Genomic DNA, 60,948 nt, shown 5'->3' with positions numbered 1-60,948 from the left:
ACCTTGTTCCATAATGTCCACTCACACACACACACACACACACACACACACACAATATGAACACAGAAGTAAAAAGTAAAATGTGTGAAGTCTATATGGGAAAACAATCCTACATAAAACACCATCTACCTGAATAACTAACAGATGCAGGTGCTAAAATGTTCTGGTGATCTTCTGTCAGAACCAGCACATTTTAAGTACACCTTTCTGTGCTGTTGCTGCCCTCTGGTGGTGTATTACATAACTGAAGTCCGGTCCCTGCAACACAAGTATCGTCGGTACATATTTTTAATATAATAAAGTAACACTAGAGAAATAGAGCTTGCTGAAATCCTTTATTTAAATTTGCTGACAAAGAGGTGATGTACAATACAAACCTCAAACTTAAGCAATCTTTGATCATTTGACCAAATTATTCCCACAGAGGCCTTTGAAATTTGAGGGTGAACCCAGTTCAGAATGGGGAACATTAACGTTCATGAAGCATTTTGAGCCATCGTTCTGAAAAATCACTCGTTAGATGCCAAATAAAAGCCTAGCGCAGTAATTTTCAAATAATGCTAATTTGACTTGGCCATTTTTTGTTTTAATCACAAACTAATAAAAATCCAAAAGGGCCAAGAATGGAAATTTAAGACACGGCTTAAAATAAGATGTCTGTTCCATCATTAATACTGAACTTCAGATTTTCTGTGCCATGTGTCAGACCATCGGGTGGAATGCGTTTATTAGCGTTCCATCAGAGTGAAATGTCTGCATTGGCATTAGCATACCATGCTGCAAATATTGGTCTTTTAGGGGGACCTGTTAAAACAAATCCAAATAAAAAGTTAGCATGTCTGCCCCCATAAATAAAAAAGCTGCAGAACTAAATTAAAGGTTGGTAACCTGCAGCACTGGGCTACCAAACAAGTTACACTTGAGGTAACGTTGCTTTATGTTGGGATTCACCAATTATAAAAGAATTTGACATTCCATCAAATCCATGACGCACTTCAGTGAAGCGGCGTCATGCGTCGTTTTAATTGCCGTTGTCGGTGGAGCTCGGCCACGGCTCAGAGCTGCGTTTGCTCAGCGTGGGCCGCCACATGCTCCATGGGTTGTAGGTTCGACTCATCTCGCTGGAAGCTGGTGGTGACGGAGTGGGACTGTTGACCAGATCAGTCAGAGGCGGGTTGGTCGACGGGCTGAACGGGTGCAAGGCCGAATCAGCACTTGTCGACCAAATAGAGCTGCTAAATGGTGTCGTTGCCGACCAGGGATTGCGGGTATTTCCCAGGAGTGACTACACAAGAGAAAGACAAACTTCAGAGTTGTACGACAAACAAGAAGAATATAGACAAAGCCTGAATAGCCCTAAACTACATATACTCGCTTTCTTTTGCTCCATACAAACATCTAGACCTCTACTCTTTACATTTTCTGTCTCCATACTTGACTTTAAATGTATTTGTGGTTTAATTGATTATTTTTATTTTGTAATTGTACACCCCTTCCCAAATTCAAGACAAATGTCAACTTAAATGGACAAAAATCTAAATAAATGATATACTATGGTCTAAGAAAGTCATAATTAAAAGAGCATATTATGTATTTATGTTCACATCTGCCAAGCATTGAAACAAAGCACTAAATTCATATAAAACACCACAACATTGAAAACAGAAGAGGAATGGAGAGGACGTCATGAAAGGAGCGTCTGTCAAATAGTGGAAAACAACAACAAAATGATAGAATGTTTCAGTTAGTTTCATCCAATTGTTTATACTGATAAATGAAGACAATTATCAAGGTTGTATAAAGTGAACATTATTACTTAAAATTATTGCAATATGATGATTATGTAATAGCGGGATCAATATAGAATTAAAAAAAAAACAACACATTTTGAAGTTAATGTAACTTTATGACAGTAATGTTAACCTACAGTAGTGGAAAAAACTTTTCGGACCCTTAAATTTTTACACAATCTCACATATGAAATAAGTGCAGAATAATCTTTTTTGTGTTTCAAAAGGTATGGCTGCATCAAACAGACCAACAAATACAATTAATGTTTTCACTGTTACAAGAAAAAAACATAACAAAACTAAATTCTTGACAGTTTTAACATGTCATGCCCTGGATGTTGCAGAACATCCAGTTTTGACCACGAAGGAACAGAGCATGTGCTGAAGGGAACATGTGGGTTTGGAGAATGGAACAACACTGGGCAGAGTTCAGTGACCTCAGACCGATTCTTATTGATATATAACATACATACATGCATAGGGTGTCCAAAAACTTTTTTCCAGCACTGTATGACCTGTTGAAATCATATGGATGGTTGGGTCTTAGACTTGAACCCGTTACACTAACAGAACTGGGGTCTTACTGAGGTTGGGGCAGTCGGTGAGCTGGAGCTGCTGGGCCAGGAGTGCAGAGGGTCACTGCTCGGTATGTCCCAGATGGAAGAGGATACCGTGGGGAACTCAGGCCAACTCTGCTGAGGCTCAGATGTCTTTGGAAGATTCATGCCACTGAAAACTAAACACAAACATACATGTCAATCTCCTTCCCCATTAGGTGTTTCTCTAAACTGCTGCATGTGTTCTAAACAGGCCTATGACGATCACCTCCTGTCAGGTTGAAGGAGTTGTTGGGCCCAAAGGCAGAGAACGAGTTGGAAGGGAAGTTTGGACTGCTGGCTGGGTCGATGGGACTCCACAGTCCAGAGCTAGACAGGAGCAGATTTAGAAGCAAGTAAGACACGGCCGTATTTTTCACTTATATCGGTCGTATAAATGTTTCTGTTTTCTCGAGTTACCTGTCAGAGCTATCACTTTCCACTGACGTCATGTGCGCAAGACTCTTTCCCTGGTTGTCACTTTTTCCTGGGCCGGAGCCACCTGACATGGAAAGCAAAGCATTTGTATCTTGCTGTGTTCACTGCTGTGTTCAGATGTCAATGTAACGTTAGCTCATTGCTACACCATTTACCTGGGCTCTTGTCGTAACCTGCAGCTACTGCAGCAAAGGTGGGGTTCCCGTTCTTGCCTGGGAGTGGAGTGGCTGCAGACAGTTTATTTCCAGGTGCCTTTTTCAGGTTTCCCTCACTGAAACATAGTAGAATGTTTAATGAAAAAACAGGACCATGGGTCCTGTAGTCCACCTGCATACTTAAAGACATTAATTGACATTCGTTTAACCATGAAAGATCATCTTAGGTCAAAGGTTGTGTCATCAGTCAAGTCGTGATACTTGGCATATTTCATCATATTGCTCATGCTGTTAATTTTGAATGTAGACTTTGGACTTCAGAAAAACTTCTTGTATAACTAACTTTTTTCATGTTTCTTTTCTTTTTGCTTGTACATGCTTTTAGCTGGATAGCCAAAATCTATAGTCTGGGTGTGACCTTTCAAGGTCACTCAAGGCCAAAGGTCATGGTACCAAATGAAAGCCCGTATTTGACTTCCCATTTATTCCAATCCAATCCAATAGTAATTATATCAATATCTTCAACTGTTTTCAAGTTATAGCACTTTGAAATTTGTCACATTATAAAACAATGGGGATTTTTAAAATGTCAAAAATTCATACAAAAATTTAAAAATCAATATTTCCCAAGATTCTTGAAAAATAGTTTATGGATGACAACTGATACCAATAATCCATCGGACTCTTTGGGCCGCTGGACAAAAAAAATTTTCTTTGGTGTTGGTAGAAATAGGGAGGGATATAGTTTAAACTGTTTCAATAACCAAACCTAGTACTGGACAATATGCACACAAATAAATCAGACTGTGACATGTTTTTCCTGAATGACAAAGGAGAATATGTATGTCAACACAAAAATATCACAAAAAAACACTGACTTGACAGTCAGCAAAACATGTTACACAAACACCTGCAATTTCAATGCAAAAAGAAAAGAAAAATCACAGCCGTGGGCCAACACTGCAACATTAATGTTCACCTGTGACAGGGAGGTCTATTGACTGGGGCTTTAAAAATGCATTGTAACACAAAGATAAGTACTTTATACATTACAATATTAAAGGACAGTTTTATTTTTCAGTTTCTTAGCATGTATAGACACTAGGGCTGCACGATTTTGGCAAAAAAAAAAAATCCTGATTTTTTTCCTCTAAAAACTCGATTTTCGATTTTGATTTTGATTTTTGGGTAAAACTACAAAAGACAACAGAAGTCAGCATGCCATTTTCGTGAGCAGCCAACAATGCAAGGCACTGCTCTAACCTCAAATCTGTGATGGGATCACGTGATGAACCCACAGAAGTTTTATTCTTAATTAAATCTTTATTGAATGAAGTAGAGTATACAAACAATGTATACAACAAGAAAATAACAGAAGTTTGTCCGGGGGAATACACTATATAATACAATGTCCAAATCAGAGCAAATACTTATGTTTTTTATAGCCTTTTTGTTTCCACATTTATCTAACAGCTTTAAATAAAGTTCAACATCTTTCAAAAAATAAATAATATTTGGTTTTGTGTAACAGAACTTACATTTGTGAATGAAAAATTTAGCAAGTAAGAGGACTAAATTATATAAATATATATATATATATATATATATATATATATATATATATATATATATATATATATATATATATATATATACATATATATACATATATATATATATATATATATATATATATATATTTGTTTGTTTGTTTTTTTCTTTTTTTTTTCCTGGGTATCTGGGCCCACAGAAGTGATACCAATGTAAGTCAGTGACAGGCATCAGTCGTGCGTGCGTGTGTGCGTGGACCACGTTAATATGAGAGATCCACATGCGGTTCTATTTAAACTGGGGGATCCGTGCGTGGAATAGACCGACCCAGGACACGCTGGAGGGATTCTATCTGTGGAGCTGGTGGATGTGTGTGGGCACAGGGCTGTGTGGGCTCCTCTGCTGAGGCTGATGACCCTGAGACTCGGACCCGGTTCGGAAGAAGACAGTACGGTACGGATCTGGGACAACGGAAGATGAGTGATCCACATGCAGTTCTATTTCAGTTGCGGGATCCGTGCGTGAAGCCACGGCTTACATTGCTATAAGTACTGCGGGCTCAGTAACACATTTATAGTCCGGTCATTACACAGACTTCTGTGACAGACCGCTGTCACTGATAGGAGGAGGAGCCTACGGGAGCCCGCAAGCGCGCGGCCCGCAGGTACGAGAGAGATGAAATCGATTTTACGATTTCCCTTTTTTAAAAATCGTACTAATTAAAAAATCCGATTTCGATTTAAAATCGATTAATCGTGCAGCCCTAATAGACACTAAAAGTAGTTTATTAACATGATAATATAAACCTACTCAGCACCATGACATTTTTTGAACAAGTACATCAGGGTAGTTAATACAAACATGTTTGTAGAATAAATATCACCATTAGATCCTGGTAGAATAATGCTGCATGTTTAGTGTGTCTTCAACAATGTTTATACTGACTCCTCACATATGACACTTTTAGATAAGCAGTAGCATCATAGACCCATTTTCACTGCATGGACTCATCTTTACCTCCTTTGGATCTCTGGTAATTTACTTGTTTTCTCTCAGTGTAGCTGGTTGTTGTATGCATGCAACATGAAACTGCACCACAACAGAGCTTAACATTTGACCATGCCATGGTGTTGTGGGATGTAAGAAGTGAAATAGTACATAAATTAATGATGATGCCAAAAGGTACGATGTGGATGCTTTCTGCGAATTTATTTATTTTATTTTTTATGGTCGATTCTGTATATAACAGATGCACGAGTTGGATGGCACTTTTAATTTTGTTGTACTTATTACAGAGACAATAAAGGTGTTCTATTAAAAAAATACAAGGTGCCATATACTATCCAAAAGATGCACTAATAATGGATTGGATTTATATAGCACCTTTCTAGACACCCAAAGCACTTTACATTATTGATTATCTGTAGCCACAGTTGCCCTGGGGCAGACTGACAGAGGCATGGCTGCCATTTTGCACCTACGGCCCCCACGACCACCACCAAACATTCATACACCAGTGACAACGGACTGACTAGGACAGAGCGGGATTTGAACCGCCAACCCTTCGGTTATTGGACAACCTGCTCTACCAACTGAGCCACGGCCACCCCATACGTTCAGCTCACTAAAGGTGAGCTGAATGTTGCTGGTCAAGAGGTCAAGAGCTTCATCAGAAGTTTGAGTGTGTGACGTGGATACCTGTTGCTGTTGAGCACACTGCTGTAGGTGACTCTGGGCAGTAGGGTGGGGGAGGTTGGTGGAGGGGAGCAGGTCCCAGTTGACACAGCTCTTTTAAGGAAAGGATCTGCATTGATAGTCTGGAGGGAGATCTGCTGAAGACTGTCTGCCTCTGCACGTCAAGAAGAAAAGTGACATAATTAAAAAGGTGGTCAGTGATGGTTGGACCAGCATTTTCCTACCATGCACCATGGTTGTGGAATAATCTGCAAAAAACTGTAAAACTACATACATTTATTTATGTTAATGATTTTAAAAGCATCATGGAGAATGCAGTGAAGAAGGAATGCCACTGTGTTTCTTGATGCCATTATGGTTGAATAGTTGTTATTGTGTTTTATTGTTCACTGTGTATGATGTATGTGTTATATGTTATTGGACTTTGTATGGCTGTTACATTGGCCAGGTCTCCCTTGCAAAAGAGATTCCTAATCTCAATGGGACTTCCTGGTTAAATAAAGGTAAAATTAAAAAACAGATAAAATAAAACAAGATATATGCAGGAGAGGCAGTGGACAAGGCCAAACAGGTTCAACTGTCGACTTACGGACGCTGTTTTTGCAAACAGGGACGTCCCATTCTGGAGAGGCAAACTCCTTCTCGCCCTCTGAGCTGCTGCTGTGGCCCAGCTCTGACACTGAGCTGCTGGATAACAGCTTGGCCAAGAGAGAGGGGCGCCCTTCTTCCAGTTTTCCATCTACTGCCAGAGGACAAAAATGTTAGAAATATTGAGGCAAAAAAGTCAGAGGCAAAGTGTCAGAGTTGAAGCTCACATCTCTGTTTCTGCAGGGGTCTGGTCTTTGGGATGCCGCTGAGCGGGTGCAGAACTTTGGATGTGAAACTCTTGCGTTGTTTGTTCTCCAGAGGTGTGACGTATGGTAACTCAAGAGAACTGAGGACAATAAAGACTTGTCAAAACCAGAACAAAAAACAAAGGAACTAAAGTATTCAACTAGGGTTAAATAATAAAACAGACCTAGATTTCTCCGCTTGGTTTTCTTTCTTCGTGGTTCCTTGCTTCTTGGTTTTGGGTTTAATTAAGAAATTTGAAGTTTCTTCTTTGACTTTTTCAGTAGTTACTGTTCTTCCTTTCTTTTTCACTGGTTCCTGGAGGAAGTGATTGGAAAATATTAGAGGCGTGTTTATTTCCACTGTAGTAGGAAATACCATTTGTACATCTGTGCTGTCTGTATTCCTGACTAATAAGCCAACAGTCCAGCTTCTGGTTTCAGACTGGTCTACAGGGTTCCATCTGTGATATCAGACCCCTGGTCATGTCATATGCATTCAGGTTTGTAGAATGGATGATGATTTTTTTCTGATAACTAGCTACAATCTCATCTTTAAGTATTAATGTCCTAAAATGTTAGCTGCTTAGAGACTTTGTTGCCATGGTAACAGTCATTCAGAATAACCTGAGGTGCCCCGACTGACAAATATGTGGGAGAGGCTTAGTGATGCACCAGACAGTTGACCTAACACTGATAACGGCTGGCATTTACTTTTTTGTCTGTCAGTGGCCTGTTGGCAAATAAGGTGACATTCACTGATGGAAGCAGATGATTTTTATTTGTTGTTGCAAGAGCTCCTCATCTCATGATGAGAAAGCCCAGCTACACTCCATTCAGTTCTGTTTCAGTAGCCTTAAGATGTAAATTCATCCTGATAATAATCTGCATAGTGATGGTCGTGAAAACACATGAAAACAAAGTAAACAAAGTAAACAAATACAAAAGTCCATTTTGGTGATCGTGAAATTATTATTTTAACCATTGGCATTGGCTCAGGATTTCAGGATCAATGCATCCCTAGTCATAGCTCTTTGTCATGTTTTTCTGTGGTTGAACAGTCATAATGCCACTCAGATGGCATGTCAATACCTCTTTGATGTTTGTCTCCACATCTGGATTGGAGGTCTCTGTAGTGGTGGAGGAGCTGTCGTCATTGTCAGCCAGGTTGTCTTTAAGCTCATCTCCCTGAGTCTTCACTGTTGTTTTTTTCTCTTTCTCTTCCTTCTTCCTCTGGGCTTTTGTTTTACTTCGTAGCTTCCCTTTGGATTCCAAAACTGCAAATGATATTGATTTATTACTTTAAATCTGTAGATGATTACAAAGAACCTAATCTCTTAGTAGTTCCTGGTGAAAATGAAGCAGATACCTTTGTTTTGTGCAGACTGAGTGCCCTGCTCCGGTAGAACTTCTGTACTAAGAGGTTCTGGACGGTCCAGGTCGTTGTCCATGGCCCCTATCAGGTTGGCATATTCTGCATCGTCAGGGCAGAGACCTCTGTGAGGCAACGATGACCCGGATAAACTTTGGCTCTGGAGGTCTAGTTGCTTACTGCGAGCTTTGCGATTGGTTAGCTGACATGCAGACACAGGGCCGTCTTGGCCTGAGGTTGTACTTCCTTTGATGAGCTGCATAGATGGGCGGCTAAAGCCGATGCGGGATCTCTTATCTTGGCTGTCTGAGTCTGAGAAGGTTCGGCTGCTGCCCTGTCGGCCTCCGACTCTCGCTGCTCCGTTGCTGGATGCATATAATCCTCTGGAGCTCTGGGCTGAGTCACTGTAATCATTTAACCTGAGTAATGAAAGAAAATCTGTTGAACAACTTAAACTGTATGTTCTGCATCTGCTCTTTCGGTTTTGTTAAGAGACCAGATACTATAATTCATCCGGGTCAAAACGAGTACAGAACATACCGACTAACTCCACAGTGTCACATTTTAATCTTTGATTATTAAACAGACTTAACCAGTGTAGGTGCATGTAGGTGGATCTGTAAATTCTTGATGCTGCCAAGCTAAACAAAATCCTGTCATGTCACCAGTGGGCTTTGGAGGTCCTGGCCCCATAACTGTGGAGGATGTCAACAGGCAAACACAGCATCTTTCTTGGAAATCTCTCCTTTATCAGATGGCCTTTTCTTAACTATTGACATTTGTTGTAATTATTTACAAGAAACTCCTGACTTTATTCATTTTTGTGCAGTTTGATTGTAGGTGCACCAAGATGGTCAATCAGGATGTGTGGACAGCCTGACATTTTAATTCCATCAAAAAACTATCATTTAACCCTCCTGCCTATGTTCATTGGATTAGAGAGGTGATGTTGGGATTGGCTCTGGAAAAAACGAGGTATATCTTATACGGGTTGGAGGATAAATATGACAGCACCTGGTCACAGTTCATAACTCATATCAAGAGCCTGCCTTTTGCCTGACTCCTTCTTTCTTTCTTCTTTCTTTCTTTCTTTCTTGTTGACTGCTGTCCTAGTCTTCTCAATGCCCATATTCTGACTGCTGGGACTTTTTTCTTATGCCAGAGGTCCAGAATGTTGGTGTTATGACCATAATGATCAACATAGATTGGTTAGAGTCTTTTTTGTTTGTTTGTTTTTTTGTATTTGCATATATTTGTTTTTTTCTTTTGGTGTTCTGTTTGCCCGTTTGATATGTGACAGTTTATGTGGATGTGTTTGTGGGAATGCCACCTGGATCAGGTGGGGGGGCTAGTTCACAACTTTTGTAAGAAATGCTTTAATGATGTCAATGTTGTTGATATGGAAAAATGATAAAGCTGTAAAAAAAATCCCCAAAAAACCCAACTATTTATTATTTCTACTTCTATAATACTGTATTTATTGTTCAGCCCTACTACAGGTCAAGTTGGAGACAGACAGGTCCTAGACAGACAGACAGACTTCTGCTGCCTGTGATTAAACATGCAAACTGAATTCCTGATAACACCCTACTGGTGCTGATGCCATCAGACATCAGAAAAACTGTGGGCAGTGGTTAGCCACCAACACAGATCCACTGTCCAGCATCTGCTAACTGTCTTCTGTATGTGTCATAAAACTAAAAGATGTTACGAGGACCATTGAGAGGATAAATCTGTGGATACAGCCCTATAAAGTCTACATTTGCACATTTATCCCTTGATCAGTTTATATATCATACTTACTTTGAATCACTGTGAATTTGCACAATATCCCTGAGATTAAATGGTCTCCCGGTCTCCAAGGAGGAGTTGGATTCCACAGACACTCGTCTTTTAAAAGGCTCCCATATGCTTTTAGCCTCCACATAGGCTGTGGCAATCACCAACAGAAACATGGAACTGAAAAGACAACAAATGAGTGGTTTGAGATTCACCTTCATTCATTTTAACAGTGTGATATCTGACATTAAGTGGACATTTTCTGAGTTTGGAACATTTTAGCTCCATTTCCACAGCAGGAACTTTACCATGGAGCAATGTACCTTTGGGGGAGCTGGTTTGTTCCCACTGCAGGGACCAGGGTCTAAATTTAGTCCCACAGATTTTATTTTACTTCCCAAAAGTCCCTGCTTTAGAGATAGTATTTTCTGATGGTTCAAGAACTATCCCACTCTTCCCTTGAAATTATTTTCCATGACATTTTCAGCCGCAAGAGAGACAAGCTATCACGTCATACACTAATACATTCCTGTGTCCCCCTCATTCTTTGGAAGTGTTCTTTTCTACAGTTGTAACTTGCATTTGCCCAGATTGCTTCTATGTTTATTACTCAGACATTTGATGTGGAGTTTATGGCTATAATTTATCTATGAATAATAATTATGACAAATGTATCATAGAATAATGCAAACACACCCACAGATTACGGTGTATCACTTCATTAGCCTGACAAACTGGAGTTATAATGTCCAATTGGGCAATTCCCAACTCAACTTTCTCTTCTCTCTTACTTTCTCTCCTGCACTTCCTCTAAAAATATTTGTATATTTTCAATAAATCACCGAAAAACCATTTCCTTTGTTTCATCTCAGTTTAGGCACAAAAGGTCAGAAGGCAGGGGGAGGATAAATCATTTTCCAGGATAATTTAACCATTTCCATTCTACCGTTTTTTCTCATTTTCCATGTTTTCCATGACTGGAAAATTTGTCAGTCACTTTCCAGGTTTTCCAGGACACGTGGGAACCCTGACTTTAGTAGTGGGGTATTAAGTTCGAACATATGTGATTGGATATTATTTACAACATTTCATTTCAGGAACAGTCCAGGTCCTATGCCTATACGTACATTTTCCTGTGTAGTCAAACACAAAAATAACATCTCCATTACATTCTGTGTTTTTACATCATTGAATTAACTTGTCTAACCTTCACAGGTCCTCAGACCAAAGTGTAATATAAACTATCAATGGTCTGAAGAATTCTTTATTTACACATACTTAGACTAATCGACCAAATCAACTTGTCTGCTGGATTTCCAAAGTGAAAATTGCAGCTGGTTGCCATAGTGACCAAACATAACCATATGGTGACGCCATCTTCAATGTAACTCTTCCGCTTTGATAACTACACTCCCCTCTGAGTTGGACCACAGGAATGATTTACATCCTGTCATACCAGTAAGAGTGTATGTAAATATCATGTACCTGTTGTGTTGGCTTGGCTACTGATAATTACCCTGCATCAGAGCAGGATGGTGCACATAATGCAGAAGTGATTCTGGATCAGTAGTGTGCTTATTTTCACATCACTTTTTAGTAGATTATCAGCTTCAGCAAAGGTGGAATCAGGTAAAATCATACCTAAAAGTACCTGCTATCACTTAATGGAAATGTAAAACAGGTCATGCATAATAAAGTCAAGTTGAGTCTTTAATACCGGTGGAAATGCAGTATTGGTTTCTGGGACTTGAGTTCAATGGAATCTGTGCAGAAACACAACTTTGCAATTTTATTAAATCAAAAAGATGTGTAAAACCTGTTATGAATGCTCATATGGCACAAATCCAATAAGTTAGTAGTTGTGTAGCGTGTATATGTAATTGTCTTCACCTCATAATGAGAGACACTATGATGTAGAGCTCCAGCTCCCAGCTCGGTCTGGGCAGGGTCTCTGCACATGCGGCTAACATGTGATAGGGCAGAGAGGCGTTCAGGACAAATACGAACTCAGAGCCCCCGCATGTGACCAATTTCAGCTCCCTGATCACTCGGGATGAAGTGAAGTCGGGTGTAAACCTGCAACAAGAGGAAGGAAACACATTCATTTAAAATGCTCTGGACCACAAAGTAGAGCTCCTATTTATAGGCAGACGGTGTTAAGTGGTGGCTGAGGGGAACAGGTGCACTGCAACAACTACTGATCTAAACAAGGCTTTTAGTCTTCTATGCAACCAACCAAGTCTTATTGATCTTGTTTGGAGAATAACATACTAGGAAAGTGCAGATTGTGTGTAAAAAATTATGAATCGTTTCTCTTAGTTCTGGAGAAGCTAAAGTACAGCAGGTTCACATGTTGAGTCTCATGAAGCTGATATTTGAGACACTAGGATGAACAACGGAAATACCATTTTAAAACAAAAGACAGATACTAAAGCAATAACATAAGGGATTATTAGAGATGTTTTCCAGTAGCTGTTACAGGAAATCTCACAGATGAAACATGCTTTACATGTGTTAAAGCCATTATTAGCTCTAGTATATTTCTATAGATGTTGTATTTTCAGAGATGGATATTTTATTTTTGGTAGAAGGTTTTTCACTTCAAATGCTTATAGGAAATGTTGAGTTTGTCTCAGTTTAACAAGATAAACAAAAACAGATCAAAACAGGGCTTCAGACTAATGTATAACCTTTTCTTCTTATTAAACACAAGATGTGAGCCTCTGTCATAAATCTGCATCAAACAAAGTAATTTTACCTTCTGTAACTGAGGTAAATAAAGGTCCTGGGTCTACATTCTGTTACACCTGCAATCTTTCACAAAACAAGCTGAACAATTGCAAATAATTACAGGCAATGTTAAGACCGTCTGCTTCATTTCATTCAATTTAAATGCATTTTAAGACAGAAAAACTAAAGATTGCAACTTTTGTGAATTAAGAATAATCATTTTGAGCAGTGGTGAAAACTGTGAAAAGGAAAATTTACATAATAGTTTTGATTTTATGAGTTAACAATAATGAGTGTTGACACTTATTTTGAGAAACTTACTTTTACAAAGCCTGGATATTATTTTCTTATTTACACATTTTTTTTTTTTTTTTTTATCGCAAACAATGATAATTTCAATTGCTTCATCTTCTTTGTTTAATATTTTTTTTCTAATATTTTGCAATGCATGACTATATATAGTCATCTGACTTGGACTAATGCAATAGCAATGTACAATGTATAAGCAGTGTTCTGCTTGTATACACCTTGGTTCAGTTGTTTACTTTACGTTAGTTACTCTTTTTGTTACTTTTACATAAATTACTTCAGTAACCCATGGTCCAGTGGCCATAACTGTTACTATAACCTCTGCACACATATAACTATGAGTTCAGAGGCTGCGCTCTGCTGCGACACTTTAAATGACACCCATGCTGTTAAAATGTGGAATTGTTTCACAGGAAGCTAGCTGCCCACAGCTTTAACCCTGCTGAATTTCTGTTGAAAAGAGGAACCCGGTTTGGTGTCAGATTGTGGAAAATATATAACCCCATTCCTGAAAAGGCCACTGGCTATTATAAGACAATTTACAGCACTGACTGTGACATTATGTGGAATTTTCATTGTCTGTAAAGGGATCGTAAGCGTATGTTTCAAACCATGTTGGGAATGAACATGAAGTTGAAGTGATAAAGTGAAATGAGAGCTGAGGTTAGAGCAGAGGCTGCAGACAGAGAGCCAATTCATCCTCTTACTGAGAGCTTACTCAGCCAGAGACGCTGAAGGCGAGTATTAATAGAGTTTGTGGACAAGGGAGGGGAGAGAGCACACAAACACATAGTAAAGTTCCAATGCATACTGTTTTGACAAGCTCTTCAAACTGCACAAGACACTTTAAGACTCAAAAAGACAAACCCACACATGTCCACTCACAGTATGATGAGGTCTTTTGAAGCATTTGGCTTGAGTGCAAATTCTTGACAGTTGAGAACTTTGAATCCATATCCTTCACAGGCTTGACCGTTGATTTCTGCTGATCGGATTGTGATTGGGAGCAGGCCCGTGTTCTCCACTCTGAAAGTTCTTTTGAGAGTGAAGTTTGGCTCCTTGACTTTTGTCTCTGGAAGAAATAAACACAGAGAAAATTAGTGGACTTGTATGCAGGTCATTATTACTGAGATTCATGGGCTGAGAGGCTAAGATTTTCTACATGTCCAGTGTGTAAATGCATAAGCACATACTGGTGGAGTTTATTCCAAAGTGTCAAGTTGTGATCAAAATCAGACATTGGGTTTTAGTCTTCTGGGATACATGAAACAATTAATAAACCTCTTGCATGTTTCTTCAAATTCAAAGACCTTTTAGAAAACATAATGAAAGCAAATTTAAATATCTATAATGTAGAAAAGTACAAAGAATATGAATGAAAATTGTTAAGTAAGCTGTTACTTGTGGCTTTTCCATATTTTCTATCATTCTAAAGCCAAAAAACCCAACATGAAAAGTGTTTTCTTGCACTAAAGGCAGCAAGCTTCAACGTCTTTATTTTCTACAGGGTTCATCCAAGCACTAAATGAGCTGCACTCAAGCCAGCTCTTAGTACTGACACTTAATCAAATAAGATGAAAGTAGTGTTAACAGACAAGCTTTCAGTACTTCACTTCTACAAGTAACTCTTTTTTGAAGAGAAGAAACACTACATTAAACCACATACCACAGTGCAACACACTCTCAAACACCGACGAGGCTGAACGGTTTGTTTAATACTATTGGTCATGGGTTGGTTTCATTTTGTGGTGTCATTAAAGTGTGATCACCTTTTTTCACACAACCACATGTAAAAGAGGCTGAAGTATGTGCAACGTTAGAACCTTTAAGACCTATCAAATCATAATTAAGGCATTTTAATATTGAGATTTTAAGATTATTTTGACAATTTTTACACAAATTGTCCAACTAAGGGAGTCTTCAATTATGTTTTTGATTAAATTTAACTGTCGGTTTAATTGTTCAGTTTAATAACATTAGTGTTATGGATATTTTATTAGAATGACATATCGTGAATCTAAATCATTAAACACAATGTGAATAAAACTGTAGTGCACTACCTTGTCAGTAAACATCTCCCATGATCATACTCTACATTAAAATATCACATTATTTTTATTTTAGACCCCTAGAAGCACAAACTACATACTGTGCATTTGAGATCTTTTAAGAACCTGTGGAAACCTTTACTGATATTAAGAGATCATGCTGATGCTTTGCCAGAATTAACTGTCTTTCTAGTTGGGATAGAAATGGCCAACAGTTGGAATGATCAGAAATGTGGTAAACTCACTCTCTGTGCAGTCTTTAAGCAGGGCCTCAGTCATCTTAAACCTTAGTGAGCTGCCTTGGCCCGGAGCCTTCCCCGCAACTTTCAGGCTCTCAGTTGTACCTCGCCCATGAAGTACGATTGTATCAATCACAGTCAGGTTATTCCTAAAACAAGATCCCAATGAGTACAGATTATTTTTAGTAGGGTGATGCATATTTACAGAAGGTGAGTGTCAAACAGTGAGTCTGGCTTCCAAAACATGTTACCTGATGATGAGAAGGGAGGAGACACTGTGATTGCTGATGGGTGTGAACCTGACGCTGAATGATTTGACTTCACCGGGCAGCAGGAAGAGGTTGAACACAAAGGGTCTGGTTGATCCTTCTACAAACCCTGTACTGCTCTTCATTACAGATGTCTGCCAAACAAACAAAGGGCTTGTTACAGGCAAACAACTTCCACATGCTGCCTCATGGACACACAACAGGACCATGTGTTAGCAATGCAATTACAGTGTATGCCAAACAACCAGCGGTGGAATTCCTGCAAAATTGTGAACTTAGCTGTTGCTCTTTTAATACTTACTTGATTTCTATGAACCTGGAACTCTAATGTATTTGTGTCAATGTTGATATTGGATAAATTTCCTAATGGTAACCTGAAAAAACAGAGAAGACAATATAATTAATGAGGCTGTATGGGGGCAATAATCAATGGACATAATTATACTGTAAATAAGGTGATTTATTATGATTGCCATGGTATACAGAACACACTACTATATGTATAATCTGTAAAGTTTACTTTTATGCTACTTCCCATCTAAGTTTATGATATTATGTTGGAGTGGCGTGACTCAAATAATTGAAGACAGATCACAACACTGCAATCCTATGATCAGGAGTTCCAACACATTACAAAATCATATTGTCTGATGTATATCTCTACAGTGGATATTCAAGTGGCACCATGGTGGAGTTACACCCACTGAGAGGCAGAAGGACCAAAACTATGTTCCAACACTCACATCACCGTGCCACTTCGTATGACAGGTAAGATTCAGTATGTCCTAATACAGCAATTCCCAAACATTCTAGATTAAACATTATATATGTCTTCTTCCAAACTCCTGCTGAAAGCTACCGTCTTTAATTTGAACTGATAATTATTTAGTTAAATTCCTGTTTTTTCAGTTTCTTCCTAAATGCAGCTGTGTTTCTCCTTGTTTTTTCATTCTCAGTCCCAACTGAGGGGGTGTATCCTACTTCCTGGCACAATCCTGTTTATTCCTCTGTTTTTAATCTGCTGTAGTACTGTGTTCATAAAACACATTCAGTTGTCATTCTACCTTTTTAAATGTTATGATAAAGAGCAGAGGAAGTGGATAAAGTGTATAAAGTTAATAAGTAAAATTACAAGAATACATTACCAACAAAACTACTGACAATTACAAACTATCACACATTCTCCCACATGGTGAAAAAACAGCCACCCTCTAACCAAACCTGTAGACACAATGTAATGTGATGTAAACATGTTTAGGGTGTGTGTGACAGACTGCAGTGGGATGAATAAAAGTGAATGGTTGGATGTGAATTAATTTTTTTTATATAGATGGAGTTATAGAAATGCCTTTTTTTTACCATTTCTTGTATGTTTTAGTTTTTATTGTGTTTTTTTAATGATAACATCAGCCTGCCCAGGGACTACAGGTGGAAATTAACACTAGTGCTACAACGTGGCACACTACATCTCTCCTTTTTAAGGTTAATGTACATTGTGCATTGTCCCTGTCCAAATACATAAATAAAATGAAAAAAAAAAACAACAGTCTGAAGGGGGGAAAACAAAGCTTGACACAAGTTAACATTAGCATGTTAACTAGCTAACAGTAGTTCCCACTGTATGGGTTGAAACCAGATCTTTATCAATTATGCTAATGTAGAAGTAGACTCTTATGAGGCATTTCACACCCTCAGACTTCATGTTTCATTTGTCAGCCATTTACTGTGCTGTCCATCTCAGGGGAAGGTAAATAAAATAATGATTTATATCAATACACAGCTGAGAGCAAAGCGAAGTGATGCACTTTAAACAGGCCCTAAGCTTAAACAGTATTTAAGACATCTACGGAAACCTGAATTCATAAATGTATTTGTTTAAATAAATGAAATTAGCCCATTCTGATCATTGAATGATGCCATATTAAAGAAAGAAATTACAGCAAACAAGTATACAGTCTCCACTGGTAATGTGTGTTTGAACCTGGAAATGTGTTTTATGACATCTAACAAACTCAAGCACTCCCTCTACGAATTAAAAACTTATAGAATGCTTTGGAGAAATGATACAGCTTTGGAAAACGTGTTGATATTTTCTTATGCTGGACTGTTGGATTTTGCTGAGACTCCCTACCTGTCAGCCAGTTTTCCAGAAAATACTGAGGGATTGGGTAACAGGGCCAAGGGGAGAACTTGGACAAAGACTGGGACATCAGCTGGGTTCTGTAGAATCACCTCTTCATCCTGTATAGGATCAAACATCTCACGTCAGTCTTCAACACATTCATTCAATACCAACACCTTAAAACATTCCTGCATTTGTACTAACAAGAGGTGGATTGCGTGTACTCACAGAGGAGCTGTTTGTGTTGGTCAGAGGGAACAGAATTCGTTGTGAAGAGTTGACCAGTGAGGGCCAGGTCAACTGCGCTGTTATTTTAGCTTGCACATTTTTCTGTAGGTCTGTGTTGACTTCAAACATGGCTTCAATCCTTTGGTAACAAAGAAAAACCTTGTGACTTCCCTAGAAATAGACAGCTAGCGTGCAACAACTAATGTAGCAGTGAAATCTGATAACAGAGGCCTTATTGCTGATGTGCTTACTTGTGGCCTGAGCGCTCTTTTAGTTCCTTCCACCGTCTGAGAAGCTTCTGATGAAGATCCACATCAGCGTCCCATATATCCTCCTGCAGAGCCAGTCCATGTGGCTTGGACTCAGCTGTGGAAGAATAGAACATTTCTGTCAAACTTATGTAAGACTTGGATGTAAGCATACAGCTACAAATCAAACAACACTTACATTTAAGCACAAATGGCAGCCCCACATAACAGTGATCACCACACTGCAAGCTGGCATCAAAATAAATATTTGCCACCTGAAAAAGATGGAGTGGAAAGCAAATTAAGTTTATGTGTTTAAGGACAAAAAACACCTCTCTAATCTGACTCTGTGATGAGGGCCAACCTTTGATTTGCGTCTGGGCTCCAGCTCGTCTTTGTTGTTGCGGAGCCGTTTATAATAGAAGCGAATATCTTCTGTCAGTGAGCGGATCTGTTGGAGCCTCACTTTCTGTGTAAAAGAGCTCTGTATGCTGAAGCTTTGGTGAACAACTTTCCCCTACAGAAAAAAAAAACAGACATATTCAGACATGTTGAGAGAGATAACACCTCAGGCATCACACAGGAAGTTGAAGCGTATACCACTGCAGAACAAAATGGGTAAAGTGTGCAGTTTAAGTTACTTACAGGAAATGATGGTGGCAAAACAATGTGTTTAGGAGAGCTGTTTAATGTGCCCACAGCAATGAGAGCTTTCACCGGAATGGTCAATATCTGGCAAAAAAAACCAAAAAAACAAAACACAATCATTAGACTGTATTCTACTGTTGCATTCATTTGAAAGAACTGCAGATCAGATATCAGTCAGGCTGCTGTTCCTACCTCGTAATCTGTGGTTATATGTATGGCTCCGTCATACGTTCCCTCCAGTGCTTTGGCCACCAGTGTCACTCTAAATGCAGCATAGTAGCCAGATGCTAATATCACCTTTGAAGAGAAGAATCAGGTGCATTAGCAGCCTTTCAGATGATTTTCATTGTGCTTTTATTCAACTTTTTGTTTTCAATCTAATTTAGTATGAATTACTTTCTCTATTAGTTTAGATTTTACTGTTTTCCTTTACATTTTTTGACTTTCAATGTTAGATTTTTCATCTGTGGTTTAAGGAAATCGATGACATGGTGAAGGCATCCAAAAAGAGTTGGAGAAAAAAAGTCAAAGAAACATAGCCACAGCTAAAGACAAAAACTGCGAATAAGACATTCAGTACATCATCAGTCTCGCTGTTCTCTTCTTGGAGACGTTTATTGTCAGGGATTTGATTCAAAAAGAGAGAAAAGACAAAGTATTTCATTACTGGCATTAAACTGAAATGGAATGTAGACTTCACTGGCAAAGACAAAAACTTAAAACATGTTTTCTAAGAGTTTATTTCCATTTGAATAGTTTTCTAAAACACACACAGCTGGATAATACTAATACTAAATGACCTTTCACATCTTGCTCCTGTTATTCATCAGAAATTTGACATGGTTTCATGGAGGGATGTTAAGTAGAGCTGCATTTATGAGGTGATTAGTGGATCAAAATTCACTGGAAATTATGTTTGCTTTTAGGCCAAATGACAATGTTTTGTTGCATTCAGGATCTTTAACTATAGTTGTTTTTAATACATAAAATACACACAGTGCACATTGATTAGACAACATTGAAAAAGCAGTAGTATTTGCTAAAAGTTACTACCAATTTTAAAGAGGGCCTGTATATACTGGCAACACTATTGCTAAACTGATGTGATGAGGATAAAACATTGCACTGATGGTTCTTTGAAATGTGGAGGTCTTACTGTTCTGTGAGGGGAGGCGGAGGTGTTCTGCAGCTCTCTCAGGCGACTCAGAGCTACTGTTGTGTTTCCTTTCTCTGTTTTCAGCAACTCCATAGAAAGACTGTCTCCAGTGACAAGCCAGGACTTGATCTCCAACTGGAGGACAGAAGGTGGTGTGAAAATATTAAATGGATTAAATGTGCATCAGATCCTCAACACTGGGATATTGGTTGTTTCACTGAACAATGTGTGCCTGTACATTTTTCAACCTTTAACCACTGTCACCCTGCCAAGAACACATTAGCATAAAGGTTTATGTTACAACATGATGAAGCTGTTTAAAATATTTGAGACCATCACAATCTTACCCAATACACTGAGCAGTATTGTTGTGTGATATGTATGGGATAAGGTACAACTGTTCAGTATTATGAAATAAACCCAGACGGGGTGGTGCAAGACTTTATCCTGGTGGGGTTTGTTTTGCAATATTGAGTGGCTTGCTTTATATGTTATATGGCTACTTAGGAAAGAAACCAATGATCTGATGAAATCAATTTGACTGATTGGAAAATTATTTTATTACTTCAAAATTAAGTCCATAAGATTCTACAGGAGTTTTTTTTTTTTTTTTAACATAGCAGCAAAATATGCACTTGTCAAACAATCAGAGTCAAGAATCCGATAATATGTGGAATTAAGACCTACTGCTTAATTTCATATTTATGTCCTGTTTGCCTAACTTTATATAGTCTGTGTCTTATTTTGTCTTACTCAAAATGTATGTAGAAACAGGCCTTTGCACGGAGCATTTTATCCATATTATTTATTAACTGACTTCATACAGAGTGTCCTTTCTAGTGAGGTGTGAAATGACAGGATCAGGATATAACATTGTGGTCGAATGTTGCAGTCCTACTCAGCAGTGTTTTGGAAAACTTAGCTCCAAGGAGAAATAAAAACACACTTAAGTGATTTCATAATGCGCTAGGGTGTGAGCTCACCTCTATGGGATTACTGTTGACCACGACAAATGTGATGCTGCTGGTGTCTGTTGCACTGCGGACACCAAAGTCCAAGAGGTTTTCCTTCAGACTGGGAGGCAGAACTAGCGGCTGCTCACACCAGACGACAAATAAAACCACATTACTCAAACAAACCCTTATCAAGCCTTGTGTTACCTATGAAGAAGACAGCAGCACTGAGATAAAGCAGCTTGTTATTTCCAACTAACTGTACCTCCAGGAAGCCTGTGTAAGCCCGGACAGGCAGGTGGAATTTAGATGCGTTTGTGATGAGCAGGAGGTTGCTGTCGATGTGGATGGAGGGTCGCACGGGCCGAAAAAGGAGGGAAAAGATGTAACGCGACTCGTGAGCTGGAATAACAATGGGTGCGCTGAAGTTTTGCACCTAAAACAGACAGTAAGACAAGAAGTGTCATCACTTTGCCCTCTATGTAGTGAACAGAATAACCCCATTAGTTTTCCACTTGTGGAGACACTCACATTAAACATGGTTTTGGCCTCTTCAGGCAAGGACACATTGTGTATCCGGATTGCAAAGTTGAAGACATTTGTGAGAAATATGGGTCTGTCCACTGGGTCGACTGGGCTGTCCCTGATATGGAACAAGGTAGCTGTGTGGTCAAAGCCCAGGTAGCTGCCACAGGAGACAACAGGACAGAGACACCTTTAGAAATATGGTCTAAATATAGTTCAACAGTTAATATTAAGAAAAGTACTGTTAATGCAGAAGTGGGCAGTAATTCAATTAAATGATTTTAAAATAAAATGCTACATTAAATTTAATTATGTTTAGTTTTGATCATGATGACAAGGACACAAATTATTCCTTATTGAATAAATACATGTTTTTGTTACATACGCTGCTGATGAAAGAGGATTAGCTGCATTTTATCTAACAAACAGTGGCTCCAACCTTGTAGGTGTTCTGAAAAGCCCTGAAGCTTTTAGGTTCGTAAAATAACTGAAATTTGTAATCTGTATTTTCCTTTGTGTGGCTCACTACCTAAAAATACAACTTTACAAATGTTATATTTCATAGCTATTAAACTGAAGGTAACATTACTGAAGGTAACATTTATTTAATTTTCTTTAAAGATCACAGAAACTGAAGCAAAATTCTTGACAAAAAGTGTGCTACTTTGTCACAGGAAGTAGCATTTTTACACAGATACAGACACATAAGACAGGCTCAATATGCAGAAAAATAATACACATTTAATTATTTTGAGTATTTTGTAATTTGTATTTTGCAGAAAGAAATAAAAGGCAATTTGTAATTAAATACTGCAAGATATCTTCATACCAAGGTTTAAAAGGCAAGAAATCTGAAAATCAATTTATAAAGAATATTATTGGGAACTTACATATACATAGTACTTAACTTCTATTAATCCAAACTACAGATAGAACCATCCTGGTTTGGAAACATTCTTTTATCTCTTATTTACACTTAGTATGATAATCTCTTTTATTGTTACATCTCATGTTTCTGACATCTTCATTGTAATTTACTGTCAACTTTTCCTCCATGTTTAACTGTTGCTTTGATAAATTAACTACACATTTCTTTGACACATTACTCTGGCTGTTTGTGTTTGTTCAGAGTGAGAGCGATTACAGTTCAGGTGGTTCTTTCTTCAGTGTTTGTCAACATGGCTATAAATGGCTGCTTTCAGTTTGTTTCGATGGTATTTTTGTCATTTCAAACAGACATTTTGATGTATTACTGCCCATCTCTGTAGCTCCACTAAATGACTGACTCACCCTTCTAAAACTTCTGCTTGGTATGGGATTTCAAGCTTAGAGTAACTCTTTTCTTTTGCTTTCACAGTTATTTTTCCGGAAAACTGATATGGTCTTCTCGCTTTTGAAGCTGCAATGAAAAAACAGATCGAAACAACGGATAAGTTCAGTGCAAAAAAGATACTAAATGCCACATTGGAGGAAGTTATGCAACTCTAAACCAAAGAGTGCAAAAAAACTGCGAGAGTCAGGACATAATGTGAAACTCTGAAAGCAAACCTATCAAGTATCTGTCAACTGTAACATAAACATTTAATTATGACTATTAATATGTGAACATATTCAAGAAAAACAACAGTGGGAGGTTGTGAAAACAAAATTTCAACAGAATAGTTTCCACCAAATGAAAAGAAAACATAACTTACCATCAAAACTTATACTTGCAACTTTGGTATATCTGCTCTCTCCTGCTTTCAGTGTAACTGCTTTGAAATCTACTGTCACTGCTTCATTTGATGGTGTTGTACGTACACTCTGTGAAGGAGTAATACAAAGGAAATTATGTTACATGGAAGATGACTAGTTTATGAGAAATTAATATTGATTGATTTTCTTAAAGGAGCGATATTTTGCTTTTTTAAATGGAATTATGCATTTTAAAACATTTCCCTGTGGTCTAAACTGTAAATGCTATGCTTGGGTCTAAATTCTTCATTAATTCAACTCCACAGGTCCATCTTCAACCCTATTTCTGAGTAATGACACCAGAAAGGTCGCTTTGAGTGCTGGCCCTTTAAATGCACATGAGCCACTTCACACCCCACCCCCTCCAGGTTGTTGACTGTGCTGCTCTGTCCTGTTCAGCCACTTGTGTTCGTTAATACAACCAACAACTGAAAATTTTAGGTAATGAGCTCAAAGTTTGGACATATTTTCAGTATGGACTACAACCACTGCTGCGGACAAACAATTATGGTGTAATTGAAGAAATGCTTGTCAGAAGTCTTGACATTACATGTGCAAATGTCGTGATATAACTCGTTATAAAACGTAACAAATTAAGAAGGAATTAAAACAGGTTGTAGAAATCCACTCGATTTTTGCCAAAATTAATATAAAGATCGCTTTGCAGCACCTGGAAGGTTCAAATTCGAACTTGTTGAACTATTAGGGTCCAAATACACAAATAAAAGTACCAAAGACTAATAAAAGTGGGTTTAGCAAAATATGACCCCTTTAAAGACACCTACTGTTATTGGAACATCTTTTGCTCCTGAATTTAAAAGGTGTAGATTCAGCAGTTTTGGACGATCTGCAACACATTATAGTTAAGAAAGAGAACAGGTTAGCAAAGAGGACCAGAAGAAGGTTACTTTAAAAAAAATGGAACGACTTCCATGTTGCTTGAGACTTGTAGATTTACCTTGTGACCGCAGCGTACCAAAGTCAAGCATTTCTGTGGAGGAATATATACCAGGTGCTGCAAAAAAAACAAGAACAAGGAAAGGGAAAATGCAGACAGTCAAAACAGATGTATTACAGACACTGGCTGGATCTGATGTTTGCTAGACAATAGGACACAGTATTGCAGTTAAGTAACATACCTGAGGTGACCTCCACCTCTACAGGGAGGATGATGAACTGGTCCTCATTGGGGGCGTTGGTTTTGATTCTGATGAAAGCGGTGTGGTTGTCTACGTCTCTTGACGAAAAACTGGCTCTCATGACGCCCTTTGTTTCAAATGGAGGAATCTCCTGAAAAAAGGGCAAAAGGAAAGGGCAGGAGAAACAGTGACTCAGCTGTGAAACCTAAAAAAAAAATTATAATGAATAGGAAAACAAACAGGCTGATACATGACACTCACCCATAATTTTATAGTGCCTCCTTGTTGACCAGTGGGAAGCTCTAAATGAAGATCCCCACCACTGGAATACATCTCTACAACCTTGAGTAGAAACACAGTGTATTAGGGGTATTGTGAGTTATGAAAAAAAGCCGAGGAGGGAAGTAATTTCTCAGAAAAAATACATGTGCAAGAAAAAGTTTTAGAAAGAAGAAAGGAAATTAGACTGTTATTGTGCTGCTGCTGTACAATGCAGAATAATTTCAACATTAATACACAACATTATGCGGTTACAGTAGGGACATGATACCATATGTATTGCTAGTACTGTAATACTCCACAATAGTGGTGAATATTAGATGAAAAAGTACAAACACGTTCTAATTAAATCATACAGAACAAAAGTACTTAACTTCTCTCCAAAAAAAATTCATATGGTTATTATGAAAAGGCAGAATTAAGTTTAAAAATGTTCACAAACATACATTGTACAGTCAAGAGAGATTTTCTTAAAATGTACATCACAACACAATTAACATGGAAAATCAGAATTGACTTTATAGCATCAGAGAACACTCAAAATTTCTGAATTTTTGGCTTGCAAATTTAGAACATCTTGTAAATTAGAGAATGTCAGAACTTAAAATTTACTTAATATACTCCTTATACATATAGACACTGTCTCAGCAGTTTAACAAAGAAACAAATGAAAGTTTAGCTCCTCATACTTCCATTAGCTCTTTCTTACCTGCAGTGGTTCACTGTATGGGTTGTGGATGTTTATTAGAGGTGAGAAGCTGCTGTTTACTGGGACCCTGGCCCCTATAAATGGCCGCAGCCTGTATGGGTTCGGGATTCCAACCCCAAACACCTTTGAAGCAAAAGGAGAAAAACGAAAAACTATTAAACACCATTCCCCAACAATAAACGTTTCACCTTGCAAAAGAACATTAGTGTCTGTCTGTACCTGGTATGTAAAGACTCCATGATGTGATGTATTAATAAATAAAGTGTTTTCTACATTCCCAACTACCCGAGCCAGAAACACAACATCAAATGACGTGTTCCCTCCAGGTGGAATTATCTGCAGAAAGAACACCAAAAAAATCATGTCATTGATAGTAGTGCCTCTCATTAACACACAGAGGAAATTGTAGGTTATGTCCTGACGTCCCCACAGCTGAGACCCCAAAACACACTTCCACACACAACACCTGACTTCTAAAGATCCCCCTGCTATGAAAACTTTACAGCTGCACTCTAACTTTAGCATTTTAGTGGTGAGGGAGTATGTGGCTGCACCTTTGTTTCCTCCTAAAAACATTTCTTATAGTCACTTTATTGTGAGAAAAGGAAGATACAGGCCGTAGCAAAAAGGCAGCACATAGACCTTCTATGCATTACATCTTAACAACTATAAATACAACTGGTTATAAAATACATGTACTTCAAGGTGACAGGATATAAACCCAGCATCCTAAATTTTTCAACTGAAGTAGTGATGTACAGTAAAGTAAGGAACATATTGGGCAAAAATTGAGTTTTGTCATCAAGTTTCCAACATGTACACAATTATGCTAGAAAAACAGAATAAAAAATACTAAAGTGAAAGACATGGATTAAGTGACACCAGCATAGATCTCTGGGGATTATAGTATCAACTGCATCAGCAGGTTCCGGAAAAAAAAAAAAAAAGTAGAACATAAGGTAAACAGTTAATATACACTATCAACAGTAAAGAACAGTGCAGCCATTGCTAAAAAAAGATGAAAAATTATTGCCCTGTAGATTTTATCTATCCTAGAGCTAAATATATATATAGTCTTATACATCTCATGACAGACTACAACAGGATTCCAAAGCAAACAGTCTTCCCAACCAGTGAATGTGTTTTTGTGAACTGAGGTCCCATGTCCTGAAGATACGTTTATTTTGGTATTCACTACAGGAAAAAAAAAAAAAAAAAACTACACAAATGGCTTTTGTTCTAGACTTGTAGATCTGCAATTTTGAATTTTTAATGAAACTGTGTTTTCAGTTCCGATGAAAGAAAACAACTTTATTTGCACTCAATCACTCAGAGCCACGAGGACATTATTTCTTTGACATAACTGAAACAACAGATGATGTCTTCGACTCTTATAAACCACAATACACTTTTTCATGCTAAAAACTTTCAAGCTACAACTCTTAAGAAAAGTCTACACAAAAGTCACTTCACTAGACTCAGACGACTATTTGATGTGTTACAACAATTCAAGGAAAGTCAAGAAGAGATGCTATCAAAGTCTAATAGAGGAAGAAATAATCAAGAGGATTGACTTGTATGTACCAATGAAAGAGTAGACTCAAAAAGCAGAGAAGTTCATGAACAAGAAAAAAAAACCTAAGCAAAATCTGGTTTATTGCATAAGATTAACCCCTATAATGGTCCATACTTGCAGAAATCTTTAGCAATCCAACTATGTCAAACTTTAAAAGAGGAAGAAACTTGAGGGACAAAGGTGTTGGAGAAAGTCAGCATTTGGAAGTCAGACAGAAACACTATATTGCCAAAAGTATTCGCTCACCTGCCTTGACTCACATATGAATTTAAGTGACATCCCATTCTTAATCAGTAGGGTTTAAAGTGACATTGATCCACCGTTTACAGCTATAACAGGTTCAACTCTTCTGGGAAGGCTTTCCACAAGGTTTAGGAGTGTGCTTATGGGAATTTTTGACCATTCCTCCAGAAGCGCATTTGTGAGATCACACACTGATGTTGGATGAGAAGGCCTGGCTCTCAGTCTCCACTCTAATTCATCCCAAAGGTGTTCTATCAGGTTGAGGTCAGGACTCTGTGCAGGCCAGTCAAGTTCATCCATACCAAACTCTGTCATCCATGTCTTTATGGACCTTGCTTTGTGCAGTGACGCACCGTCATGTTGGAACAGGAAGGGGCCATCCCCAAACTGTTCCCACAAAGTTGGGAGCATGGAATTGTCCAAAATCTCTTGGTATGCTGAAGCAAGAGATTGTTCAACCACCACCTTTCAAAACTATCAACAGAACGACCACCAAATAGAAGCTCTGTGAATCTTATTCCCATTGGGCATGACTGAGCATTTCTGTCTGTAGTGCTTCCTCAGTATCTCTGTTACATGTTTTTGTAATTATTAGAATTTTTTTCTTTACTCAATTCAAGCCAAAAGTTTATTATGAAAGAGCTCATGAGAGGGCTCATAAAACTAAAAGGAAAAATAAAAACAAAGTTAATTTACATAGAAAAACATCAAGTGATTACACATTTACAAACAGGCAAGAATGTCAGTATGTCCATATTCTAGATTTAAAACTGACTGAGGACACATCAGTGTTGTCTAGATCCATCTATCCCAAACTTTGGGATGTGCTTTTTATCCACACCGCCTGACGCATGTACTAAGGAATGACCTCCTTTCTAACAACAAATGAAATCATGTGATACTTTTTATTGTTCACTACAGCTTATGTTTTATAATAAACATGTACTTTGAATGTGTGTCTAGCTGTTTTCACTACTGATTTGAAGTTGTTTTTTTCAAGTATACACATTTTTATCCAAACTTAAGATCCACCCCTAGCTGTACTTCTGTAGTTTATAGGCCTTATATGGCATCACCCATGTCTTCAACTGGACACGCCCCTTGTCTCTCTGCCAGCCTGGGACAATGAAAGAGGACTGAAGCCATGTGAGAAAACACCCAACCCATCTTTGTAATGTCCCATTAGCTAGTAGCAACTGGATTTACCTAGATTGACCTAGAATGATCCTAGAATCATTGTTTATACATACTGTCCATCTTTTTGTATTGTTATCTGTACATACCCTGGAGTTTCTTCCACTACATGATTTTCAGTCAAAATAACACATTATTTTCAACAAACAGTGAAACATGTATGAACCTCAGGCCTGCATACAGAATTGTGGAGCATCTGCAGAAACCTAAACATCCTCCTCTAGACATCTTAACTTACACACTATAAGCATTAAAGCACATACACACACTGAGTCCTAACCTTGTTTCTAAATTATCTGTACAGCAATTGCGCCTCAAGCCACAGAACAGGTATTTCCTGTGAGGGGAGTGTTCACATGCTCTTCAGAAAACATTATTCTTTCTCTAATATGTGAAAAAAATGTCCTTTGGAGTAACACTATATTCCTGCACACAATAAATGAGCAGAGTTTGTCTTCCACTGTGGCTGTCACAGTATACGAACCACAGGACAAGTTTACCTCGCAGAAAAACACGATGTTTATGCACAAGTATGTCAGAGTTATTTTGGAGGCATCCTCTAGGGATGTTGTATCCTGCATTCATGCTTGTTGTTCTTAATAACTGGTAGGGATACTTCATATTATGGAAGATCGTACACCCAATCCTCGCCATAACCTGATAGTTTTTCAAGTCTTACTTTACTGGGTCTTTGTGTGCAGACATTAATTTTATACAGTGCCACTGGATAGCAGTGCACTACAATCCCCAGAGATCACTGGTGTGGGCACATGTTGCCCTGGCACATGCAATTTGTGTCCCATATTATCATCATACTGAAATGCACCGTGTTTCCTGATCATGTGTGTAAAAACCGATGACAACGTGACAAATAATGAGATAAAAGAAACGCTACAGAACAGCCAGCCTCTGTTATCGACAAAGATCTGATTTGTTTGTGACAGTTTGTCTGATGGTGATATTGCATCAGTGCTTACACAGTCATTACTCAGTGGTGATTACTTACCCTATTCTGGAAAAATGATGCATGAAAATGTGCTGTTGTTGCTGATATTGATATCAAACTAATTTCTTCTGAGCTAGGATTATGTAAATAAACTTTCTCCATTTTTGGCATTCCAACAGGCCTGTAAACAAAGACAGAAAAAACAATTTGTTAATATACTTAATCTCAAACACGATGACTTTTTTTTACAAACACGGAAAAAACAATTAAAAAATAGTACATATTGAGAAAGCAAACTGCCAATAAATAAATAAGTATCTTATGAAAGGAACTCACAAGGCCCAAACATTAATTGTAGTCACATACAACTCAAATAATTACTTAAAATGTTATCCTATTTACAAATGCATTAATATTGAAATATAACTTCTCCTTACAGTGGAGCATGTTTGAGATAAATGCTCCTCTTCTTTGTGTGTCATCATACAATAATGCATTACCTGTAAGTAATTAGATGTAGTTTAAACCTAAACATCCTATGATTAATTGTATTTTTTAGCCAAATTCAACTGAAAAAGGAACTGAACTACAAAAAAGAACTGCAATGATGATGAATAAAAAACTGCTGAATGTCATAAACTTTCTGTGCTGCCCATCAACCGGTCATTACATTCTACATTTATGGTCTGAATCAATAACAGTAGCTTTGCATATTACAACCATTAACTGTGCTAACTTTGTATGAATGCCACCTAACATCCGCATTGTGTCTGTGATCTCTTTGACTTCCTATATTAAAACGGTGGTTTCTTTCATATGCCATGAACAACAAATGCATAACCAAGTCATTTTAGCTTTGGCCAGTAAAGTGCATGATTGAATGTTAAAAACTATTTGAACCTAAACCTTAAAAAAAGGATTTAATTTATTTTTCATTAACACATGAAATTTTTTTTAAACAACAATCATATATAACTATCATTATGCTATCATAACTACCATTCTTTTGTTGATTTGGTTTAGATGGTCAGCTAAAATACATAAAATATTTCAGTGCTTTGTTGTTTTACTTAATTTTACTCATGCATATTTTGATGTTGAAAGAAGATTTTATCATGACATTCTGCTGTTTAGAAAGTGTTGTGTTCAGAAAAACTTAAAACTGCAAAAAAAAAAAAACTGCTTTTTTTTCCACCTTTCACTCAGAACACACAATTTTTCCACCTATATCTTCTGTAATAAAATGTTTTGAAAAGCTTTTTATTAGTTAATGTGGTTTTGCCACCTCTTTGTTTACATTTAGAAAAATAAATGTTAATTGATCAAGTTCATTTACAGCCAAATTATTTGTAATAATATCCTAAAATGTGACTTATGGATGAGAGACCTGCAAGGCAGAAGTAAAAATGGTTCCTGCTTTAAGATTTTCTGCAGTAAATTCAAAGTTAGGCTACAATGAACAGATTTATTGAGACCTCCAGTCCAATGCAAACCTGCCTTCATAACAGTTTGAGATGGGGGAGAATTTCACAAGGTTTTATTTTCATGCCCTCAGAACATTCACAGCTGATAAGTGGATTGTTTATTGAAGAAGTAGGACAGACTGAGACAGCTGGGCTCCTCATTGTGCAGCCTTTTAGTTGCTCAAAATGCTACTGTGCCACTGACAGTCTGCAGCCTGGGAGACTGTACTCGAAACCAGACTACACTACATGGGTGTGCATCTACTATGATAATGGAATGTTCCTTAGAAGTCAGTCCAACATTAAGTTGACACATGTCGTTTTGTTAAGTGAATTCCATTGATTTCAATAATTCTTTCTTAAGAAAACATGTATTGTTGGCAGTCTGCCGACAGTACTTGATGTGACAATAGCAGAGCTTACTCACCCTGGGTGTGGTTTAATAAAATTCTGGACAGTGCTTTTGATTATATTTCTTGAAGAAATTGACTGTATATGCTTTTTAAATAACAAAATTGTGGAGTGAGGTTGCACTGCAAAACAATCAACAGTGTTTATATAATCTCCTACGACCCAGTAATACATTTCTGTACTGTTCTTTAGGGGACAAGAGTTTCACAGCTACACTTAAGAAAAAAACAAACAAAAAAAAAAAAAAACACTGTCCACTGCAAAGGACATTCCATAAAAAAAAAAAAAACGAAAAAATGTATCTGAAAAAACTGTTGCATCATGCCGCTTCCAACCAAGACAGTTATTTAACGTAAGAAAGCCAAAACATTTACTTTCCTGGGTCTCATGAGGATTTAATATATAAAGCACTCACTGTTCGTGGAAGTCCAACATTGGAGGTTCAAATCGTATAGGTCGGCAGTTCCCACGGTGCGGGGATGTGCTGTGAGAGAGACAGAGTAATGACAGGACGTACAGCAAGCTAGGAAAAACAGCACCCATGATTGTGCGCCTTTCAAACAAATGAGCAGCTAAAAACATAAGCAAGACACTGCAGTTTGTGTCCAGATTTTAACAACAGATTAGCACGGCCCGGGGAGGACTCCCATCTGCAGCAGAACATTTCCATATGTAAAATATCTATGAAAAAAAAGAGTAGACAAGACAAGAGAAAGCGACATTTTGTTGATAGCGTGATGTTGCTCTCATATGGAGGTAACACTTGTGAACATGGCTTACACCCGTCTGGTCGTAGTATAAAGGCATAACTCACCAAACCTGTCTGACAACAGTTGTAAGTTAACAATAGACGAGGCCGACCCCAAAGAGAGGCAACTCCTCTTTGGCCAGGGTAATATACAACAGAGCAGTGTAATGAGAGCCTTTATGTAAATCTTATGGAAACTGAAGTTCATCAGTGTTGCAGGTGTGGCACACAAGTGAGCTTTGGGTGACGATTATTAAAGTACATCCTCAACCACTGTGAGTCTACATGCAACTCCACCGATTGCATGATGGAAGGGTTAGTTTAAGATACTCGCACTGCTGTTAAAAAAATAAATAAATAAAAAAATGCTACCCTGTCTAAGAAAAAAAGAAAAGAAAAAAAGTGTATAAAGTGTACGCTCTCTTAGACAGAGTCAAATACGTTTTTCTTAGACGTTTTCCATTTTTTGTTGAAAAAGAGTAACGTGCACAGACCATAATTTCAAGATGTACATTTTGTATAAGTTGTATGAAGACAATACAAAAAACTTTCATGTGTATTTTTTTTTATTGCATCAACTTTCTGGTTTTACCTTGTACACCTCTCTACTCAGATTCCAAAATATCACCAGACATACACTGGACCTCGAAATTTCAGCCATTTGCATTATATGACAGCAAAGACCACCAACGCAGTCTGATTAGCTCTTGCAGCTCTATATACCTCAGCTTGAGCTTTACCCAGTTCAGTGTCATCTGAAAACAGGAAGTGGCCTTTTGCACCATTTTAACCCCCCCCCGAAAAAAGGATGACTCTTTCTACACATGAACACCAGCAGAGATGCATTTCATCACAGTTCAGTCATTTCATTCAGTTTACAACTTTAATGTGCCCTTTTCTCAGCCAAACAACTTAAGGTCTCGTGCTAACAATTGCAGAAGCATTTGCAGAAAAACTGAAACAGCCCAAGGAAATTACATTAAAGACAAAGCTGATTTTTCCCCCTTGTGTCTGCGCAACATAATTAATGTGGAGCACCATTCACTAATACATCACTCAAATGTAATTATCCTAACATTACCCTGGAGTCTGACAATTTACCAGAGATCAATTTCACCTATTTACTACCAAAGTGTACAGGGGCAGACAATGGCCATAGCAGTGTGCTCCAATGGCTGAGCTCGCAGGAGACGGGATAGATTTCCATCCCCTGAGGGACTCCGTATGTAATCCACACAGTACCCCGACCCAGCACAAGATAATCTGTGATCTACTGCCTGTCTTTACCTCTCTCATTAATATAACAACTACTGACAAAATTCTTGTGGGATTAAAGATTCAAAATGTATCCTGGCTGTGAAATGTGCTCGGCCTTTGCTCAGCGCTTCAGAGCTAATGTGTTGAATGTCAGTATGTAATTGGAGTAGCTGTGGAGATCATGAGGAGTGTTCTCTGCCTCTTGGCCTCAGATCTGCATATGTCCAGTGTCAGGCTAACCTCAACATGAGGGCATGACGCAAAGTGGCTGTGAAAAGCACTTTAATTCCCATGGAAAGGACCAGATGTGTACAAATACAGAGTGCAGAATATGAGATAATGATTAACAACACACTCCCAAATTCTACACTCTCACAAAAACCCCCTTAATGAACAGGAAAATTAGGGGAAGTTCAAGATTTTAAAGACCACTGAAACAACAGTCGAACTGCAAAGCACCCTCCCTCTGAACTGTCGAGGGAGTGGTCATGCTATGCCGATACAAGATAACCCTTTTATGGATAAGAACATGCTGTACAAATAGTAAAGACTGTGCAGTGCACACAGAAAAACACACATGTGAGAAGTAACAATAGGGTAGAAGTCTAGGATATAAAAACAGTGCTGATTTTTCAAAGTGAACTTGCTTCCTACCTTTATATGGAAATGTTTAATAACTCAAGTGGTTCTACCTATTGTACACAGCAGCCACGCGGCCCTTCACAACCACTTGCAAAAACATGTGGGGGTCCGAGTTTCAGCGATAAAGCTAAAAATACGTGTCGTGACAGTCGTGAGGAAAAGCTGAGCATTCCTCAAGCTATCACTGAAGCCCACTAAAGATTAATGAATTAGATTAGTACAGCTGTGATTGAAAAATAATTAGTTCTTATGAACCACTTCATTGTCACTTCATGTCTAGTACAGCACTCAAGGTATTTACATTTGGGGGTGGGTAACCTGGTGAAAAGATGTAATGTTAAGTGCAATCATGAGGCACAACTTGAACGGCAATCTTTTTGGGGTTTTTCGTTTTGAGGCATTCTGTCGAGCACAGATAGACAGAACAGATGGGTTTTATGTGTTTGCACAGGTAAAACAAATAACACTAAAAACACAACTATTTCCACTATAGTTCATGACTTTGGTATTAAAGCACTGTCCAATGTCTGGGATTACTGGCAATATTATTGACAAAATGCAAAACTACAATGAAATACTGAAATATACAAAAAGCAAATTCTATCCTGCAGATCAAACAAATATATACAATATATAAAGGATATATACAGGTAATATAGGATATATACACAAGGTAAAATGTGTAGGAATCAATAAGTTATTAATAAAATAACAATAAAAATACAAGTATTCTTTAAGAAGACATCAGAAAATGACATCCCACTTTGCACTTTTTAAATTCTGACACTTCGTCAAGCATAATACCTTGATCTGAAATTTTCAATCGACAAAGCATAACAGAAGTAAGTGACAGGACAGAAAAAGTATCTGCATCTTTGTGTCATTATGCAGATCTATAGTCCATATTAGTATTTTCCAACATATGTTCTCTGTCATTGTCTTGTTTTATTGGCTGAATAAAAGTGATCACTCTGTCTTGTTCAACTCAGTTACAGAAGTAGGTCTTGGTCCAAACAGCTGCTGGCCATGCTGTGACTCAAGTTGCACTGTTTACATGTACATCAAGTTAGGGAACGGAAAGGACATGTGAAGAAATGTGTCCGATAAATAGGGCTGTATATAAGGGTGGACAGCTATTGATTTGTTGTAGAAGAAATCCATATCGTTATAAGCTTGTTGAGGTCTTGTGAAGTTGGGAAATAGAGGTACAAAGACAAACCTATGTAATGTCTCGAATTCACAGACTATGTAATCTGCAAGATCCATCACTATATAAGATTATTACATTGCCCAGCCTTATTCACAGGAATCTAACTGTGAGATGATGTAGCTTCACACGTGTCAGTCAGTATCACGACTGAGGCTCCATAGCTGCGAAGCCAATCCAAAAACCAGACTATCTGCCTGTTTGTGCCACTTATCCTCATCAAACTACCTGCTGTCAACCTCACATTAATTGTCTCTGAGGTATGCACTGCTACACTGCATTTTTATGAGTATTTCCCAGCTGGTTTGTGATGAAGCAATACAGGTGCACTCTGGGATACAGACTGACATGTTTTCTTGACAACCCAAGTCACTAACAGAACACAGGGAGGGGCTCAGAGCTTGGAGCAGGTAGATTCTCAGACTACTCTCCTTGGTGGATTTCATGCTATTTACCAAAGTTGTTGACAATATTGTTATAGCTTGTTTCTGTCTTAGCTTATAAGGTTTCATATGATAATGACACCCAAGTTTTAAAGGTTCATAATCCATGACAAAATGCTTGTGTTTGTTTGTTCACAAAGCCTAAGCATATGTGAGAGCATTATTTCAACAGAATCTTTGCTGTCTGCTGTCTAGTTAGTGAATGTTGATTCTACTGCAGGTGGCAGGACCATTAGGTGAGCTGCACTTGACATGTTTTCCACTGTCAGGTGATTCAAGAACTTGTCTTGACCACAACAGCAGCAAAACACCAACTAGGACCACATTAATGGAGGCAAAACAAAGACAGAAACATCTATTTGTTTGGCGTTCCAACTGCAACAAAGGAGAAGAGGCAAAAAATGAAAACCTACCTTTGCTGATGATATAAACTAAAATCAATGTCGGAGTCTGCCTGCATAAAGAACAGAGACAAGGATTTAGAGAGTAATTTATGTAGTAATTTAGATTACATTATTGTAAATAGACTTAGAAGTAAAAAATAAAGTACTGCATTTACCTGTAATAGGCTCCCCTCACCAAAATGTAGAACTTCTAGGATTGTATCTGACTGAATGAATGCTGTGAACAAAACAGAAATGAAAATGATTAGCACAAAAAAAAACAAACCAAAAAAAAAACAACTTTTATAATCACAAAAATAAATTATGTTTGTATATGTCAACAAATACAATGAGATTTAACTAATTTCAGATTGGGTCATTGATTACAAGCATAACCATACTTAAACTGAACTGATCACTGCAAAATACAGTTTTTAGATTTAGATTTTACTAACACCTCTATCTAAACCTTCATAGCAAAAAACATCTGCTGGCAGCCACTAATATTACCAGTAAAGATAACTCTGAACTGCATGTGAACTTTAATCTTGTGTGCTTTCAGAACAGACTCAGAACAAGACAAAAAGATTGCTGATCTGCATTCATATATAACGATTGGTTTCTAATCCACATCATGAACAAGACACTATTTTACCTACAGCATAAACATGGACTCTATCTGTGTTTTTACATGGGGGCGGTTGTCCTTTACAAACTCAAACAAACTAACACCTTCATATTGAATATGAAAATAGGGTAGTAAATCATTACTAATCGCTGTATTATCACCAAACTGCTCCAGCAGATACTAGAGGTGAATATTACATCTACAGTACACACTGACAAGATGAGTAAGTTTTGAGTGCCTAAAATTTTTCCTGCTACTTAACACTTACACTTTCACTGACTGAAATCTCTTTCAGTTGACACCACCTACGGTGAATCCTCCAATTTATGGTCCAAGAGCAGCCTTTATAAATCATGTTAACAGCACACTCACAACTGTCAGGTCTATGGACTTTTACTTGACAGTAGATTTATACTATGAAGACAATCATAGTTTAATAATACACAAACACTGACCATTAGAACATACAAACCAAAATTACATTTGTGTTTGCCTTTTCAGGCTTGGTAAACAAAAATTACCCTGGACAAATATAGCAAATAATATCTCAAGTGAACAAAAGAAATAACTGTCATGTACATACAAATTAAATGCTACATTTAATTAAATTCTATTGGCTATAAACAGTGTGTAATTTACTCAGACCTCAGATATAAATTACACTGTTCTATGCGGTGTATCCCTGAACTTGTACTGAACCCGCATTGATGCCTACCAGAGCTGTCTCAGCTGTCTCCTAAACTCAAGCTGACCATACTCTCAAGCTCCCCATAGTGATATATTTTAACGGTGTTAAAGTATTTTAAGGTCCCTCTAGTTTGTTGCCATCATTTTTCACTTTCCATATAAATACCTTGAGCCAAAACATTCAAAGTGTCCTCTACAAATTAAAAACCTACTCCAGTCTTCAGAACAAGAACAGAAGACATGCTGGTCACAGCTGTGGGCCAAGTGCAACTGTGGGTTTCAATGTGATTGCCACACTGAAAGGAAGTTTTATCATTTCTCCATTAACTCACATGTAACTTCCCTTGATGTAAAATGTATGAACGCAGTAAGACATAGCTAGCAGAATCTATGTCCAAGTAAACACAGACTTATTTGCAGAGCAGTGCACTTATGTTTACAGTATTGACATTGGAAAAGGAATGATACTGAATCTAAATTTTAAAAAAAGTGGCATATATTTCTACAGCAGTTGCCAGATAGCCAGTGAATAGTCCCCTTTTTTAAGTGTATCACATGTAAGATAAAGACTCAGTGTTGCAACAGCTTGGTGGCAAAGTAAACAACTTATAGGGATCAGACACGTTTCAAAGTTGGTATAGCTTATCGAGGAAGTGGCTGGCAGCTGTCCACTCATGACTGGTACACTTATCTCTGTGACCTGACATGATCAGGGGTTCTGTCAGCGGGACACCCCGGTGCTCTGGCTGTTATTTGGCCCGGGTGGACTAATCACTGCCAACCAGGAACCATCCCAGGGTCAAAATCAAATCACCTACCCATGTTAACAAATGCCACAGTCATCTGAGTTGTTTCCGTCATTTAAATATGAGGAAGTAGGTGCACTGGGTGCCTGTGACAGGGTTCCAGTGTTACTTTAACAATACCAGAATGACAAGTTTTCATGCCAGTGCATCGAGATCACACAGTAAGCTAACGTTAGTGCTAGCCATGATGCTAACCAATCGTACTGTTTGTTGTGTTTGCTAGGTAGAATATTAGCCAAACTTAGCCATATATGGACAGGATAACAACATGACAAGAGGCTTTACAAGAACATTAAATGAAATGTTAAAGGCTACATAACGCTAATGCTGTGTACTAACCACCTGCCAGCCATAGCTCGTAATTAAGGAAATCTGGCTATTAGCTATAAGACAACACTATGTTAGCAGTGTAGAGGTATTAATGTTAGCGGGTTAGCAGTGATAAAGTTGGCCCGTTAAAGGTAACCTCAACCCACACTTCGTAGAAATGTCTACGGAAGTTAGCGCTAGCTAATGCGGACGTAGAAAGCTAAGTTACAAACCTTGTTTATTTGCCCGCGCCGTGTGAATAAAAGCAATAAATAACATCCGCAACAATCCGACAAATGATGTTCTTGTTCTTGTTTGTGAGTGGCGAGAACTGTGGGCTCTTTCTTGACTCGCCATACTGCAGATCTTTCTGTTACGATAACAACCGAGCGAGTGTGCGGACATGCCCGTGTAAACCTCTGCTGACTCTGTCAATCATAGCCTTGAAGAAAAAACTCGAACTCCACCGAGCAGCTAAATGCTGAGCAGGACGGTGGCCTCTCTTCTTCCTGTCTTCCTCTTCCGCTTCATGGGTGACGCGTCACAGGTTGACACAGAGCTGCCTCTGCAGAGGAACCACAGCCTGTGTATGAGCAACACACACACACACACACACACACACACACACACACACACACTGACCGAGTCTGCCTGTGTTCATGTGGACCACCAGCACATGTCTGTGAAGTATACACACAGACCTACCTGTAACCATTTATAGACCTACTGCTAATAAGTAATTTAATAATATACCATTGAATGAAGACGTGTTCAGACCTAGTTAGTGTTGGAGTAAAAGCAGAAACACCACAGTAAACATGTTCTGTTACAAGCCTTTGTTTATGTGTCTGCACCACAGTTAGTCCTCCTGGAATCAACCTGAAAATACATCAGAAAATCAGACTTCATACATCAATCATGAACCTGAAACACCTCAACAAACCAAGAAAAACAGAAACCAGTTCAGAAATGGAAGTGGGAACAACAACATATGGTCATAATTGGGAACTGAATTATAGTTTCAACTGTGTCACTACACAGTACATGTAGAAGAACCAAAGCAAATAATGATGATAATAATAAAGTTATGAATGATTTCAGCAGAATTCCTATTTCTATAAACTCTGTAAATCAGAGGTAAACTTCTATCATCGTTATTTTTATATTTAATCATTAAGACATCTGCTTTAGATGTACATTATTATATTGCAGAGTATACAATTATCTTTACTGTGATTTTTTAGGGGAACAACCAATGACACATTCAGCACCTTTATTAGCACTAAATAAATCACATGATCTTTTTCGTCACTATTTGAACATGCATGTCAAACATGTTGCAACATACTGCCTGAAATGCAGTGAAATAAGAAAAATCATTGTATTTATTATTTGCATGATGTTTTTTTAAGTTTAGAAGAAATGTTTTAAACCGAACTTTAATGTCTTATAATTTTAATGTTAGTTGCAATGTGTTTAATGAAACTTAATTCAATGTAATTTATTTAATTTATTCAGGCAAAGGCTGTTCAGTGTTTGGGATTTAAACGTGAGCAGATTATGTATTAAAGTATGAGGATATAGGATATGAACAACTAATTCACACTCTTCGATACCTGGACACAGAAAAGAAGAAGAAAATGGATCATATGGTCATTACGGTGTTGAACAACATGAATACACATCACAGATTTTCCTCATATCTCTTAAATGTTGGGATCATCACTGATTCTCTTATTGTGTGAGGGGTTTATTTCGTTTTGGTGGCATTATGAAAATAACAATTTGCTTTTTCATATATATATATATATATATATATATATATATATATATATATATATATATATATATATATATACACACACACAAGGTGGGGAAGCAAAATTTGCAATGAACATTTAGTTGTTTTTTCTCAGCAGGCACTACATCAATTGTTTTGAAACCAAACTAGTACTGATGTCATAATCATACCTAACACTATTATCCATACCTTTTCAGAAACTTTTGCCCATATGAGTAATCAGGAAAGCAAACGTCAAAGAGTGTGTGATTTGCTGAATGCACTCGTCACACCAAAGGAGATTTCAAAAATAGTTGGAGTGTCCATAAAGACTGTTTATAATGGAAAGAAGAGAATGACTATGAGCAAAACAATTACAAGAAAGTCTGGAAGATACTATTAAAGAAGAATGGGAGAAGTTGTCACCTGAATATTTGAGGAACACTTGCACAAGTTTCAGGAAGCGTGTGAAGGCAGTTATTGAAAAAGAAGGAGGACACATAGAATAAAAACATTTTGTAATATGTAAATTTTCTTGTGGCAAATAAATTCTCATGACTTTCAATAAACTAATTGGTCATACACTGTCTTTCAATCCCTGCCTCAAAATATTGTAAATTTTGCTTCCCCACCCTGTATATATATATATATATATATATATATATATATATATATATATATATATATATATATATATATATATATATTTTTTTTTTTTTTTTTTTTTTTTTTTTAAGAAAATTACTTTTTACCCTGGGAAATATGAAATTGGAGATACTTGTTTTGCACATAAAATTAAACTGCATTGAAAAATTCTGGGTTTTCTTTCTATATAAAAAAAAGATGTTTAACCCCTACAAAAAGAAAAAGCTGCAAATGACATCCCATTAATGAATTAACATGATTTATAACAAGTAGTGTAACAAAAAAAAAAGGCTTGTAGCAAATGCTTAAATTTACCATTTTTATCATGATCTCTATCCTAAGACTTTGAAAGATAGCTTTGCAGTGTTTGGCAGGAGTCTGATCCGAGTGACTTAATGTATTAGCGCTTAAATATAGAATAGAATAGAATAGAATAGAATAGAATAGAATAGAATAGAATAGAATAGAATAGAATAGATTTTAATGTCATTGTACAGTGGCTATACAACAAAACTAGGTAGAGTTTACCCTCTTCAGTGCAAGAGAATAAATAAAGAATAAATAAAAAGAAAGAAAACTAATAAATAAAACATAATGAAATCAAACATCCAACAAAATTGCAACGTCCAGTGAAATCAGCGAGTTAATAAAACATTCATTAAAATCCACAGTTCAGGCACTTTGCACACACACACTTTTATTGCACAGGATTAGGGACAGTATACTATAGACTGTACATACTGAAACTAAATGGCATAAGATCTATATTACTGATGCATTAGTGCAGTGTTTTTCAACCTTGGGGTCAGGACCCCACGTGGGGTCACCTGGAATTCATATGAGGTTGCCTGAAATTTCTAGTAATTGATAAAAAAAAAAATTACCATAAAAAAATATGGTGAGTTGAGAGAAACAATCACAATCCATAAAAGACATGACAAACTCTGAAGCTGAAGCACTATGGTACTGTTTATCTTTCAAATGCTCATTGTGGTCAGTTTGAGATACATTATTAAGATGAGTTATTATTTGTTCAGTATTAATTGTCAGCCTTGTAAATCTAAGCAGGACTGACTGTACATATCCTGACCAAGGAAAATAAAATTGTCATTGTGGGCAGTAATCTACACCTGGCTTTTCTGCCTCTGTCCATAATAATATACATTATATAGACTAAATGTCATCTAAAATTAACGTTTATTTGCAACATAGTATAGCAAACTATTACATGATCAGAAACAAATTAATTTTAGCAAAAAAAAGGTCTCCGTTTTGAATGTCTGGGATCACCAGAAATTTATGATGTTAAAATGGGGTCACAAGCCAAAAAAGGTTGGGAACCGCTGCACTAATGCTTCATGTGTATGTCTGCAATTGGTATATAAACATATAGTAAAAATATTAAATTGCACAGGATTTTGAATCTATAATCACCCTGTTGTATCTGATTTTCTGTTAATGTTATGAATCCACAGTGTAACTAACTATGTGACACAGTGGAGTGCATGTATAAAGTTTCAGAAAAAGGAAATGCAGCCACGTCCATTTTTTGTCTCTGTTTCCTTGTTTCTTGGTGTCTGTGCGAGTAGATGCCCTTCCTATATAGAGTAACGTTTCTTCGCAGTGTCAGGAAACATTCACTGTGGTTGTTGCTCACTTCCTGCTGTGAACAGGCACCTGCAGATTTTCTAGTCCAGTGAGCCCTTCCCTCTTCGAATGACATCACCTACATCTCTGTGAAAGTGAGCTATCAGAGGCTGCCACATCTCCATAAAGCTGGTGTCATTTCCCCTTTTCGCTCTGAGCTTCTCCATTGACCAACACTGTTCCTAAACCACTGAGCAACAGGAGGAAGTTTTGCATGAATTGTGCTTTATAGTATACGCTTTCTAGACAATACTATGATTATTTTTTTTAAGTGCAGCCTCAGTAGAAAGTGGCCTGGATCTAAACAACTTCTGTGTTTTTATGCCTTTACTCATATGCTACACTTTATAGCTGTTATTTATTACATAGAATAGAATAGAATAGAATAGAATAGAATAGAATAGAATAGAATAGAATAGAATAGAATAGAATAGGATGTGTGTACAATGAAATTAGGAGTGCAACTCCAGTCAGTATAATATTTTTAATAAAACACCAGTACTTCAGAAAATAAGAATAAAACTAAAATTATAGAACTAAAAATAAGACAAGAAAATAGAATATAAAACTGTATGAAGTAAGATAAGAATAGACCCAAGTTTAATGAAAAATAGACATAAAATATGAATAGACACAATATTTACAGTATTAACAATTTGTGACAGTATGTATATCTGTGAACAATATTAACAGCATGTATAACCTATTAAAACAGTATTTATATATATGAACAATACTAACAGTATGTTTATCTATGAAAACAGTACGTATATCCATGAACAACATTAACAGCATGTATAACCTATGAAAACAGTACGTATATCTATGAACAATATTAACAGTACGTATATCTATGAAAACAGTACGTATATCTATGAACAATATTAACAGTACGTATATCTATGAAAACAGTACGTATATCCATGAACAACATTAACAGCATGTATAACCTATGAAAACAGTACGTATATCTATGAACAATATTAACAGTACGTATATCTATGAAAACAGTACGTATATCTATGAACAATATTAACAGTATGTATTACCTAAGAAAATAGTATGTATATCTATGAACAATATTAACAGTATGTATATCTATGAAAATAGTATTTATACCTCGGTGAGGACTGTGAGGAGGCGCTGTCTGACTCCTGAAATGGCTGCAAATTTTATTGAAGTTTTAAAAAAATACCCTCCAGTTCCTTTATCTGCATCCTGTGATTTCATTGTTGAAAATTTTAATAACAAACTTAAGTCAAGCCTCAATTCTGTAGCTCCACTGGTTACAAAAAAGGTGAAAACAAAGCCTGCACCTCCATGGAGAAATGAGGAAACACGAACGTTGAAAAGAAAATGCAGGATGGCGGAAAGAAAATGGAGGAAGAACAAAATAACAATAAACCATCAGTTATTCTTGGAACAACTTCAGATTTACAACAAGGCAGTCAGACAAGCCAGAAACACATACTTCGCCAATATAATTTCCTCACACAAAAATAGTCCCAAACTCCTTTTCTCCACCATTGATCATTTAATTAATCCAGATATCACCAGACACTCTGCCACAACTGACTCCTTGTGTGATAGCTTTGCAGACCACTTCAGGAGCAAAATTGATTTTATCAGATCTAGTATTTTACCTGTCCAGGAAACCGTTTTTAATAAGACTGAGGGTCTACTTTTACCTGATGAAACACTGGACAGTTTTGCCCTGATTGATGCTCAGACACTTGGTAGAGTTTTCTCCCAAGTAAACCCAACCAACTGCCTTTTAGACCCAATTCCCACATCGCTTTTTAAGTTATTTTATGGATCCTTTGAAAGTGAGCTTTTAAACATTGTTAATTGCTCTCTTCAGACGGGCACCTTTCCCACTGCCTTTAAAAGGGCAGTGGTGAGGCCCCTTCTGAAGAAGAGCAACCTGGACCCTGACAATTTTAATAACTACAGACCCATATCCAACTTACCTTTTTTAAGCAAAATTATAGAGAAAGTTGTTTTCAATCAATTGAACTACTTTTTAAATAAAAATACCATTTTAGAAAAATATCAGTCTGGTTTTAGAATTAATCACAGTACAGAGACAGCTCTTTTAAAGATAGTCAATGATGTCAGGTGCAACTTGGACTCACACAAGATCTCAGTCCTGATGCTACTGGATCTGAGCGCTGCTTTTGACACAGTAGATCACCCAATTCTTTTAAATAGACTGAGACACCTGGTGGGCCTCTCTGGTACTGTTTTTAACTGGTTTCAATCCTATCTCACAGACAGGAAATTTTTTGTAAGTATGGATACATGCTCTTCAGCGATCCATGAAATTAGATGTGGTGTGCCCCAAGGATCAATCTTAGGCCCCATACTTTTTAATTTATATATGCTCCCACTTGGGGATATCATCAGGAGACATGGCATCAACTTTCACAGCTATGCTGATGACACAGCTGTATATTGCCATGTCTCCTGAAGACACTCGGCCAGTTGATGCCCTTTTTAACTGTATTTTAAATATTAAAACCTGGATGGCAGAAAACTTCTTACAGCTCAACCAGGGCAAAACTGAAGTTTTAGTTATCGGTCCTGAGGCTATGAGAGAGAAATACTTACCAAAATTACACGCATACTCTTTCAACCCATCTGTACAAGTAAAAAACCTGGGCGTTATCTTTGACTCTGAGCTCACTTTCATCCCACACATTAAATCTATTGTAAAAACAGGTTTTTACCATCTTAAGAACATAGCCAGAGTCCGTCCAGTTCCCTCTCGAGCCAACACGGAGATGCTGATGCATGCTTTTATTTCCAGTAGTATTGATTACTGTAATGCCCTGCTTTCTGGTCTTCCCAAAGATAGAATCTCACAACTCCAACTTCTTCAAAATTCAGCCACTCGAGTGCTGACGAAGACCAGAAGGCGGGCTCACATTACACCTGTTTTAAAATCACTGCATTGGCTCCCCGTGTGTTTCAGGATTGATTTTAAGGTCCTTTTAATAGTCTTTAAATGTCTTAATGGTCTTGCGCCTTCTTATCTTTTAGACTTGCTTTTACCCTATGAACCCTCGCGGACCCTGAGGTCCTCTGGCACTGGCCTTTTAACAGTTCCAAAAGCCAACACAAAAACCCATGGCGAGGCAGCTTTTCAGCATTATGCTCCTCGCCTCTGGAACAGCCTGCCAGGGAACCTCAGGGCCGCAGAGAATGTAGAAATTTTTAAAACCAGGCTCAAGACCCACCTTTTTAATTTGGCTTTTAACTGATGCTTCTGTTTTATCTACTCAAAGGTTTTATAGTTATATTTAATATATATGTCTTAAGATTCTTTTAACCAGTGCTTCTGTTTTATCATTTTAATGTTTAACATTTTTACTATTTTCATATATGTCTTAAATTTAGCTTCTCTTAATCAATTCTTTTATATCTTTTTATGTTTCTTATTCTCCGGTGTTTCATCAGAGGGAGCCCTCCATGCCGGGGGGTGGCTGCGGACTCCGGGGGCTGTGGCGCCTTCTCTCACTGGGGTCCGCTCCTTTCTGGTGGGTGGGGGTCCCAGTTGGCCCTCTCCCACTAGTTGGGATGCGGGGCTGTGTTGCTGGTGCCTGGTTGCCGGGGTCGGCGGCTGCCTCCTGGTGCAGATGGCTCCCTGAGACAGCGCCTCCTCTTTTACTTTTACTTTTACATTTTTGTTCTGGTCTACCCATGCTCAGTCAGTCTTCTTAAGTATGTGTGAGCTTGTGGGTTTGCATATATATATATGTGTGTGTGTGTGTGTGTGTGTGTGCGGGTGAGTGGGTGGGTATGGGTGGGGGTGGTACTGATTTTTAAACTGATATGTAAAGCACTTTGTGCTACAGTTTTTAATGTATGAAAAGTGCTATATAAATAAAGATTATTATTATCTATGAACAATATTAACAGTATGTAGTACCTATGAAAATAGAATGTATATCTATGAACAGTATTAACAGTATGTATATCCATGAACATAGTACATATATCTATGATCAATATTAACAGTATGTATATCTATGAACAACAGTATGTATATCTATGAACAATATTAACAGTATATATATATCTATGAAATAGTGCTTATATCAATGAACGATATTAACAGTATGTATATCTATGAACATAGTACATATATTTATGAACGATATCAACAATATGTTTATATATGAACATAGTACAAATATCTACAAACAATATTAACAGTATGTATATCTATGAAAATTAGTAACAGTATGTATTACCTACGAAAAAAGTATGTATATCTATGAAACAGTATATATATCTCCAAACGACATTAACAGTATGTATATTTATGAAACAGTATGTATATCTATGAACTAAAGTCTATATAAAAATATGTATAAATGTTTTATTAAGATGAAAATTTATAGACAGATTTGAGAAGCAAGTAGTTACCTGGTAGATTCTTTAGGTCACTTGTTTGATATTATGATATGTTAATATTACAAATTAACCCTCAAACCCCAGAAGAACCGAATATATGTTTTGCTGTGAAATAATAGCGAACCTATAATTACATCAGTGTATTTTGTAAAGTCACGTAAAAGTGGAGTTTATTTGCTTTTGGATGTTTACAAGTGAAAGTGTATAATTTATGAAGTGTGACATCATTTGTTCTTTTTGGGCACTCCTACATTATCAGTTAATGAATATAAATAAATAAATACCCTGAAAAAATAATAACACAATAATATTATAATTAAGGGTTTTAGGTTGCTTATGTAGACAAAAAAAGTCATTAGGAAGAGGAAAAGCATTGACTTTGTAATTTAAAAAAAATACAAATTTCTGTTTGAAATTACATTAAAATGATGCATTCTCAATCAAAGAAAATGTAAAATATGGACTTATATGTAAAAAAAAAAAAAAAAAAAAAAAACTGAATGAAGACATCAGAGGCTGAAGTCCAAGACACTACTCTGGACCTTTCTGCTTTTACATGAAGGTCACAATACAACATGAGGTTACCATATGAAAATGAAACTGGAGTGATGGTTAATGGTTAACAACAATAAAGCAGTAAAGCATAAACATGTGGATAAACTCAGATAACACAAGAGCAGGGAGTATACAGAGCATGATGTGATCATTGGACATTTTCAGTCATCTCTACCATTACAAAGGTGATAAAAGTTGAGCATTATCAGTGTTCGTATTATTGTTAGACACTGCTTGGCCCAGGACACAGGAGGGATAGGAGTAACCTATTGTCAATTGTTTTTTAACTATATTTTTTGCTTATCTTCACTTCTCTCCACACTCAGTTCACAAGTAGCCATTACAGTTAACATGGGAATATTAAAATCAGATTAAATTTCATAAATAAAACTTAAAATAGTTTACATTTTAGAGATAGTTACACCTCCAGCCACACATTTTTTTCACCTCTATGGAATTGTGTTGTGAAATACACTTGACCAGTGCTTAAAGTAGTCTGATAGAGTATTATTGTGCTTAGTTTTTGATTATAAACTGTGGAAATCCCATAGACTACTGTACTCTGCATGCTGCTACTTAGTTTCTCTCTCTGTCTCTGTGCAGACTTCTGCAGTGGGTACAGTTGAGTGGCTTACACTCTACAAATGTTGTTAGAGGAGGATTATATAAACATGTTTTCACTGTACAATAACCTTGTTCTTAGAATAATTTACAGGAGCTGAAAATGTCAGCAATGATTGCTTTAGGGGAATTTGAGTATATTTGAACAGATTGAGAATACAGAATTCTTGGTTTGTGAGATTATTTCTAAATTAGTTTTTGAAGTTGTATCTGTTTTGTCCTTGACCTTTCATTGCATGAAACTGATATTGTATTCATTTATTTATTTGTGCTGCATTCATGTATTGTTCTAACAGTGTTTAAAGAGGTTATGGTTAACTCGCTTTATTATCCCCATAGGAAAATCATGCATTTTACTCACACAGTACCTAGGATTAAGATTAGCATTTGAATCACCAATTAGCATTAACACATACGTTAGTATTCATCAGAACCATTTATTTGTTTATTTGTTTATTTATTGATTGATTGATTGATTGATTGATTGATTTTTGTGCTCTTGTAGTGAATTCACAGATGCAAAAGACATTTCAGTATCACTGAGGCTGAGGTATAATACTGTAAGGTACAAAGGTCAAGTTAATTCCTTTAACGGACACATTTGATTTATATAATGTCGTTAATTTACAAAACACTTGCAGTCTGGACTCCTGTGTGTATACAGTTCATATTTACAGGTTTAAAAGTTTGCAGGTAGAACAGTAAGTGTTGAATCTGCTTTTCTGTTTCAAATGCATTTCCCTCAGTCTGTCTTTCTGGATTTGGGTTGGTTATGAAGTCACCTCTGGTTGGCTCTTAAGTCACCTGGGAGCCAGGACTCAGGAAATGTTGTTCCTATTGTAGCGTGTGAAATTAAATAGTGAAGTTTGGCAGTTTTCCACAGTGAATCCATCCCCCTTCTGTTTTTTCTTCTCATCAATATTAGCTTCTCACCACCTAATGAATGCTCACATTATAACAATAATAAAGGCTTTGTTTGGTGAATACTATTCAGATGAAAAGGTACCCTCGTTATATAATAAGATCCTTTATTACATAATGGAGATGGCAATATGTTTTGACACTGACGAATCTTCATTAGAGCTGAAAGTTTTTTTCTATATTGTACATTTTTGGGATACTTATTATTAGTGCCTTGGGCTGATCTGTTTGCTTTTCTTTTTCTTTCCACCCTGTCCTTGATTTTTCACATACTCTCAAGAGTACTTTGTGCACTTTCTTACTTTGGACCTGGTGTAGAACTCCTTTTTAATGTTTTTATTATTCAAAATAAGTTGTTTTTTACTCACTTTAAGACTCTTACTGTAAATCTGACAAAATATTGGGTTTTAAAATCCATATACAACACAGAGCACCTCACAGTAAATAGTCAACTTTGTCATGTGCTGTAAATCAAACTGTAACAATGTCTTTATTTGTTAGGGTTAGTTTTAACCCCCAAAGACCTAAACATCCATGAGCAACCAAAAGCATCTACTAAAACGTTTAATAACTTTCAAACCATTAATCATATCAATACATGTATATAATTCAGGTAAAATGTAGCTTTTCAATGGGATCAGATATGACCCATTTGGATGTTCACAGGCTCCATAGTGAATGTGAAAACATTGTTATTTTCTACAACACCAATTCAACAGTAACAACCATGTAGTTGACAAATGACAGTTGTTATATTCAGTTTAATCAGTTTTCTCACTCTGAGCTATGAACATCTGCATGATCAGTAAATTTACCCTTTCATGCATGAATTATGAGAACCTTAGTCAATATTTTTTTCTTGAGTGTTTTAATTCATCTTCAGGCATGAAAAAAACAATGCAAATGATTTTTTTTTTTACCTATTTTTCGTGGAGTCACAAAAATGTCCACTCAGCTGGACACCATGAATTTAATTTTTGAAGCAAAGAAACATGTATTTAAAACTAATCATCAGAAAGTGATATACTGTGTGAAAACTATGAAATAAAAACATTTTTAATGCCACTAACTGCCAAATCGCTAATGTTTTCTCACATTTTATCATACTGTAATATTAGTTATTACTCATTTCATGGAGATAATATCCTCCTGAGACCCAGGAATTTGACAGTTTTAGCTTTTTTACATTAAAAAATTGTCTTGATTGGAAACTGCATAATGCGACAGTTTTTTCAGATACATTTTTAAAATAATTTGTATTTATTTATTGATTTTTTTAATGGAATGTCCTTTGTAATGCACAGCATTTTTTAAGTTAAACTGTCAAACTTTTGTCCCCTACAGAGGACAAAATGCATTGCTGGGTCTCAGGAGGATATGCAAAAAAAAAAAAAAAAAAAAAAAAAAAAAAATTAAAAATTTGTTTCAGAAAACTGTTAATTACAGTCTAATAACAATTAGCAACTGATTTACACTAAAACATGTTACTGTAGATCAGGTTTATCATGAGCAGCAAAGTTACAATAATTGTATGAACTGCAGTGTTTGGGATGATGCATAAGCGTCCACTGTGTTGGCTGATATGAAACTAAAACAACAAAACCCATGAATAAGAGAACAGCTGTAGAATAACTGTCCACTGTAGTGGCCAGTATGCATATAAGGGTTAAATAGAGGAAAACACTTGAAAAATGCAAGATGCAGAGGATAATATTATAATAAATTGTGATAAATTAAGTAAGAAAGATTAAATGTAGAGTAAAATTCATTTGAAAGTTGCCACCAAAATAGTTCTAGGGCTTTAAGTGTTAAAGACAAGTAACAGAAAATGCTTTACAACATGGAGAAAGCAGAAAACTAAACTAATAAACAAGTGTAGAAAATAAAATAATACAGCAGAAGTGTGACATAAACTACTTATTACTGACTAAATTCAAGCTGAATCCATGGAAGTCTTATGTAACTAAGAACAACTGCAGATACATTTTATTGTGCTCTGCTCAGCTCAGGTAAATGTATAATTAATTCAACGCTATAGGATAACTATAGGTGTGAAACATTATTAGGTTTATTATGAAGCCAGGTCATTTATGTTTATTATGGAACTAGCTATTATTAGCATGAGTGAATGTCCTGAAGCGTAAGGAGTTTCAGATTTGGAGGATTATTTACTGCTGTGTCACTGGTGCTGTGTCCTGATGGATGAGGTTGCTGAACACCAGGAATTCTGGCTGACACTTGCTGCAGGGCTGTAACACAGAGAGCAACAGCGTTAAAACACCCTTTACAACCTGATGCAAGCAAACAGTTGAAGCAGCAAAGATCATCTTACAGGTTCACAGTTAAGTTTCTGCATCACATCCATCAGTTCAGCTCTGTGATTCCACAAAAATGTTTTGTCTTCTGCAGAAAGTGAAACAGATTAAGCAGTTAGTTTGTGACTTTTGGACTGTTGTGCTACATCCAAATTTCCTGTCTGTTATCTGTGATCTTAACTCATAAACTGACTAACTGTTGTGGCTGCTCATCTTAGATTTCTTCCAGCAAGCTAAGCTGGTATACTATTATCTGAGAAGCGCATTAATCATAATGCATAACAACAGCCATCCTGACATTATATAATTGTAGATATATCAGCTTACACAAATGTCTAATGTAAAAAACACTGCCTCACTTTGTTCCTGTGTAACAATAGCTCTGAGCTTTTCAATTAACCACTGAAGCACCTCCTGTTGAGTCTATTAATGTTCTAGCAAGTGTTTTAAATATAAATTAAATTAGACATGCATTTAATTTATTTTCTAAATTTATCCAAGCAGTTACATAAATATCAGATTTCACATTTTTTTCTCTTTATATTTTATTTTTCACTTGTTTGTTGCTTTTCTATAAATATAAATTATTAATAATATTTTATGGAGAGGGGGTGGGATTAAATAAATTGCACTTCTTTCCACCCCTTTTCGAGCATGTAAATGAAACTATTGTGCTATTCTTCTGTCTAAGATTGTCTTGATTGTTGGTGTTTGTATTATTATTTATGTTTTACTTGTTCATATATATGCTAGATTTCATTGCATGTTCAAGATAAATCACAAAATCAAATCAAAAACAAATATCTGTTGTTTCTCTTCACTTACTTGTTGTAATGTTGCTGCTGTTAACTGTGAAATTTCCCCATGGTGGGCTGAAAGAAATCTTATCTTATCTTATCTTATCTTATCTTATCTTATCTTATCTTATCTTATCTTATCTTATTTCAGTCAATGGGCTGACAATATTTATTGGGTAGATTTCATTGTTGGCATCAGTATTACATTTAGGTGCCTACTGTGGAATATTTGCAGTAAACTACCACTCTGAATTCACAAACAACAACTAGAATGACACTTTACATGTAAAGTGTTGTATAAATCTGAAACAGTTGAAAATTGGCCAAAGTTTGGTTTATTTGGCTTTTGCAAAAGGTTCAGTCCAGTAACAAGCAGAGTCTGCAGGGAACTGGCAAAGAAGAACCCAACCAAGGGGCATTTAAGACCCATGTTTTACAAGGGTCTTATTACAACGGTCTTAAACAGCATAAACTCAATTTAACTGCAATTAAAGGCAGAGTATGTCTCAACACAGATGTCCTGGAGTAAAGAAAGTACTGTTTGATATATAACCCTGCCTACTGTGTTGGCTGGACTTTTTAAATTGAGAGGCCTTTATCCACCCGTGAAAATCATTTTTATTATTGATTTATGTATATTCCACACATACAGATACAGACAGTGTTCAAGCATACACTCAAAGGTTCAGACTGGGCTTAACTCTCAAAAATCTAAACAGGCGGCAGCAACCAAAAGCATCTACCGATCTAAAATATTTAATAACTGTTTGCCAGGGGTCACCAACCCTGGTCCTCGAGGGCTACTATCCTGCATATTTTAGATGTATCCCTCTTCCAACACACCTGATTCAAATGATAAGCCTTTCATCAAGCTCTGCAGAACAAGGTTATAATAGTTTTGGATTTTTAATTATAGTTTAGTTTAAATTAGTTTTGACTTTTTTTTTTCTCTTATTCAGTTAGTTTTAATTAGTTTTTAGAGCAGGTTTGTTAGTTTTTATTAGTTATCGTTTTTTTCTGAATGCTTAGTTTTAGTTTAGTTTAGTTTAGTTTTAGTATTAGTTTTAGTTATTTCATATATTTTATCTTCCTCATCATCCTATTCAAAGAAGTTAGTGAGGCGCGGATATGGGTTACCCTGGACACTGTATTTGGGGGTTGGGTTAGGGCGGCTCATGGACTGAGCAGAGACACAATGTACCGTACAATGTATAAATTCCCTATAGCAGGTTGAGGTGGGGTGCAATCCATACACAATGTCACTTACGTGAAACAATGCGAAGATGTGCAAAGCATGAGAGGAGATGCACAAAGCAGCCAGCAGTTAAAGCAGATAGAAACATATATAAACCAGCTAACCAGCAGTTAAAGCAGATAGAAACATATATTAACCAGCTAACCAGCAGTTAAAGCAGATAGAAACATATATTAACCAGCTAACCAGCAGTTAAAGCAGATAGAAACATATATAAACCACTTATAAACATATATAACCCAGTTCCTCATCAGTAAACCACACTTTAGCAGATATCTCATCTCTTAATCATCTCCAGTTCCATTATTAGCCAACTTTGCTTCAGTTCAGTTCAGCTAGCTGTAGCTAGTACCATCAAACGTTTTTTACCATTCTAACAGGTTCCATACCTCTGTAATTGGATTAGTTTTCATCATCCTCTTTTCTCCTCTTCTAAACTGTGCAGTTCAGGGCTTGGAAGGCCTTTTCATGGTGATAAACTCTCCAGTTTTAACCTGGATGCTAGTCCTGTTTGACTCTGTCCTTTAGCTCTGCTCTGTCTCTGTCACTCACGCGCACACACACGGTACGCCAAAAAAAAAAAAACCTGACCCATGTATCACTACAGTAAATCCCAGACAGGACTGTGCTGCTGTGTCCCAGCTTTAGTCTGTATGTTCCAGGTAGAGTGGGGACCAGAAGACGACTGGAAACCACCAGTGACCAGACATGACAGACTGTGTAGTGTCGTATGGTGTCACCAGCTCAAACTGCTGGAGCCAAATAAATTAATTTCATATCAATCCGACATTGACAAAGACGAAAACGAAGGGAATTGTATCCATAATTTTTATACGTTTAAGTTAGTTTTGTAAGCTCACAATACAGTTTCAGTTAGTTATCGTTTTTTTTCTTTTAATTAGAGTTTTTATTTATTTCAGTTAACGAAAATGTTATTTCAATTTTAGTTTTCGTCATTTCGTTCGTTTTCGTTAACGATAATAACCTTGCTGCAGAAGCCTGATAACGACTGTCAGGTGTGCTGGAAGAGGGAAACATCTAAAACATGCAGAATAGTAGCCCTCGAGGACCAGGGTTGGATGTTAGAACCACGAATCTTATCAATATATTTAAATAATTCAAGTAAAATGCTGTTTCTCAGCTTTTTGGCAATATCAAATATGACCCATTTGGACTTTCAGAGGCCCTGTAGTGAATGTAGAAACACCGTCATTTTCTATAACACTGATCCACCAAAAAAACACATGTAGTTTGACAAATGACAGTGGTTATAGATACTTGTCCAGTTAATTATGTTTCATTGAAAAAGTCACTTTTTAGTTTTCTTAGCTCTGAGCTGCTCCCAAAACAAACAAAAAAAAGTAAGGTTCATTCACTCATTCGTTTGTTTATTTCGAGCATTTATAGTATATAAGCAAATTCAAAATTCCCTCCCAAAAAATCATTTATACTCGAAAAGGAGTGGGAAGAAGAAAAACTTCTTTAAATCCCACCCCCATTCTCATCATCAAATAACTGAACATAATAACGTTTTAAATATTCACTCCTGTCCTTCGACTTCAAGCCAGAGCAATGAGCAAAATGGAACAAAAGGTTAGATGCAAAGAAGAATTCATTTGTATGTGGCCACAAAAACACCTCTGGTTCTTTCATGGTTCAGTATCGTACACTTAACTTAAAAAATAGTACTATATCACTAGAACATTTCATGGCTTCTTCACATATAATCGTGAATAAAACTCAGCCTAGGTTCAGACATAAATTAATAAGTGGATTAATTTATATAGTCTACATAATGCATGCACTTGAAATTAGTAAACCCAGAGTTTTTCCTCCCTGTTTCTGCCAAATGCACCAGAAAAACTGCTGTCCTTCAAGTACCTACATTTAAGCACTTGAACTTTACTTTCTTTCTTCATTAACTTTCTACTTCTTCTCCACTATATTTCAGAGTTGAATATTGGACTTTACACTCCACTACATTAATCCAACACTTACAGTTTTTTTGCGACGTCTGTCCATGTTTATAATAAACTGAAGCATTAAGTGTTAAAAGAATCGTCCTTTTTGTTCCTCTAGCTAAATAAAAATCTTCAGGTTAACTGTAAAAATGCATTGTCACAAAGCTTTACATTACAGAAAAACACTTCTACAAATGATGATCTTATATAAAATGATGCATCAAAAACAGTACATAAAGTACTTTAAATGAACTCAACCTTAAATATGTTCACCAGTGAAACTGAACATACACATGAACTTCTAAAAACATCATATAATAGTAAAACACTAACAGGGATCCTTTTACTGCGTAATCCCTTCTTTTACTTCTCATTCTTTACATACGCTTGGGAACACCCATATCAAATTCAAGTCAAAGTCAGCTTTATTTGTCAGTTTTGTCATGTATACAGCACATAGAGAAAACTGAAATTACAGAAGTCTAAGGCCCACGGTACTAGGAACACAGTAGAAAAATATATTTAAAAAAAAAAAAAAAAAAAATAGAATTTATCTACAAACATACAATGTGGCTAGAAATACATAATATGACGATATAAATAAAATATGACTATATACTTAATTTAAAGCTCTTAGTCCTTCTTCCACTCTTGATCACGTGTCATCAAGGCACTTCACAAAACACGTCAGTGAGTGCAGTTTGTTAATGTTCCAGCAGAGGGCAGAGATGTAATGTTAAACCCTTTGAATTAAAGCTGAGTCCACACTTCATTGGTGTCTTAACTGATTCAGTTCACATCCACTGTGCTGTGTACGGAGGCAAAAATACAATATTTGTGTCACTTTCCACACATTAATGGATCTGAGTGATCTAAATCCTTCCTGATCTTTTTTTTTTTTTAATCATTTGAATAATTTTCTAAAGTATTAATTGAGAAACTGGGGATCTTCTAGAGCAGTGGTTCTCAAACTTTTTACAGTGGAGTACCCCCTGACATATATAGTTTTAGCCAAGTACTCCCAACTCTCGCTTCAGCAATTTTGATTGAAAAAATTAGGAAAAATTTGTTCCTGTGTCAAAGGTGTCTGTTTTTATTTTCAAAACTATGTAAACAAACAACATATATTTAACTTTAATATATGAAATATAACAAATCTTTATAAGCTAATTTTGTACAAAATATAAACTGAAAAGGGCCCTTTTTCATTGCTAAGAAAAATAAACTGAATGGTCATGAATGAATAAATCAACCTTTCATCAACAAAAAACAATTACTTAATTACTCAAATAAACTCATCTCCAATAATATAAAATAGAAATGTTCTTAAAAATGTTAAAGCTTAAACAAGATCACAGACAATAATAATAATAATACAATAAATCAAAATACTGAAATGAAATAAAGTCAGGAGTGTCAATTTTATTATATAAATGTATTTATTGTGTTTTATATTTCAACATTAATTCTCATTATTTATTTTGTATTCAGTATATGATGACTTATTTAATATATTTTTCCCCAAAAAATTTCAAGTACCCCTTGGGCTTCTCCCAAGTACCCCTGTGGGTACATGTACCCCACTTTGGGAACCCCTGTTCTAGACCATACTTCAGTAGCCAAATCACAACAACAATTAAACAATTATATTATTTGATATATTAGGCGTTAAACTCCCAACTTCTTTTTAATGGGATGAAGCTTAAGTGGGAAATGGAGGTCTATTTACAAATGAAATTAAGGGAAATGAAGACTGCAAGAAATCAAATGAAATATGTTGTGTTCTTACTACAATCAAATGCAAGTGCATTTATTATCATTGCGTTCCTTTTTAATTTGCATGCTTGTACTACGAAACCTTTTCTCATTTGAGGCTGTACTATATTTTCATCTATCCTCAGGTGCCACCTACTAGCTTTCAAACACATAACTCATTTACATTTCATTATACTTGATCATGTTCTTACACTGGTCACAGATCTAGTACAGACAGCTTCTTATGTGTTCCTCTGCTTTCTTTGTATGAGCCTAATTATTACATCTCCATCCTCCATTAACTCTGATTAGGGTCTGTTTATTCAGCCTCACATGTCCATTCAATTGAGTTTTCATGGAAGACACTCAGCAGCTGACCACAATCTCATGTACAGCTGTGTGATTGTAAAGGAGAACACACACTCAGCAGTACTCATGCTGTTGACTGGTGATTGCAAGAGGGAACAGAAACAGGAACTGATTGCAGCAAAACAAGAAACCATTACAGGATTATACAATAAAAAGATGAAGAAGATGCTGTCAACTGGCTTGGTTGCAACAACAGAGAGTCCTTTGAACTAAAATTACATCTAAATGGAGATTAGATCAAATGATTTATTATTTTCAATGCTTTCCCCCTGGGATAAATAAAATATTCTGGTTCTGATTTAAAATAATAAATAGAGATCTAAAATAGAAACAAAAACAAATCTTTATTGAGGTTTGCAAATCTGTTTTAAATAAATAAATAATTTAGTGTGTTCTTGGGACATGAGACCAAGTATAAATGGGACAAACATGTCAACATCTGGCAGCTTTATAATCCTGAAAGAAAAATTAGATTATACTGCTTGATAAGTAGTTGAAGAAGTTACCCAGCCTTCTCATGACGGCTGAGAAAAGAAACTCTAAATTCTTCTTAATACCAATTCCAAACTAATGGCAAAATATAGTCCCTCTTCCTCTCCAGCTCAATCAGTTTCCAAGAGACAATCAGCAGCATTATAAAGCTTGAAATTCAGTTGAGCTTTAAATGTCTTTGAACCATGATGATTTTATGTATAACTTGTAGTGCGCATTATAGATATATCATTGCTAAATACATCTGAAAATGCTCAATTATACTTAAATGGGAGTTTGAATTTTTAGTGCAACAAATCTAACATCAACGGAGGTTTTGAATTGAATTTTTATTCAAGACAGTTTTATAAACATATTACTTATTCTAAAGTTAAAGGTGCACTTTGTAGATTTGCACAGCTGTGTGGTTCTGTGAAGTTTGTGTTCTGCTGAAAGCCCATCGTTTGTTGGAGTCTGCAAACCCCATGTCTGATGCTAACAGTGGATAGTGTGGGATACTGTTGCAGCTGTAGAGGAGCAGAACAGAGGCACTGACGAACTCAGAATGACCAAGGTTGTTGTGGAAAAACTGACCCAGAGCCTCCACATAGACACTGTTGGACAGGCTGCTTTTCTGGAAGTAGGCAACTGAAAGAGCTGTTATTTTAGAGAAGGAGTTAGCAGATGTTAACAATGTTAAACAGTGGTGGTATATTAGCATAGTCATGTCTAGGGATGGGAATCGAGAACCGGTTCTTTTTTGAGAACTGGTTCTCAGTAGCTCGATTCCTTGGAATCGTTTGCCTGCCTGCTTAACAATTCTGCTTATCGATTCTGCCTTCATTGTGCATGTGCGATGACGTCACACGTACGCTGCATTGTTTTGGTCAGAACGTGGCCAACATGGTGTTGAGGCAGAAACGGTCTAAAAAGAGGACACCAGGTCCACTTACTTGGAACACTTGCAAAGCTTTCATGTCTTCAAAAGGGTGGAATCCCTCCAATATCCTCAAACATTTGTCCACAGCATGTGAATCATTTACAGGAATGTCATGTATTTGATACTCCACTTAGCGGCGCTTGTGAATGTAGCATCAGAGTGAACGCCGGGCCAGTTCCGGTACGGGCAACAAACATCGTAACTCCTCAAATACAAGTTTCCGAAGGTAAGAAGGGAAAGGAAATGAGGTGCACAACAACGGGAGACAAGCCGAGCAGAGTCGAACCGGTTCCACGTAGTAGAAATGCTGCAATAGAGGAATTAGTAAAGCATCTTTAGTTTCACTTTCACTGCACGCACGCACGCACGCAACCCCCCCCCCCCCCAACCGGGCCTGCCGTCATCTGTTATTATTATTTGTACATACTGTATATGTTATATTTTCTGTGCAGAGATGGAAATATAAAAGACAGTTAATGCAAACACACCCGTTTGTACTCTTTTATCCCCTCACCCAATGAGAATCGATAAGAGATTCGATGAGGAACTGGATCGATAAGCAATATCGATAATGGAATCGGAATCGTTAAATTCTTAATGATTCCCATCCCTAGGTCACAGCCACCTGCAGTCCAAAGACTTGCACCTTAACGGGTAAACTAATCCTTCTAAATTGCCTGTAGGTGTGAAGGAGAAAGTGAATGGTTGCTTTTTACATCAGCCCAATGAATTAATTAAATAATTAATTAATTTATTCAGGGAGTATCCCACCCTCACCCAGTTTCAGCTGTAATGGGCTCCAGACCCACCATGACCCAACAGAAGATCAAGTAAATACAAGAAGTGAATGAATGAAAACAACAAAAAACCACAAAACAGACTCAAGCACAAACTTCACCTGAGCATGTGTAAATCTTACATGTTGAACCTATAAAGTGGACCTGGAACACTAGAAAATAGAGTGATTTATTTTTTTTGTAATAAAGAATTTTCTTTGTAGGTAATACATGGAACTGCAATAAAATGTGTTCATTTGGCGTTATGAGAAAAGTAGGTTATTTCTCACTTTGTCGAGACCAGGAGCACAGCTACATTGAAACACACCAGTGGTTTTAGCTTGTTCACTAGTAGGAGTTACTGAAGATACAGCTGTAGGTCATAACTCACATTATATGTCATTAGAACATGCTCATAATACTATAGTGATACTACATTAAATATGATCAAAGTTAAGATGACAGGTCTGAGAAGATCAGGGTCAGATTATCTAAAGGGATCAGATGCTGTTTGATCACATTACATCCTGTTATTCAGTTGTTCATGTCAAGTTAAATAAATGCAGCCCGTGACAGAGCTGTTCAGAAAAGTCCTGAGAGAAGTCTGAAGTGGACCTGATGTAGTGCAAAAGAAACAAAACGGATGAAGCAGAGCAAATAAAGACGACAGGAAAAAATTAACAGATTCTTCATCTACAGCACAGGTGTCAAACATACGGCCTGTGGGCCAAAACCGGCCTGCCATATGGTCCAATCCGGCCCGTGAAATACAGAAAATTACACTGAGATATTAACAATCAAGGCCGTTAAAATAATTTTAGTTCAAGTTCCACATAAAAGTGGACCAGACCAGTAAAATACCATCATAATAACCTATAAATAATGACAACTCCCAATTTTTGCTTTTGTTTCAGTGTAAAAAAAAAAACCCAAATATCTTAAGAGAATTAAGTGCAATTTTAACAATATTCTGCCTGTTATTAAGTGTTTTGTGTATTTGTGGATGCACTGTGATCTGTACATTGTATCGCACATGTGTAAATGATAAACTGAGGTATAATATGGCTAATATTGCACTTATTTCTCTTAAGATATTTCAAGTTGTTTGTGTCATTCATGTTGTCAAGAAAACTTTGTAGATGTAAATATTTTCATAATGTAATTGTACTTTTTTCACTTGTTATTTTACTAGTTTAGCCCACTTCAGATCATATTGGCCTGAATGTGGCCCCTGAA

General features: G+C 36.8%; 1 protein-coding gene across 2 annotated transcripts; it reads right to left on the bottom strand.

Annotated features, from left to right (window-relative positions):
- Positions 1–316: 316 nt before the first annotated feature.
- On the bottom strand, positions 317–39,010 carry tmem131 (transmembrane protein 131). Of its 2 annotated transcripts, none has more exons than XM_030132034.1 (41): positions 38,719–39,010; positions 36,232–36,293; positions 36,086–36,126; positions 31,791–31,859; positions 29,562–29,682; positions 25,762–25,878; positions 25,543–25,665; positions 24,816–24,896; positions 24,555–24,705; positions 24,374–24,430; positions 24,201–24,262; positions 23,376–23,484; positions 22,972–23,080; positions 21,688–21,841; positions 21,422–21,592; positions 21,187–21,297; positions 20,204–20,338; positions 19,240–19,344; positions 19,045–19,131; positions 18,764–18,916; positions 18,599–18,674; positions 18,403–18,517; positions 18,152–18,290; positions 17,933–18,042; positions 16,103–16,175; positions 15,784–15,935; positions 15,539–15,681; positions 14,131–14,317; positions 12,097–12,282; positions 10,231–10,386; positions 8,425–8,846; positions 8,148–8,332; positions 7,244–7,374; positions 7,041–7,159; positions 6,815–6,964; positions 6,229–6,379; positions 2,980–3,095; positions 2,807–2,888; positions 2,616–2,716; positions 2,375–2,526; positions 317–1,285 (listed from the first exon to the last, which is right to left on the bottom strand). In XM_030132034.1, the coding sequence occupies exons 1-41, from the start codon at positions 38,888–38,890 to the stop codon at positions 1,022–1,024; spliced, it is 5,400 nt and encodes a 1,799-aa protein (XP_029987894.1). In that variant the 5' UTR covers positions 38,891–39,010; the 3' UTR covers positions 317–1,021. The 2 variants fall into 2 exon arrangements, with proteins under 2 accessions (XP_029987894.1, XP_029987893.1); XM_030132033.1 differs by having other exon boundaries at positions 6,815–6,967; positions 38,719–39,009.
- Between the last annotated feature and the right edge of the window lie 21,938 nt (positions 39,011–60,948).

The sequence above is a fragment of the Sphaeramia orbicularis genome, chromosome 4 (genome assembly GCF_902148855.1).
Source record: "Sphaeramia orbicularis chromosome 4, fSphaOr1.1, whole genome shotgun sequence".
NCBI classification, from domain to species: Eukaryota; Metazoa; Chordata; class Actinopteri; order Kurtiformes; family Apogonidae; genus Sphaeramia; species Sphaeramia orbicularis.
This window is presented reverse-complemented; position numbering and strand designations above follow the sequence as displayed.

Excerpts from the sequence above, each read along its gene's own strand:
- tmem131 (XM_030132033.1), bottom strand. The coding sequence starts at position 38,890 with ATGTCCGCACACTCGCTCGGTTGTTATCGTAACAGAAAGATCTGCAGT. Across the intron at positions 31,860-36,085 it reads AGTTTATATCATCAGCAAAG|CACATCCCCGCACCGTGGGA; the intron begins GTAGGTTTTCAT and ends TCTCTCTCACAG. Across the intron at positions 2,527-2,615 it reads CTCCTTCAACCTGACAGGAG|TTTTCAGTGGCATGAATCTT; the intron begins GTGATCGTCATA and ends GTTTGTGTTTAG.